The sequence below is a fragment of the Peromyscus eremicus genome, chromosome 12, assembly GCF_949786415.1.
Source record: "Peromyscus eremicus chromosome 12, PerEre_H2_v1, whole genome shotgun sequence".
Taxonomy (NCBI): Eukaryota; Metazoa; Chordata; class Mammalia; order Rodentia; family Cricetidae; genus Peromyscus; species Peromyscus eremicus.
In genome coordinates, this window is record NC_081428.1 from 32,687,944 (window position 1) to 32,760,032 (window position 72,089).

Consider the following 72,089-nt stretch of genomic DNA (forward strand, 5'->3'; position numbering starts at 1 on the left):
ATGTTTGCCAACATATTACATAAATGAAATGGGTTATAGCCATACAATGAATATTATTTGTCAATTGAAAAAAGAAATATCTGTGTGTTATAACCTGGATGAATGGCAAAACTTTTATCTTCAATGAAAGAAACTTCTCACAAAAGGCCACTCATTGTGTGATATCATTTTATATGATTTCTAGAATATGCAAATATATAGAGAAAATAGACCAATGGTTGGCTAGAACTGGGTTGAATCAGTACAGGAAGGCTAACTCAGGGTCTGAGGTTTGTTTTGAACTTGTTAAAATATTCTATATTCATATTGTAGTGATGGCTATGTATTTATGTAAATATGCTAATAAAAATTGAATTTTGTGTTTTAAATGGGTGTTTAATATCTGTATGGCATTTCTCAATGATTATGCTTATGAAAATAATTTTAAAAAATTTTAAAATTAACTTTCTAGGAGAAAAGGCCTGAACTTCCTGAATAAGGCCCAAGTCCAATTCTGAAAACATAGATCTACTTTTGATCCCCAGGGATTTAGTAGGTTTGAAATGGGATAGGCTCGCGTTTGGATCAGTTAGCTGCCTGCACAAGCCTTCAGAACTTGCAGATGCAATTCCATATCTGTTTTGCAAAGGCTGGATTCTTTGAGGTTTTCAGAAAAAGATAGTCATTATATAGCCATTTTCCTAGCAAATTTCCCTCTTGCTTTCCTGTAGCAATGGGAAGCAGTCATTAGTGATTCCATGCCTTTGTTGATAAAGAGAAGGACAAAACAAGAATGTTTGGGTCTATTTTCTATTTTTCATAAGTAAATGAGAAAATACTGCAAGCCAAAACCCATCCTTATTTGTGCAAATATCACGATAGTAGCATTTACATTTATGAGATTCTAACAATGGCAATAGTCTGTCCTGAGTAACTTATTGATTTTGCCAATTCCTTGGTGTAAGAGGGTCTTCATGAAAAGTTTTCTTCAAATGCAACATGTATACATAACTAATATTCTTCATAACTTTTATCATTACCCATGTATAAATGAAGATCTGTGTGATACATGTAAGTGTTTCACTGAGGAAACTTGAGACCTCAACTATGCTTGTGAGTGTTCCCTCTGAACTGTCACAATGACAGCATAAATGTGGGTTCAGAAGAAGCATTCAGAAGCACAGTGGAGGTCTCAAGTTTCCTAGTTGTCATTGTAAAAGTGTAGAGTGGTCCAGCTGTTTAGCTCATGAGAGCGGTTGTTTTGAGTGTGGATCGGTCCCCTGCTGGTGGACATGTACTACTGATCAAACGGTTTTGGGTTCCTCTTCCCTGTCTGTTTCAGATGCTCTCTTGTGCTTCCCAAAAGGCTAAAGAAAAGCTTTCCCCTGAAGCTGATGCCATGGACTTTCTGCCTTCTAAAACTGCAAGCCAAATAAAATTTTGTTGCTTATGATCCACCCGGCCTGTCATATTCTTCCACAACAGTGGAAGACGAAATAAGGAACCCTCTTAACAATAACATAGTATTCAGCACGAATCTTAAAAGGTCTTATTAATAAAATCAAACCCAGGACCAGGTATTAGGGTGAATATTGGAAGATCAGAGAAGCAGAACAAGTCACAGCCACCTCATCTTGCCAATTCCTCAGCTGATCCTGTTTCCTCAGACTGGATGCCTCTCAGCTGAACTGTGCTGCTCAAAAGCCTAAAAGCTTAACCAAGCCTACTTCCTCATCCTCATACCTTAAATACCTTTCTGCTTCCTGGCATCACTTCCTGGGATTAAAGGCTCTTGTTACCATATCTGCCTGTTTCCAGTGTGGCTTTGAACTCACGGAGATCCAGAGGGATCTCTGCTTCTGAAATGCTAGGATTAAAGGCGTGTGTACTACCATTTTCTGGCCTCTATATCTAGTGGCTGTTCTGTTCTCTGACCCCAGATAAGTTTATTAGGGTGCACAATATTTTGGGGAACACAATATCACCACAATAGTGAATCAGCAGTGGTATAAAAATAACTACAACTTGAATAAAGTGCAAAGGGTTTCATACAGATTCTGGGTACATTAACTAATAATTTCTTTATCTTTTATGATTATGTTATTTTGATAGAGTGATTTCACTGTGACTGGCATTGTCTTCTCTGCAAACTCCAACTCCCATCATTTTTAAGCAATAATCACAAATACATTTTAAACTAAACCTATTGAGCTATGCATATTAATTACACCTAAATTTTATTTAACAAGACCAGAGTGAAATTTTAATGAGAAAAAACAACAGTACCTGTATATAAACAAAACTTATAGATCTCCTTTTTGGTTATTAAATAATTTGTAATTATATTTGTGATCCACTAAGTAATAGAATTTTAGACATGATGATAAAACAGTCATAGGATATTGCTATTCACATTGTGTAAACTGGTAAAACGTTCATAAAAGTAGTGAGAGGAAAGTGGCTTTTAGGGATTTTTTAAACCCAATAAAGCCATTAGGCATTTCTCAATGGAGCACACTATAAAATTTTAACAGCTCTAATAAGGTTACAAGGAAATTATACAGAAAAAATAATACAGCTTAAAGGCTAACAATGTGCATCATCAATTTTATCATATATATTTATCATTGGATATGTCAAGAAAAATCAAGAGCTTATATTAAATAGACATTTAAATTTGCTTATAGTGTGACCAAAATAATGATGAAAAATTAAATAGAAAAGTTGAAGTAACACTTAGTAAACTAATTAGCATAAATTTAAGAGACAATTGCAGTAAGAATTTAAAAATGCTGCTGAGAGGGATAAAATAAATACTAAACAAATGTCAGGCATGATGGAGCATACCTTTAATCCAACACTTGGGAGTCAGAGGCAGGTGGATATTTATGGGGCCACTGAGGTCAATATAGAGAGTTCCAGGCCAGCCAGGAATACATAGTGAGACCCTACTTCAAAATAAAATAAGAACGAAGCAATTATAGACACATAATTTCTTCTTGAAATTTTACCCATAAAGAAATTTCTGAGACAAATATTTCTTTGATCAAACCTGCTAAATATTCATCAAATTATCCATAAACATTGTCAAAACAAAAAAAAATGCTCCCTAACATAGATTTTGAACATCCTAATATCTAATGTCAAAACCTGAAAACAAAAGTGATGAAATAGAAAAGTATCAATATGACTCAAAATGTATAAACAGAAGTCAGTACATATTATTAACCAATAGGATACAAAGATATCTTAAAAATAACAGATGATTGCTGGAGATGCTGTGAATGTGTTGCTCTGATTGATTGATAAATAAAACACTGATTGGTCAGTAGCCAGGCAGGAAGTATAATGTAGGCGGGATAAGGAGAGGAGAATTCTAGGAACTGGAAGGCTGAGTCAGGAGACACTGCTAGCCGCCACCATGAGAAACAAGATGTAAGATACCAGTAAGCCACGAGTCATGTGGCAAGGTGTAGATTTATAGAAATGGGTTAATTTAAGACATAAAAACTAGATAGCAAGAAGCCTGAGTCATTAGGCCAAGCAGTTTAAATAATATAAACGTCTGTGTGTTTATTTGAGTCTGAGTGGCTGCCGGCCCCGGGTGGGACTGGAGATAACTCCAGCAACAGACTATGACTATACATTTCAGGATTGTTAGTTTGTTTTAATATTCAAAATCAATCAGGCTAATTCATATTGGAATTAGCCATGAAATTTTTATAATTCTTTCAAGAGAAAAAGAAAAGGCATTTGATGGCATTCAACATCCATTCACATTAAAAGCTTTTCCCTTCCTGAACAAAAAGTAATTTGATATGATGAAAGGCAACTCCCAAGAACTCCAGCTAATATCATTATTAGTAGTGTACTTAATAATTTTATTACTCAGCTGGTCAGTGAGATGTTCAACAGTGTTCAAGCACTGTTTTGGGCTTGGAGGAAAGAAATTAACATTGAAATTGGTAAATATTGGTTGAGTAAAGCTACTTGCTTTCCATATGGATTATCTAGTTGAAGGACTGAATAGAAGAAAAATATCAGACCTTTCCTATCAATCAGGAAAGGATTCTGCAGAACAACCCTGAGACTCGTCTTCAGTGTCCTCTCTCACTCGCTCTGCTACAGACTGCCTTTGGAGTTTAGAAAATCAGTTTTTATGGGTCTGCAGTAGGCCAGCCTTCAAGCAGGAACTTCTTACTGCTTTAACTACAAGACTTTCTATACTCAGGCTCCAGGTGAGTAGTAGGTTCTCCAGAGTTCCAATTGGATAGCCTTTATGATCTCTTCAGGATCTCTTTAGTCAATTTGTAGTATGTCTTTTTACTATCATCATTATGATTAGTATATAAATTATACATTACATAAATTATGTAATTATGTATGGAGATTTATGATTTGATCATTATCTCATACACATGTGTGTGCTCAGGTGTGTGTGTGTGTGTTTTACCTGTCCCACTTCTCTGGAAACTCTAGCTCTATGACATACTAAAGAGTTTCTCTGAAAAATAAATACTAAGAACAAACTGAACATTCTCTTTATTTCTGCTCACCATTATTGCTAGAGTTCCTAGTCATTATAATAAGGAAAATAAAATGCAACTGAAAGGGAAAGTAAACACATTTATCTTCACAGATGGTAGGTTGTGAACACAGAAAATCCTAAGGCACATACAAAACTACTTGAACCAATTAATGAATTCATCAAGGCTGAAAGATACAAAGTCAATAAATCTGAAGAATTACATTTTTATAAAACAGCTGAAAATGAAATGTACATTATCATCAGAAACCAAAACTACACAAAGAAACTTGCCAAACAATGGGCAAGATATTTATACTAAAAATGATAAAATTTATAAAAATTTTCAGTGAGAGAAAGTACAGAGGAGACCAGTCAAGAATTCCATGTTCACAGATTGGAGGAGTGAGCATCACCAAGAAGCAACTTTTCTGTAGCTATAAATGCAATAAAATTCCATGCACATAGTTTTTTGGAAAATACTAACACAAGTCATATAACCTATAAAGCCACAAGTTATCCAGAATTGCCAACTTTCAAATGGAAGAGAAAAGCTTCAAAATAACCTAATCTTAAGACTTTCACTAAGAAAATATGGTATTATTGGAAGAACATATCTGAAGGCAGAAGAAGAGCAACAAGAAGAAGAGGAAGGAGGAGGAGGAGGAGGAGGAGAAGAAGAAGAAGAGGAAAAGTTTGAAAAAATACGCTGATGACTAGGTTTACTACAAAAATTATAAGACAACTCAGTGAACAAAGAAACATGTTTTAAAAATTGTAGTATAACTGGACATCAATCAGAGAGAAAATATATGCATTTAAATTTTTCCTCATGCCACACACAATAAAGAGCTATGAATTGATGAAGTACTTAACTATTTAGACTTCTAAATTTTCTAAAATACAATCAAAGAAAAAAAATTTCCACTTAAAGTAGACAAATGTTACTTAAACTGGATCAAAAAGCATGATAAATACATCGTGTATGCACTAGATTTTGTCAAATTTAAATCTTGTATTTAAAAATAAATTTACTTAAAAACATATTTTTTATTTATTTTAAACTTCAATATAATATTAAGACAACACAATGACAGATGGTCTTAAAAATAATGGACTATGACTATACATTCCAGGATTATAAATTTGTTTTAACATTCAAAATCAATAAGGCTAATTCATATTGAAATAAGGCATGCAAATTGTATAATTCACTCAAGAAAAAAAGGAAAAGCATTTGATGGCATTCAACATCCATTCACATTAAATGTATATTGCCTAGTTATATTTCAAATAATTAAAAGTTCATGATATATAATTTGTTTCTAATTTTAAAATATAAGCAACTATAAAGTAGGTGGATAATTAAAAGGATTTCAAAAAGTATAAAAATGGCAAACTGAACATTTGAAGATAAAATGCTTAATACCAATAAGGCCTCGAATAAAATGCTTCATGAAGCATAGGAACCTCCAAGGAAATATTTAAGGACTCATTTCTCCAAATGAAAAACCTCTTTATAAAAATTTGAATTATTTTGTTAAATTGCAGCTTTGCTTCCCTGATCATCAGAAATGATAATATAATACCATACAGATTGTTGAATAACTAAAATGGGTATTCAGAAAAGGTATTGCTATCTATTAGTGTCTTGAATTGGTTTTGCTGCCTTTTTCTAATAATGAAATCTTCTAGAAAGTTTTTCTTCACCCTTATGATTCTTAAATTCCTCAATAAATGTATGAACAAAGATGAAAAAATTTGACTTTTTGTTTTCTTCTTATAATTAACTCAATTAGTTTGGGGGCCTCAAAAATTTTCCCTCGGCTTAGTTGTAAGGCTGATAAATTAATTGCAAGTGAGTATGAAAGAGTTAAAGTCATTGTAGATTGAGGAGGAAAACAAAGAAGTAAAGTAATGTTATGGAAATTTGCTAACTCATGAGTATTGAAAGCAACGTGGAGGACTCATGTCCTACTGTCCTCCCATGTTATCTGCTGACCCTGAGGAAAAACAAAGACATTCAATTTCATGAGTGCCAATCAGATTCTTTCCAAAGACCAAGTGTTATAGTTAGATTCTTGCCATTCTGCATTGAGATGTTTTGTATTTATTTTAAAATATTGTTCATTTGCTGATCTGTGCCTCTTTAATGAATGCAACCTATCATAGAAGTAATTAAAACTACAAGTTAGACTTCGTAGGCATTATTAAATAACTTTATTAAGTGATTTTTCAAACAGGTTGAGATTTATAGGGACACTAAGAAGGGACGGAGATTTCACACATATTCCTAGCCACTCCCACATGCACATCTCTAACAGAAAGGGACATTGGTCACCACAGTTTGGAGTCCTTCATTGGTGCCCTACATTATTTGCCTTGATACACATGCATCCTTCATTACCATATTCTACAGAGAATTTCACTGACCCATAGAAACTTTATACTGTTCTTATTCATTTTTCCCACTCCTGCCAAACTTTTAAAGGAAGTCTAAAAGTTGAAATTTGGATGATGTAATGATTATGTCTGCATATATTTAACATATCCATACATAATAGCTATTCCTTATTATTTACATGTGGCCTAGAGCTCTCTGTCTGAGGTCTGACTTGATGGAAGCCTAACAGTATAAAACACCCTTCATTCTATTTTGGAAAAAATTATAAAATATTACTGTCAAAGAATTAAAAACAAAGAACTAGGACAATCCTGCAGATGGAAAATATTTGCATAATTTTGTTGAATGAGAATTTTGTTTCCCTACCTATGAGATCAACATATCATAAATGATAACACATTAACATAAAGAATGTTACATAAATTAAATGCATATACTGAAAACATTATCTGTGTTTTTAAAGATGAGATATAAAAATTACCGGCTTAACTTTTCCAGAGTTGCAGCAAGTTGTTCATTTACTCAAATATGATGGAATAGGACTTAATTACTTATGGCTATGCTATTATCTTCCTTTGCCTACATTTCTGAACTATGTTAAAGTCTTTGAAAATGAAAACTAAAGTCTAAGCAAGTAAGCACAGGACTGAAGTCAGGAATTAAATGAACTCTGAAAATGACAAAAACTGGGGCTGAAGAGATGGCTGAGTGAACAAGAGTGCTTGATGCTCTCGCCTAGGACCTTAGTTCCGTTCTCAGGACTCACATCAGGTGGCTCACACCTACCTATAACTCCAGCTCCAGCAGATCCAACACGTTCTTCTGGCCTCCGCAGGTGCTGTATCATGTACACAAACCCCCACATGGACACTCACAAACATACATAATCTAAAAATAAAATATTTTGAAAAGCGACAAAACAGCAAAATTATACTTTAAATATATTATCACGCATTTGAATTATTTTTTCATTTACCCACAAAAATTGGATTGTACATTGACTATGTGTCAGACACTGCTCTGGAGGCTGTGAGTAAAATGGTAAACAAAACCAGACTAAACTGGCTCCCTGGCAATTATACTTTGCTTTCTTAATTGTATGGTGTCTTGGATGAAGTAGTTGTTGTTGTTGTTGTTTTTTTTTTTTTTTTTGGCAGAAACTTTGGTTATGGATGATCTGAGAGTCTTCACTGTACTTCTGTGTGGTTCTTATGTTTCTTACAGTGAAGGGCTCTGGATTTACTGGGCTTCTTACACCAAATTTGACATATCACTCCATTGATGAAGAATAACACCCCATCAAATAAAATACTGAGGTAGAATACTGCTAAACAAGATACAGTGTTAAATATTACGGATCGTGTGCAAGCATGCTCTCCACAGGTCCTTAAGAGAGGTAAGTACTGCATTTTACAGCAGAGTTAAAATAGCTTCATACATTTTGTATATCAATTAATTTGTCTTAGATTAATCCTTCATGTTCTTAGCTCTCTTGTTATTCTTCCAAAATCCTTCTTAGAAGTTTTCTATTCCTACCCAAAATGTGCTTCTTGTCACAGTTGAAAATTATGCCAGAGTAATTCCTTCGTATTGATGGGACCAAGCCACAGGAACGGAATTTGGTCTATTTCCTTTCGCTTTTTCTGAAATGTGTCTGTACCCCTTTAATTTAAAGGACAAGGTAAGATTCTCTAATGTCTCTCTAGTAGTTTTTTCCTGGATATGTTCACTGTGAGTTCCACAGCAGACACAATTTCCTGTTGTTCCTATAGGGGAAAAACTTAAATAATGGCTCCTTTGGATATCCTGTTTATTTCATTCTCAATTTTATTGCATTTCCTTTCTGTTTACATTAAATTTTACCTAAACCGTGTTTTTCAGATGATAGCTTCAGTAGACTGTAAATTTACATTCATATCATTCTGATTAAATATTTTAATTGGAGATACATTATCTCTCAAGGAGAATGAGAAAGGAGACAATGTGCCACCCATCTCTGCCCTTTTTAGTGTGGAATACTGTAGCTTTCCCTAGACCAAGAATCAAATGTGATTCTTGGTTTTTCTAACCATGATGAATTCAAAATCATATCTTGGCCAGGTAAGAACTAGATTGGGTGATTAGACAGAATTTATAGATGTGCATGGACATTTGTAATATTTTCAGAGTTTTCTACAACTCAAAATTAGTTAAAATGAACTAACAAATAAATCTTTGCTATTTTCTCCAATGGCCTCTCAGTAGTCTGGAACACTGTACTGAGCACCTCAGTCTTCAGCGGCAGTGGCTGCTGCCTCTTCTCCGCCCTCTAGTGGAGGGCGTGCTGCATCGCAGTTTCCCAAGCCAAGGGTTTAACAATAAAAGTCTTTGATGAAGTGGTTGTATATGGTACTGCTCCTTCATTTGTTTTGCTAGAAATGGCACCTTCAACAGACAGACTGCCCGTGTGTAAGCTTGACTTGTAAATGTATTACAGCTTTGGACATTAGGATGATAGTTTTAAAAGTTGAAACAGAATTTAAAACTCATTTTTTGGGGGCTTTACTCAAACGTGCTTGAAAACGACAACTATCTGAAATGTATAAACTAAATAAATAATATAAATATCAAATATTACACATTTGAAATATTAAAGTATAACATGCACATTTTAATTTCTTTCATTACTATCATTAAATTGTGAAACACAATAATATTTTTCTAAAATGCACATTAATCAATTTTTACATCAATTTGTTAATCAAGTTCAGTTTTATTTGAATTGCAATAATCTCTACAAATACATATTATTTTTTATTTAATGGGTATATTCACCGATATAAAATGTGTAGCGATATAAAAACATAGAATTTGAAATGGAAGTAACTCTCCCTTCAGTTGGGGAAATAGTACCTAACTAAGATGATTGACGTTCAGATGTGGATTACTTGTCACATATTCAATTATTTATCATCATTTAGCCACTGTATTGACATGACATAATAGGGATCATTGACCCAGAGCATAGTCTAAGAGACAAATTGGAAAAGCAGGTGAGGTTGCATGGGCACTTGTGGAAACTAGAGTATCCGTGAAAAATCACAAATGTTTAACATTGTTGAAATGAGAGCTCTAGAGCTCACTATGGATTGCTTTTCCGGTTCCCAGCTGAATTAACGGCTGTGGTCAGACAAGCACATAATTGGTTAATTATTCTGTATTGAGTAATGCTATTTTATGTTCGGGCTCACCAGATACTTATGAGACAAAACTGAAGGAATGTGATCTTCACATGTAGTATGACTTCAATGCACCACCGTAGGGCATTTTGTAAGTAAGTCTATTTTCCGATCTTTTAATGGGAAGAAATTCTTTGAATACACCTCCATTTTTACCAAGCTATTAATGTATCACCTGTTGGAGCATCCTAAAATAAATCACCTTCAACTTGAAGGCCTTTGTTGCTATTATTTCTTTACTGAATCATAATACAATACACAGAGAAAATGAAAATGCCATTTTATACTTAAAATACATTGTCAAGAAGTGCAGGGTTTTGGTTTTTTTTTTTTTTTTTCAGTTTTAGAAAAACATTCTATTAGCTGGGTGGTGGTGGTGCATGCCTTTAATCCCAGCACTCCAGAGGCAGAAGCAGCAGATCTCTGAGTTCAAGGCCAGCCTGGTCTACAGAGTGAGTTCCAAGAAGGCCAGAGCTACACAGAGAAGCCCTGTCTCAAAAAAAGAAAGAAAGAAAGACAGAAAGGAAGAAAGACAGAAAGGAAGGAAGGAAGGAAGGAAGGAAGGAAGGAAGGAAGGAAGGAAGAAAGAAAGAGAGAAAGAAAGAAAAGAAAGAAAGGAATTAAGGAAGACAGGTAGAAAAACATTCTGTTATTTATAAATACAAAGTCATTTTGTCTTTAGCCATGAGCTTGTTTTAATAATAGGGTTCTTATGGTTATTAAGCCTGAAAATCTCCTTGTATAGTTGAAATTTGGCCTCTTAATACAACTATAGTTTGTTGAAAAAATTATCAAACCATTATGATCACATAATCGTCACATCTGGAATAAATGAAATCGATTTTTTTTTTTTTTGGCTTTTCGAGACAGAGTTTCTCTGTGTAGCTTTGCGTCTTTCCTGGAATTTGCTTTGTAGACCAGACTAGCCTCAAACTCACAGAGATCTGCCTGCCTCTGCCTCCCGAGTGCTGGGATTAAAGGCGTGCGCCACCACTGCCCAGCCCCATGAAATGGATTTTTATATATTACTTTGCCGATAGTGTTTTTCTCTTACAAAAGGGATAGGTATTTATTTTCTCATTTAAGAGTACCCAAAAGGCAATTCATACATTGAAAAATCAGAAACAATTATAATAATGCAAATAAGTAAGTGAGAAAGAGCATATAAGAATGATTTTGGCAATAGTAATACCAGTTCACAGAAAGGAAGGCGTGGTCCCAGTTACGTACCTTCAAAGGTATAGCATAATGTATTTTACTGCAGCCGTAGGTTGACCTCCAGGCTTATGTGGAGATCCATTTTAATTTATTGAACCATATTTTATCCCTTTTTCCCATTTTGATCATGTCAGACCTCCTTGCATGTAAACATAACAAAAAGAACTTTGCCAAGGTGGTCATACAGACATCACGAGGAGCTTTTGGGCAGAACAGTATTGTAAGCCCTGCTGTCTATCTGGAAAAGTTGAACCTTCAGTTGAATGAGGTCTCTAGATCTACTCCAGAGAATCCTGATGGATAGCATCCCATCCAATGTGTGCATTGGGTACATGAATGATGAATAAGTCTGTCAGGATGAATATGTGTGTGTGCATGGATTACTTCTCACAGATGGGCTTATATGAGGACTATATGGAACTAGAAGCTCCACATCAACCATCACCCTCTCTTAGTCTCTCATCACATCAGCCCTGAAATGCTAGCTCAGAGTTTTCTTTGAGTTTTGGATATTTTCTCAAATTTTTAAAATGAGCTCCTGGATTATTTTGATGCTATTTTGACAAAACGGAAGCCCAAGCAGTACTTGTGGTAATAAAGTTTGTTTCGAAGAGTGAAAATATATTTCAGAACTGAATTGTAAGAGTACCTGTGAATTCTACCAAGCAAATCGTATCTATGATCTATTTTTTTCCACTTCTCTTTGGGGAGCTTTACAAGTGGGTGAAGAAGTTCTAATTTATAGTTAATTTTTTTTTCAATTACTCTAGACAGGTTAATTTTTACACTGATTGCAAAAACTTTTATGTTCAGTTTCAAGATATATTAATTCAGTAAGTATCAATGTTAAAATAGAGTGGATGAATTTGTACCACATACGCAGACTTTCTAAATCCCAAACTAAACTCAGCATTTTTCTGGAAAAAAAAAAAAAACCATCATCTTTCAGAAAGCATTCTTCCATCAAGCCTTTCTTCGGAAGACTTCTTTTAAAGGTTACGGCAAGTATCGTTTTCTATATTTTACTTGCAAAACGGCACATTCTTCAAGATTCATTCTCTCCATTTGCTTTTCACCCTGTGAGCATAATGGAGTCCCCACAGCATAATGGAGTCCCTGGTGTCTTATCCTTCTTTAAGAAAACATAGTCTGGGAGGCGTTTTGCATCTCAAAACCTAGTCTAGGAAGAGATTCTGGGTCTTCTGTTCTGTCCATTAACTACAAAGGCGACTTTCTTTTCAGTTTTGAGGAACCTTCCCCTTATTTTCGGTTGGTTGCTCCCTTCCTGGACTTTGCATCTCTGTTGACCTCTCTGACTCACTCTCCTTACCATTCCTTTACAATATACATTCTGGTTTACCATAATAAATTCAACCTTCTTTTGCATTTTGAATAATTTTATTTTATCAGAATTCAATTCAGAGGCATCATTTCCCCTCGCTGTATGCGATCTTTTGGGAAAATTAAGACGTTTCTTTCTGTAAATTAAGCTACTCACAGTTTTCCACTCATCTCTTAAATTTCAGTTTATGCTCTTGCTTCCCTCAAAACTTCTGGCTTGGTCTCAATGTGTCTTAATAGAACCCATTTTTCCCAACTTTAGTTCACCTTATTTTCGGCCAGTTCTTTGCATCACTGCTTAGGAAGGCACATAACTCTGCTTCTACTGCCCCTCTTTCCCCTTGACTCCATCATTGAGATCCAACTTGCAGGCTTGGGGCTCTTAACAACACATCTACCACCACCATCATCATACTTCCACTCAGCAATCCCATTACTGGGCATACACGGGAAAGAAATAAATCTTTATGGAAAAGGATATCTGCATGCTCATGCCTAGTACCAAATCACTCACAGTAGCCAAGACATAAACTCAATTGAGACATCCTCCAATGAATGAGTGCATTTTAAAAATGTGTTAGATCGATGCAATAAAATAATATTTGGGTCTGGGAGGGCTTAAATCTTGTAATTTTTGATAATGTGGATAAAAGCAGAAGGCATTACACTAAGTGAAATAAGACGGGCACAGCAACACAGCACAACAGGTTGTCATCCCTTTGTGGAAACAAGAAGGTTGCTATGTAGAATTCGAAAGTCAGAGACTGGCAGGGGAAAGCAATAAAAGGGAAGAATGAGAAGGCATATAATGAGAACCAGAAGACACAGAGCGAAGGAATTCTGATATGCAACAATGTAAGCACAGCACATGGCAACTAATTGTCTTTTTCAAAAAAACTCCAGAGAAGAGTGTGAAGGTTTCCAACATAAACCTGGTGACATATGAAGAGATGGAAATTATAAATAGCCTATACTGATTATTGTACATATGTTGGATATAATATTGTAGCCCACACACGTATGTGTGAAAACTAAGAGCAAATGAGATAGTTAAGATTGTTAAAAAATAGAAGAGGTGGGGAAGACTTTCTGTGCGGAACAGATGTGTTTGTAGAATGTTACAAGCGTCAAGATGACTAAAGAGCAGTACTAGTCCTGGAATCAGAATACACACAACACAGGATGTCTCAACTGTACATCTGTCAGGCTAAGGAACATCAGCCAATAAGAGTCACCACAATCTCATCACTCTTCTGCATATATCTGAAAAAGAGAGAGTCATTAATCAGAGGTCACCAGTGACTTTGGCCACAGTAGCAGAGTACAAGACAGGGTTAGAGGTTTATTGTAAAATGTATTACAGCCAGTAGTCACTTATCTATCAGGATCTTACTGGTGTTTATATGCATGCTGTGCTGCTTACAGTGTATGCCTGTGAAAACTCTCAAGACTATTTCACTCTTCTACTGAGCTCATCTCTTCTACATCGTTGTCCTCCATTTCCATCTCAAGATGGTAAATATTGGTATGTGCTCCAGTTTGATCTTCAACCAACTGATCTCCCTGCCTACCCTTTCCTTACACACATATACCTTGTTACCTTTGTATACATATAATCTCTATCAGAACAACCCAGGTAAGGTCTCTGTCTCCTCATACTTCATTTCCCTCGGGTTATTCCAACTAGACTTATGTAACGTAACAATCTCTGCCATTTTCCATCTTCAAATCTTTTTTGCACTCAGTCAAATAAGAACTTAAAAGGATGCATAGACACTACTATTCCTCATTTTGTAAGATGAACCTATTGTGAAGTTTTGACAATTTTCTCATGCTTGTTTGACTTGAAATTCTCTTACTACTCAGTATCAAACAGTCCAGACTCCACTTTGACTAGTGACTTTTTTTTATAAAGTGTAATAAACGTTTTTAGTATGTCAGACACTAGAATAACATTTTCTCTATAGCATCCTAACCATTATATAATGCTTACACTATCCCTAAAAGGTAGGATCTGTTAGTGTCAAAATCTCTCCAAAAGCCAGCAAAGCTAAACCAACTGCTTTGTGGACTGATTTGAATGAAGAGCTCCACAGGACACCTGTGTCTTCAGGTATGTCAATTATCATCAAGGAGTGTTGGTGTATTACCTCCTCTTGTTATTGGTATTGCTATTTTTGTCGCAACTTTCCCATTTTTAAATGCCAATTAAGTCTCTTATACCCCTAATCACCCTACAGTCCCAAAGTCCTCAGCACTCATGATCAAGTTTTTCCAAGCTTTCCTCTCTCTTCTCTCCCAAATCTCTGACATCACCTCAGAATCGATGATCTAGTAACAGAAGTTCCATTTCCTCCAAGAAGCTTGTTTTTTACAGTCATTTTTTTTTTCTGAAGCACATTTTTTTTGTTACCCACCCCTGCTCCTTTTCCTAGATATGGCTCAATTGCTATCTTTTTCAGGAATGTTCCTTTAACTTCTAAATCGGGTCCCTAACTCTGCTTTTTCTTGAAAAGAAAAAGTACTTTCTTCCCCATCCAGGAGGTGTTCATTCTTTCTGATAGACCCTAATGCTGCCCTGTAATGACTTCTGATGTAAGCACCATGTCTTGGAATATTCCTGTTTTTCACCCAGCAGCGGTTTAGTTGCAGATTACTAGGTCTCAAAGTCCCTGGTTCAGATTCCCTCTCTGTGGTGGGAAGAAGAGACCCCTTTCAATTCTCATTCTTGGAAGCCCTTCAACTTCACCTGACAATGCCCAGGCCTGTCCTATGACTATAATAATTTCCTAAAACTCAGACATGGTCAATTTATCTCTTGATTTTTGATTTTGCTCTTCCTCTTTAGTCTAGGATAGGTTGCAAACATGTTGGCCTGTGGCATGGGGATTTCTGTGCAGTTTTCAATCTGCCCTGTGAAGAATATTTCCCTAAACAATCACCGTGCGCTCTGGCTTCCTTTCTGTCCTCTGATGCTAACACTCTTCCTTAAAAATAAAAAAATTAAAAAAAAAAAGAAAAAGAAAAAAAAAGTGCTTTATGCCCCACATAAATTGGAACTTAAAAAAAAAATTTCCCTTCAACCAGATATTCTTCCTATTTTGTTTGTCTCCTTTAGCCTCCTGACAATGCTTACTGAGCCCTTCTTTAACTATGGCACTTTTACCTCTCCCTACAGTTCAGCACCTCCTTTTGGACAAGAATCCACTGTCCTATTGTCTGTGCTTCCAATCCTACTGTAAGGCAAACTCATTTTTTCTTTTCTCTTTATTGGCCTGTTTTTCACATCTGTCCAAAACAGTACTGAAGTTGTGAGAACTTTTCCTTCTTTTCTTCTTTCCTTCCTTTCCTTTGTTGGTTCTTTCTTTTAGTTTTAGAGGCAGGGTTTCATGTAGCCCAGGATATCCTCAGATTGATTGTGTGATGGAAAATCACCTTAAAGTTCTGGGTTTCCTGCCTTCATCTCCCAAGTGCTGCATTACACACCCTGTTTCTGTAATGCTGGGTTAGGACCCAGGGCCTCATACAAACACTCCACCAAGAGTGCTACATCCTCAGCTCCAGGAACTCTCATTTTCAGATGTCTTTTGACCTAAGGAGTCTACAGATGAGAAACCCTTTATCATTTACTTTATGTGCCTGGCCTAGTCATTGCTTTAAACTCATGATTTTTTTTTTGTTTTGTTTTGTTTCTTTTTTTTTTAACCAACTTGTAGTATTGTTCAACCATGAATGTCCTTTTCACAGGTACCTGTGTTTGTTAGATGTGAAAGAGAAGTAACAGAGTAGGGACGGGAAAGCCAGCTCATGTTCATAAAGACCAGCTAATTATCATGACCTTTCCAGATGCGTTCAAATTGCAATCTGAAATCAATGTCATTTCTTTGAAATTTCCAGAAAAAAAAAAATCGCATTCAGTTGTGAAGCAATGGATCTGCCGTGGTGGAACTGTAAACATTGTGACAAGGTCTCCCTACCCCTCTTTTCTGATCAGCTTCTCTTTTTTTCAACAGAGACAGGTTTAGCAGTGGTGGGCTCTGCAGCCCCTGGTGGCATACTGTGAGAAGGAGTTAGGGAGACAAATAAGTCTCCCACGGAAGAGTGTGTGAGCAGGATCCCTCTCTTCCATCTGGCTTCCTCAAGCCAACCCCTCTTCACCAAGCAGCCAACAAATATATCAGAAGCCATTAGCCTAAATTCATGGGGAAATTGTGCTGGGTCACCGGAAGTGCAGTGCTTGTGAAATGAATATCTAATACCAGGACCTTTTCAAACTTACTCAGTCTCACTTCTCAGAGCTCGAACACTGATCATTGGCGTTAACATGGCCAGCCTAGGTTTCCGTTTTGGATCTGTGTGAGGTGATCATCGTGTTTCTTCTCAGGATAGGCTGAGATGGATGGGTGGTGAGAGGGTGGGTGAGAAATCACTTTCTAGGACGTATTTCAAAGATAATTGAAATATCTTTTAGTATGCATTGCAAAATGTATGTGGCTGAAAGAGACTGCAGTTAGGTTGTTCGGCATGAGACCATTTATAACCATCCTGCAAAGTAAGTGAGAACGTCCAAGGGCATTATTCTCTGGCAGCTACTGGATTTTCAATGTTAAAAAGCAGTCTTCAAATATTACTAGATTAGTGGTGGTTGGGAGGCTGAACAGGGAGCTGTGAGTTGTGTTGGAGTCTCACACGGAACAGAAAAGTTCTAATGCTAGCTGGTGTAGGCAGGGGCATTCATTGTTCAGAACTCGGAGTTTGATTTATATTACAATTCCAGCACCCTGTGGAGTGAGTGGTGGCCCCGAAGCTACTGCTGTGGCTAGGATTGCTACTGTCCCGGGAGGGCGAAGGTTACTTGGTTGCTTCCCCAGTGTTCGGAACTGGACTGTGCCCTGGTGGGCTGAAATCGCTGTGCCAAATCCCTTTAACAGTCTGATGCCATGTGGCAGACTGAACAGACTTTCTGATCTAGGATGTCTACTTTTATCTTGCTGGAGCACGAAGAGAATTGTGATCACACTGAACACAGTAAAGGGATAATTTGCAGTGGTCCTCGCAATTATATAAACATTAAACCAATGCCTCCCTTTTTTTTTTTTTTTTTTTTAAAGAATACTGCTGGCTCCTTTTTTTTTTTTTTTTTTTTTCTTTTTGAACGTTAGTTTCTTTTCTACTCACAGAACCCCTATCAGGACTCTTTTGGAAATAGACAACTGATCAAGCATAGCAAACAAACAACTGCCTTTCAGCGAAAACGCATAGCTCCCACGACTCTCCATCGCTGTCCCAGCACAACTTCTCGCCTCCGTGCCCCATTGGCAACACCCTCGACCTCCAAGCCACGGCGTTCCTCCGCGGCTGGGTGCATCCGACCTGGCTGCCAGCCACGGGCTGCCCTGCTCTTCTTCTTCTTCTTCAGCGCCCGTTTCCGGCGGCACTAGGACCCAGCGAAGTCCCCCGAGCGGGGGTTCGCGGAAAGGCAGCCAGACTCCTCCTTATCTCCAGTGTCAAACTTGACATCAGACTGCGAGCGGAGCATGGTAACTTCTCCAGCAATCAGAGCGCTCCCCCTCACATCAGTGGCATGCTTCGTGGAGATATGCTCCTCTCACTGCCCGGTGCACCAGCAACATGGATTGTCACCTCTCCATCCTCGTCCTGCTCGGCTGCTGCGTCCTCAGCTGCTCCGGGGAACTGAGCCCACAGCCTTCCAACGAAGGTAAGCCAGGTACCGCGCCGCCCCCGGAACGGAACGCAGCCCGCAGTTCCTGCACCCGCGCTGTTCCCCGAGGTGCCTTCCGAACGAGTGGCCGCGAAAGATTTGTCTTTGCCCAGTAGCAGTCCCAATATACTTTTGGGGAGATGATTTGGGATTGTGGAAACCGTCGGGGGAAAAAAAAAATAATAAATCTGGTTTTAATCTGATAGCGATTCAAGCGATTGCCACGTTTGCCAATTTGAAGCAGAAAGCAAGAAAACCCTCCGGGTTTTTTTTTTTTGTTGTTGTTGTGTTCTTTTTTTTAACAACCCAGTCTGTTAATTGCCAAATAGCCAAGGCAGTATTTCATTTTCTAATTATGACCATGTGGTACTCTGAGAAGTTTCAAAGAAAAGGCTAGTCTTCTCTCTGGATCCCGCGGTGTGTTTTAAAGATAATGACAGGTTGCTCCTGCTAGATCCTTTGGCATTTATGAATGGACTAGAGGGAAGGGGGTTCTTTGGATCCGAGGTGTGTGTGCGCGCGCGTGTGTGCGTATGTTTATGTTACAACCGCCTTATTGAAGTGATGTGGATCCCGCCGGGCGATGCTGTGCTCAGCGATACAGGTTCTCAGGGGCAGCATATGCGTGCCCCATTAACAACAGTGATGTTTGCAGGGGTATAAGTGAGCTTAAGTTGGGTTCTTTAAATAAAGGGCTTTCATACAAATAGGAGTAGGCGTTTAATGATTGATTGATGAATAGCTCCTGGGCGGATACAGTAAATAACTGAATAGCAAATTAGAAAGACCGCTCATGGGCAGCTAACGGCATTTCCTTGATGTTGGATTAATTATTGTCCCTGTAACGGGCATCCCTGGCTTTTCAATGGATCAAAGTGTAAACCTAATATTGAGAATATTTGGTTTTGTGTGTACTGAGCAGACTCATCACGCCTTTCTACAGACTTTTCACGACCTAGTCCTAAAGATTTGTGAATACATACTCTTAAAACGTAACTTCTCTAAATAATTGATTGCCTGGCAGCAACACGTCCAAGTTTAATTTCCTCTTAATGATTTTGAACATTTAACGTTTTATTGAGCAAGTTAACAATAGAGAACAAGTGATGGGCGGGAAGCACAGTAGGTGTGCAACACTTACAAATACTTCATCGAGCCAATGTTGTATAGATTATTTTTATGCACATGTGAAAAATATATGTAAACCCCTTCTTACAAGGACCGCTTCAAATGTTTGATGACCTACTTTCACTGCTAATGGGACAGTTTAATTTTCTTCCCTCAGTGTCCTGGCTGTCTTTATCAGTTTGGCAGATTTCATTAAGGTTGTCTGTTTTCAATAGAGAAATTGATTTTATTTTCATCACGGTGGTGGGGAAAATCATCTTTGCCAAAAAATATTTTTTTAGTAACACAAATTAAAATGTTCATTTGAAAGAAATGGTCTGTCATTCTTCATGAAAAAAATAGACACGAGTAGTCATATTTGTATGAATAACACAGCAGTATGTCAGAGTTTCAAACTATTTTTCCAAATATATTAAAACAGTAACTAGAAAACAATATAATTGCCACATTGTTTTGATGAGTTGTATTTTTCCAAATGGAATGTATATAAACTATCCAGACAATGAATTCACTGAATTAGTGATGAACAGGATACAGATGAAATTACATTTGCAGGTCAACTTAACCTTTTTTTAAATTGCAAAATATTAATGCCCTTAACCTTATTCACACTCATATAAAAACAATGCATATTAATTTAATTAAATAAGTATAATTAAATCTTAATTGGCTTTAAACCACATTTATGTATGTATGATTGCATAATGTATGCTAACAGTCAGGTACAAATGAACAATTTAGATATATAATGGTAAAAATACTCATAAAATTCATGTAATATCATTTAATTTGCTTATGTGAAAGTTTTTATGTGTCTATTGTTCACAGGATTAGTCTTTCAGACTCTACCATATGCCTACTGTCTCATTTTCTTTATGAGGTTGCTAGCACTTTTAAACAAGAGTTAGGATGAATAGTTTAAGCTAGATAATACTTCAGTGATGCTTAAATTATTATCCAATACCCTGGCTCTTAGCAATTGAGTCATATGGAAAGTGAAAATCCCAGATCTCTGCCACAATTTCTATGCAATTCCCCTAACAAAGTAATCTGGACCCCAATATAGAGCTAAGGTGAACTGAAATGGTTCATTTTGAAAACTGAAGATATGTGAGAAGGTAGATTGTGCTGAAAACTGTGCTTTAAAACTACAGACAATTTACTGGGGCATATCTGCTAGAATGCATTCTCCTATCATGGAGTTAGACAGGACAGAAATGGCAGAACAAAACCAGGCCGTTGAGCTGAAGGAACTTGTCTTTAGAGAGCTAAAACAAAACCTGAGATAATTAAATAAAACTATTGAAACTCCATGAGTCCAAACTAAAGAAAAGTAACTGAGGTTGATATGAATTTTCTAACCCATCAGTTAATTAGTGATTTTCTAACCGTGCTTTCAAGAAAGTGATTGCAAATTCGACTTTCTCTCCCTGGCCTTCTTGATGATAATAGAGAAACACCATTTGGAGGATCATTTAAAATCTTGTCTCAATACCCACAAAGAAGTTAGTAAAGACTTTGCTAACAATGATCAGTTCTTTCCACTCATATGGCACAGGAAGAGACTTCCAATGGGAAATAACTTTTTCAAAGCAAATTTAGTATCGCACTGCTTAATCAGGATAGACCCTATGCTTGTTCTGTAAGCTTGTTCTGTTTCCATCTCGCAGGGACTCAGATAATGGTGAACAGTAACTTTGGAAAGAAGTTAAAACTTGATACAGAGTCAAGTGATTGACCTTTATTAGTTCAGCCAACTTCAGAACTGCCTGAAGTACTCTTTATACACAAGTATTTGTAGCAGTCCGAAGCAGAATGCACAGCTTATTTAATATTATATGTAATATTTTCCATCCATCAGTCCTCATAAATTGGATTCACATTTACCCATTGCACTATTTATACTGAAAATGAGTTTTTAAAATAAAGTTCAATAAAATTCAGTCTATATACCTACATACTACTTATTGGAAAACTTTTCTGGAGTGGCTGTTACACTGTCTACGAAATTTCTGCTAAGTACAAGAGGCGATTATGTGATTGAAGATTAAAAGTAAAACTTGCAGATGTCTGCTATATTCTTCTCTTAGAGCAGTAGGCAAATGTTGACACAATAAATATTTAAATAATAATTTCTTCATTATAAAACTTACTCAGAATCGGCATTACCTTCAATGTACATAAACTCTCACCCTCAAATAAAAACTCCCTGAGATTGAAACATTACAGAGAGCTAAGCTATCATGTCATCTTTATGGGCATTTTTTTTCCAAAGAAGGCTTACATTTGCTTTTAATAGCATTTCTTCATGCTAGACTAAATAATTGAATGCATTATACATTTGTGTAATTTAATAGTTCTCCTAATAGCTTGCCCCTCCACCCACCCCTAATAGTTATAACTGTGCTGTTTGCCTGGAGGTAGGAGAAACCTTAATTTCACTGCTTTATAACCCACAACAGTTAACACTTGACCTAGGTCATTAACAGGATTATCAGCAAATTTGTTTAAGCTTTTACTGACAATCTGAATTGCTATGATAATATTGTGATTGTGCCAAAAAAGAAAGTTCTTGTAACCTCTCAAAATTGATCATGAAATTAATTCATTGTGAATCTGTATCTTCCAAAAGAATAATATTGATACCACTAAGTTCAAGTGAGGAAATATTCACTTTAAGACCCTACTCACCTCATTTTGACATCAGCTCTTTTCAGAAGTGAAAAATTAATAATCCTTTTAAAATACTAAGTATTCTAGAAAGTACAGTAGATTTAGAGATACAAAGCAGACTTACTGTGGCTATGAACTGCTTATAGGGTTTTTTTTCCTACTGATTCTATGATGCATACAATTTTTCTTCTCCCCTTAAACTAAAAAGTTATATTCATAAGCCAGAAGTGACTAGACCTATAAAATGAAAACTACATAAAACACCATTGCCATGTTTAAGTCATGGCTATACTGTATGTAAATGTATCTTCTCCATGAATTAGCAGAAATTAGAAATTTCCATAAAAAATGAAACTAATACCCACTCTTAAAGCAAAGTATATATCAAATCATAATTTAAAGGTATTTTCAAGTATTTACTAACTTGATAAAGTTTCACATAAAGTTTTCTGTTACTTGAATCTCCTCTTGGTTTGCTCCTTGCTCATATAAAATATGATAGTTTTAACTTGATCATTAATTTGAATTTAAAGAGATGATTCAGTAAGATTCTTTATCTTGAGTGTGTATTATCCCCATCTGAACATTCAAATTTCTGGATATTTTTTAAGGGTCAAATCATGTTTAATACTATTTAAAAGGACTTCTTCCTTGTAAAGATCACTAAATGTTCAATTTCTTAGGAGAACATTGAAAATTTTTCTGAAATAAAATATACACAGCTTTTAAATATCAAATAATCAGTTACATATGCACAGGATTTTTTAAGGCAAAGCATATTTCTACAATATATTTGATTTAGTGGCTTCAGTGGAAATGGAAGCAGCACAAACGTTCCTGAAAGTTACATTTTCCAAGTCATAAAATCTTCAAGAAAGTATTAATAAAACTTTCCACAAATCATCAAAACTCGATAAGTTCTTACAGACAGTGCTTACTTAGAGATCTGGGATGTGGGCTACCTTTGATTTGAGTCATTTTCCAATGGTTTTGTTTGGCATAAACACTAGATGTACAGAGAAATATGTATTTCTTGGAAGAATACTGACTTCTATGAGAGTTTTTTTTTCAAGATTGCCAACTTTATTTTTTAACATGCGCATTTGTCTGTAAAGTGTTCAATAAACTTTGCTCTTTCAATTCTTGCTTCAGCGAGATTGAGAGCAGATTCGGTGTCTCTCTTTGGTTGTTTTAAGAGATCTGGATTTTATCACCACTGAGGGTCAGTAAGGGGCTTCTACCAAGTGTGCAAGTAGCTTTTCACACATTTTTCAAATAAAGGGTTGATTGGTGTGAAACCTTTGTTATATTATTTTTCCAGGTATATAGAAAGCTGGGATTAAATATTTACTCCTCAAAAAAAAAATAAAAAAAGGAAATAAATAAGGAAAAAAAAACCTTAGATGGTTCTGCTGTAATGACTTTAGGAAGAAAAACAGTGCTGTGGTATTAATAATATACAACAGTTTCCAAACCATGAATCCATCACTCTTGGAAGCCATTGCTCTTGTGTTCAAAGGATGGATTCTTGTGTGCCCTTGATTTCAAACTCTGCAGGTCTGTTCGCGGCTGTCCAGTATCAGGTATTTGTTTGAACTTAGCAGATACCCCTCCCCCAAAAAAAATATGAGCATCGGCAATTTTTATTTTACTTCCCACCATTTTTCTTTTAAATACATTTTAAAAGGGTGGCTCAATATAAAGAATGTTTATGCAAGTGAAAAGAAAATAAGTTGACTAGAAAGATGGAGAGGAGAACACAGGTCCTAAAGGCAATGATAATATAAAAATGTTCTTGCTTAAAATATATTTATCACTTAAATCATCTGGGTAATCAATTTTTTTATGAAATCCCCAAACCTACAGATTGAAAAAAAAAAGACTATGCACGTTTATTTCTCCTCTTAAATTTACACACTTACTGATATTTTTCTCCAGAAGCAAAAGCCTTGTCCAGGAAAGTTTTAAGAGTCTGAGCCAAAGCCTGCTCTCCCCTTTGAAAGCCTGGGCTCATGCACGTGGAGGGTGGTTGGAATCAAAACCAGTTCAGCAAATAAAGCTTCAAACTTGAAGTGACATTACTAAACTGGAAGCCATGAATGTGCACCCCCCCACACCACACGCACCCCTTCATTTTCTAAACCACGTCCTGCTGTTCTAGTCAAAGCAAAGGGTGAAAATCCACATAATCCAAACCAACATGGTGAACTGAGAATAATAGGTGAGGAAGGAGGGGGGGAAACAAATCGCAGCACTGTACAAACAAACTGCTGTGAACGGTCTTCGTCGGGGACAGGGGTGGCCAGAGGAGGAGGCGTCTGAGCCTCTTTCTCTTCCTTTGCGTTGCACTGCCCCCATTCAAAAACGCACTATGGATCAAGTTCTAGAAGTGTGTGCCCCTAGTAAATTTGTAGCACTAAGGCACTTTACAGGGAATGGCTGTAAGGTTGGCCACAAAGGAATCGAGCACCCCTGGCTGCCACCACACCCACGCCAGGGCGTCTTAACCCCCAGCTGCTGGAAGTGGGGGACCAGTGGAGCCGAGGAAGCCGGGCGCTTCCCTCCCCAGCCCCATTCACTGTTTTCTCCCTGGAAGCTGTCGTCCTTAAAACCCAGGCAGGGTGTGAAACAGCCAGCTGTAAACCCTCCGGGGCTTGGGGAGCTCTTCACGCCATTTCCCCTCAATCCGGCGCGGATGGACGGTGTCTGGAGCGCGGCTCGGAGCCGGGATGGCCGTGGCGCGGTGGAGGGATGCTGGCTGCACTGGACGCCCGGCGTCCCACAGCCTGCCGTGCGGTGCGGTGCTTGCTGGCTGCCACCGTCACCTGCGCTGGCGGCAGTCTGAAAAGAGCCTGGACACAGAACTCCCGACCGACCGTTTCTAGCCAAAGCAGGCTAGCAAGCAACGAACGCGCGCCCTCTGCCTGCAGCCTCGGGGCTGCCACCGCGCTTTTCTTCCCCACCTGGCCGCCACCTGCACCCGATCAGGCCTAGAGAGAACGCGACCCCTCCTCCCTTCAGTACCCCCTTCCCCCCCAACAAATCCTGATCTACGCAGGAGACCCCAGATCTCGGTTTTCCTTGCGGCTTCTTCCGTTGGCTATCAACCAGACCTTTCAACCTGGCGTCCAGGGGTGACTCGGTGGTGTCTTTCCCATCTACCGTCATCCGCCCACTGGGTGATGGAGGGAGGCGGAGGAGGAGGGTTGGACAAGCATCTTCTCTCAGCTGCCGGCATACAGAGACCTCTGATGACCCAGTTGTCGCGTTGGCTGCTGTCTGACTCTCCTTGCTATTTTTTGCTCTCTCCACAGTCTTCTCTCCTCCAGTTTCTAAATAAAGGAATTGTTTTTCTTTTCCAGTTTTTTTTTTTAAAGTCACCTGCCGGTGCGGTGCCACCTGTTAGTCCCTGACTCACTGCTGAAGGAGTGTTTTTATAAGCCCTCCTCCCTCTGACATAATCGGAGTGTGGCCCTCCACCCCCATCCCCTGCGGCCCAAATCCTCTCTCGGAGTGGTACCATTTTTCTCTTTGGAGTTTGATAAACTTGGAACGATCCACAGAGGGTTTCCTCAAAGTGGGGGTAATCCAAGTGTTCACTGCTCCTGATACTCTTGTGGCTGTGTCAGGTCGAAAATATTCCTCTTAAATAATGGCTGAATTCATAGTTAAGTGTGTTTTCAATGTTCTGTCCCCCACTGGGATTACAACCTCACTGCTCCACTGTCTATCTCTTCGCCATTCATTCCTCACTGGACCTTACATCAGTCACCCCTAAAATAAGTATTAGGGCACCTCTTTGATACAACTGAGGAAACAGATCACAATAACATACTACAGGCTCCAGGCTCCAACTCGTCCTCTGATTATCCATGTTGACGGCATTCTCCTCTCTGCAAATCCTGTATACCTGTGAAGTGTCCTTTCATTCCAGGACAGCACTAGATGGTTCACCTTGGTCTCTGTGACCGAACTAATTTGCTTTGTGACTTTGCAAACTTAACCTCAAAACACTGAGAATTTTGACAGGAGAAATTAAGTGAAATCAGCAAGAGGACTTTGAACTCCCAAACTGGTGACGCACATAAATCATGGTTATCTGTAAAGTCAGTCACAGTTTTGAATATCTGTTAGTTAGAGGAAGTTGAGGGAGAGAGAAGGAGATAAAGCCTGTGAAGGCTTTTCTGCACCCACCTGGGCCTCTGCTTTCTTTTCTTAGCACTCAGACACCACAGGCCTCACCCCCAAATAAAGTTTTCCCCAGGATTACACAAAGAAAATATGGTGAGAAAATTGTCGCCATAACCAGGGAGTGATGATTGAGGGTTTTATGTGATAAGAATGGAGTGTGAGTTGACTCTGAGAGTTGCCACAGAAAGTCAGGAAGAGGGGGAAACAGACATGCTCCAAAATGTAGGTATGTAGGTATGTAAGTGCTGTTTCCTGTGGAAACCCACTCATTTTATATATATATATATATATATATATATATATATATATATATATATATATATATACACCTTAAGATAAAAAATAACATTAAGTGATTTATCTTAGTTTACATTAAAAATATTTGAGGCCTGTTTAAGAGAGTTATTTTTAAAAAGGTAGCTAAGAGCACTTTGGAAAATAGCAAATTAAGTAGGGGCCAATTATGCCTTTCATGGAGAATTTCAGCACACATGTTTAGCATTAATTGATGCAATAAATTCCCTTTACCTGCCAAAAAGCAAAAATAGCATATTGATGACATCAGGCTTCTAAGTAAGAAACCAAGCTGCTTTTAAGTATCTTTCTTGCCTTGCTGTGATGTCAATGCTTAACCTATAAAAATGTTATTTATTGATTTTTGATTTTCTTTAAATCATGGTCTCATGTAGCCCATGCTGGCTTTGAGCTCTTGATCTTTCCAAGTGCTGAGATTGTAGAAGTGGGTCACCACCCCTGGATTTTACTTAAAAATTCTAACGTATTGTCTGTTAGACTCTCTGACTGGAAGAGGGATCCTGCCACTGAGTCACTGGGAAAAGAGAAAGACTTAGCAGGTAGCTCTTTTCCCTCACATCTGGAAAATAACTCAGCAATTCTTTTCCTCAAGTGTAACTTTTAAAATTCTTGTGTGGATTTGGATAACACTTCCAAATCAAGGGAAATGTAAACTTGACTTAAAAACACAATTGGTAATTAAAATTTTACATGAATTTATGAAACACTTGTATTCTGTTAGTAAGTTTTTAATATCCTATGAGATTGAAACCTATGGAAATCTGACCTTTAAAATAATGTTGCAAAGTATGTCCTTGCATATGTTTAAGACTTAAAAATAAATTATTAAACAAAATGAATTAAATACATAAAAATCCCCAAACTGAGTTTTATTTGCTTTCAAAACAACAATCTTGACCACTTATCTAGCTGAGCCTGAAAGAAGACTGAGACAACTTGGAAAATACCATTCAATTTGGTTGCTAAAATGTACATTTGATTAATACCAGAATTATTTCATCAACAGATTATGAAGAGGTTAAACTACCCTTTCTCTATAATAATTAAGAATGACACTGAAACCCATTTCTTAGAAATATAGCGTCCTCAATATGTACTTTTTTTCCTGGTAGAGTTGGCTGATTTCTAATTCCCTTGCAATTTTAACATTTCTGATTTCCCTCAGAATGCCCAAAGGAAATCTCCTGTTAGTAGTTAATGCATTTCCTGATTTGCAAACCTGGTTTAGCAATCGATAATATCTTTTGAGTAGTAATGTTAAAAGATATGTCTCTTAATTCAAAAGATGGTAGGTAATCTTCACACTGAAAAGTCAGGCTGGGAAACTGATTTGCAATGGCTTCCATGTGGCTCATTTTACTAATCCTTCAGATAAGCAAAACACTACTCCAAGGAAAAGTCTGTTTCCAGCACAGGCTCTGTGTGTGTGTGTGTGTGTGTGTGTGTGTGTGTGTGTGTGTGTGTTGCCAATCAGAGTTTTCTTGAAAAACTGACCTGTTCCTACACTGTGACCACAATTTTATGGATGAGTATATACATTGTGGACATACGATGTTGTAAATTCTATTCTGAAAAACAAATTGTCAGTGAGATTAAAAATTAAAACAATCATTGTTTATTTGCCATACTTTCATTTGGATCTTCCCCCCTCTCCCACAACTGTCCGTAATAAAGACAATTTCCCCACAAATATGCCGAAGCAACTTAAGGTGTGTTTATTTTTTCTTTTTAAGAAGGAAAAGAACTAAAATTATTACCCGAAGTATAGCAACAAACTAAAATATTACAGCTTTTTTAAATATGAGAATCCTATTAAATTTAGCTACTGTAATATACTACAAATACCTTTTTTAAGCATAGTAGTTTAGTCTGTTTACTTTTTCTGCCTGTTTTACCATAGATAAGACTCATTTACATTTGATAATTCAAAAGAAAAACTCACAGTCTTTACTGTGTGTTATCAACATTTCTGGCCTAGACTAGAGCCTTTTAATGTCCTTGTTTTATGAAAAATAAATTCCTTCATGGGTAGTTATATGTATTCCAGGTGACTGAACTGGTTAATTTAATCTATAATGAGAATAATGGTTTCCCTACATTCTGAGGTACAATTGCCTTTCTTAAAACATTTGTCCATTGTAAAATGTACCTTTTTCTTACCCTTGAAAGCGATATTTAAAACCATTTCAAGTGTTTTAGTGTAAAAAAACTTTTGAAACTCAGAAAAAGCAAAAGGTATAGTTTCTAATATCTTTAATTTTTTTTCCTCTGCAAAAGACAACCTTTAGGAATTATGCCTATTTTTATATAACCATGTTTGTATTTCTAGTAGAATTATTACACTTAAAAATGAAAAGATCAGAGTTCTCAGGCAGGAGAGATACCTCAGTGGTTCATAACGCCCACCATTCTTACAGAGGACCCAAGTTCAGTTCTCAGCATCCACATGGTGGCTCACAACCACATGGCATATAGCTCTAGCTCTAGGCAATCTGATGCTCTCTTCTAGAATCCTTGGGTTTTTGCACACATGTGGTGCACATATGCTCACACAGGCTCACATACAAACACATAAATAAAATATAAATAATTCAAAAAGTCATGAATCCTAAACTCAATTTCAAACTCCTAATTTTGGAAACTGTTAAGAGGGGTCAAGAAAAGTAAGGTACACTGAATTTCTTATTCTAGTAGAACACATCTTTCATAATCATAAGGTTTTGTTTACGTCTGTTTACCAAGAACATGTAGCTAATGGTTAGTTTCAGGCTTAAGTCTGGAAAATGTTGTAAGTTTGATATGCTCTATGCCCTTGTAAATATTAATTCTGGTGGGAAAGACGACCTTGCCATGAGTTCTTAGATAAAAACTATGCAGTGACATATATATGAAAGAGTGAAAATTATGACATGAACCCCAGAGGAAGTATATTACTGTTGCAAATTCAGCATCTAGAAAAGATACATTAAATTATTTGTTGCACTTCATTTGACCGACGTGAATATAACAAGACTTTTTAGAATGTTTGGTGAATGTTTCTATATTTTAATAATTTAAACAAATTCATAATAAATAAGTACATTTGAAAAACTGAATATTGAGAAATATTCCCAGCAAGCACAGATGTAAGGTGAATGTAAGGTCTGTATTGGATATGCATGCATGCATGTGTTCATGTGAGTATATTGAAAACATATGTGACCAACACAAAAGGACCATCCCAAAATAGAAGCCTCTGTAGGCCGTCTTCACAATATAATTACACTACCAAGAAAAACCACACTGAAGTCCGTTTGAACTCTACCTTCTCTTTCATCAGTAAATTAAATGTTTTCTGACTGTCCCCAGCAGTCAGTTTGATATTTTCCATTGACACCATAATCCTAAAATTTGAAGAAAATGACTGGAATTTTTTAATAGATGGATCTTCAATAGACTATTACAAAGATCCAAATGTATTACATTAAAAAAAATCTGTTTACGTGTGTGTGTAGCTATCACTCAAATTTGTATCGTCTTTAGTAAAATCCATAACATATGACTCTTTAAATATCTTCCTGAATATCAAGAATTCAAAGCCGTACCTTGCTTCTGGTTATTCCAGATATTTAAAACACTTTATTTATAATAAAATTAACTTCTTTTTTCATTAAAATGTGTGTTGAGCTATGACAATGTCTGAGGGTTCTTCTTAAGTTAAAATGTAATGTCTTATTTCTGCTCGTAAAGCTTAGATTCCTTAGGTCCAAGAACTTTCATGAACTTTTTTATTTCTAAAAAGAGTGTTCTATTCTATCCCATTTTCACAGCCATCAGTCAAACTCTGACTCAACAGAGCTTATCTGCAACATCTGAAGGTTAATAATCAAGATTTTATGATATTCTGGTTTCAGTGTACCAAGGCAGCCTGATTTTATAAGATAAAGACAATGCATATTTTTAGGCATTTAAAATGCTCTTTGCCTTAATTACTGTTTTTATATCATAATTGAATTACATTTTCACTTTTTACTTTGGAATCTTTCAAAAGTCTTTCCTGAATTGAAAGTAAATGAGTTGTTTTGTTTCTAGAACACTCTAAAAGAAACCATGCATTGAAAAGATGCTATTTATACCTAAGGAATAATATTGCACTGTTAGACACATTTTGGAAAATAGGTCTAAACTGTAAAATGTATCTAAATGAGTCATACATTAGTTACCTGTGTGCAGAAACAGAAAACTACTACTTTGTGATGGTTTCCACATTTGGGGTTGATCATTTACTAAAACTTCACTGACACCACCACCCCCCACCCCGCCACTAGTTTAATATAACAAGATTATTTGTTAGGAAATATTGCCCCACTGAAATTTTGATAGCTTCGTGGGTGTATGTTAGCAGTGCTAGTGTATAACCTTTGGGATTTCTTTCTGATTAGAAAAGACAAGCAGCAAGGAAAATGCTTTAAAATGTTCAGTGCTTAAAAATGGTACAGTTCACACCTGTTAAAGGCTACGATACAAGTGCAATTTGGGCTGTAATCTCCTAGAATTCTATGAAATCAGGTAAACAGGAAGTCTTATGGTGAGACTTTATGTGTTTCCATTTAAAAGCTTTCTCCCTGCTATTTGTAAAGATTAAGAAGAAGCACATAATTACACTTTCTTTTACAATTAAGCTCTGTACAGAAGTAAATCCAACATTCTTTCTTAAGAGAAAAATTCCATAAGGACAATAAATTTCCAGTATATTGCCTTGTGCAGAAATCTTGTATTACACACAAAATTTCATAAGTACTTATATGACACTATATATTAAATTTAACATTGATATACAACAGCTAAAATACTTTATTTTTGCCACTAGCATATTAACAGTTGTTAGCTGAAGCACAAAACCTCTATTAAAATGTCCTATTATGTTTAGAAAGATATAAAAATATTAACATGAATCCCACAGAAGCACTCAAATTAAGAAAGTCTAAAAATAGTAAATAAATTCAGGTTGAGGCATATCAAAACTGACTTCTCTAAATTTCTTCTCAATAGAATATCCCAATATGTACAAATAAACTGAAAAAGAAAGCTGAGCTATAGTTAACTTTTGCTCAAAATACAAATCTTAATTTTGAAATTCCATTATTATTTATGACAGAGGGCTACACAGAGATTTACAACACCAAGAATAACATATATCCCTTTCTGTGTCATTTTTTTTCCTTTTTGGACTGCTTCAGTATCATTTAGAAGCAGATTAAAAGGTCCTTCTGCTTTCTGTAACCGAAACCAAAGCCATGCTCCTTATTGTAATACAAAGTGATGAAAACGATAGAGATAAGTGTGTATGAACTGTGGCTTGTGCAACGGAGGCGATGACGTGAACAGAGCAGAAAGCTATTATTCTTTAGTCAAAGCAAAAGGTAATGAAAGCATGGACTTGTCTTCAGTGGTACTGATTTTATAGTTATTTTTACTGGCTATAAAGGCCGCTTAGAAGTGAAGGTTTTATGAGAAAATATGTCTATTACTAGAGAAATCTGAAATCCTTTAGCTATTATAGCGGGATGTCCACTTTGAAATGATTATTTGATAATTATAAATAACTCCATATTTTCATGAAATGCAACCATTACATCACCACAAAGTGTGCTGATACACTATTAGACAATTGAAAAGATCTGCTTCAGGAAGAGACTATCTCATTTAGTTTTTACAATTTCTCAACAATGTTTGTACATAGCAGCACTTAAGCAATGCATGTAGCTATGGATATTAGGTTAACTGTCAGTCTTTGTAAGTGGGCAAGAAGCAATTCTGAATCAGATATTAGAATGTCCTTGAAAAAATATTAATGTATTCATGGATTTTTAAGAGTGGAAACTCCAGAGATTTATGTTGTGAGGTTTTAATTATCCACACTATCTGACAACATTTGTTTTAAAATTTAGTTCTGATACCTTCATCTTTGAGCCTGGGGATGTAGCTCAGTGGTAGAATATTCCTCAGTTTGTGTGAGGTCTGTCAATCTCCAGCACTGCAAACCAAGAAGAAAAAGTAAAATGAGGTTTGTATGATAAGAAATGTAATGCATTTCTATGAAGAATAAGAGAAGATGGAGCCAATTCTCATTACAGCCAATTCTTTGTGATGTCCTAAGTGAACTTGTTTATGATGGTAGGATCTAATCTTGGGCCTCATGCAACCAGCACTGAGACAGAGCTCGGGCCAGGAAAGGATTTTAGATTGATTCTCCCCACTGTGGCAGATGATGGGAAAAGAAAAGGGAGGTGGCTCTCAGAAGCTCTAATTCATCTGTTCAGTACAGTAGGAATTGTGACAGTAAAATTAGTCCAAAGAATGACAGATAGGTGTCCCTCTTGCTAGAATTTTCTACAACCAATTTGAATTCATTTGCTCTGGACTTATTTTGTACAAGTTTAGTCAATTCTAACACGGGAATTTGCATTAAATACCACACTTGCTTGGGTCGACCAGATCTCATATTCATGCCAAACAAAGAGTCAAGTCCTGTGAGGATGGCGTCCCCATCCCAGGAATGTCAGCCCTTTGCCTCTTCATGCACCCCTATGTAAAAGCTGTAAAATGACAGACAGTAAATACGTTGAAATGCAAAACCACATACTTCCAAACTTAGAACAGTTGATTTCCAAATAAAATTTTATTGTCAAACCCCACTAAAGTAGAATCTTAACATTGAGAAATGTTTCCAATTTAAAAATACCTTAGTTGAAAAAGTTAACATAGGCCATGTATCTGTTAAAGGAGAAAACATTCTGACATTATTAAAATAATCCATTTCTATATTATACCCCAAAAATATTTGGAATTCAGTTCATTAGAATATGAAATATGGTAACAAGCAACTTACATCTTTCATAAGTAACTGGCATGAGTCTAACAACAGAGAACTAAATAATTCACAGGAACCTAACAGCCTTCAGAAACAACTTCCCAATTCTTTGTTAAAATTCAAATTGTGAATTTCAGTTTTCTAGAAATGGAAATAATTTCTTTCTATTAGGAGTTGTGGTTAAGACTCAGACTGTAATATGATACATGTACAAATCAATGCAGTTAAATAACTCCTCCCCATGGCATTTGAATGATGGTAACACTGTAGAGGAAATTGTAGGATCTTCATATATTTTGAGAGGAGAAAGCATACTTCTTACCTCTAACAATATGGGCATTAAAACAGTGTGTTTCCTCTGAGATTTAGTCAATGCACCAGAAAAATCACACACTGGTTTACTCTCAAATTCCCCGACTTTATCTACTTATCTCAGTCTGAGTGGGCGCTGCTCTCAGGGTATTCACTATAAAAGGACCACTTGCATGTAACTAGAGACTTGTTATGGAATTACCCATTCAGCAACCATTAACTTTAAAGTGTTTATGATTCTTAGACTGTGTTGTTCTCATTCGGATACAAACAAAGGGCACCCTATAAACCTAAATTAAGAACTTTTAGAAACTGTTTTGATGTCAGCCAGTCTTCCCCATTAGGTCATGTGTTGATGGTTGATTATAAACAATTCAGAAGTCAAAGTGGAACTGTTGTTCCCTGTAGTAATTTTACAAGAACACTGGCTCCATAGCTTGTTATAAGCTCACAGTGGCTCAAAGTGTATTTATATGATTGGATTAGTAGAGTAATATTGTAAGATAACCATGCATGACAAAATTAAATGTTTGATAGTTAGCAGGATCAAAATTGTGAGTAATGGTGGTGTTTTCTTTACTCACCATAAATTAAGTATACTAAAAGCGCAACTTATGAGAAGGTGAAAACAATTTAATTAATCTACACACTTGTTTTAATTGACTTTGTGGTATTATTATTCATTCTGGATTAGCTGTTCTTTGAGCAGAATCCAAATGCAGATGTGATTAATCTGGCTCCTTTTCCTCATCATTAACATCAGGAGCAATTTAAGGTAATTCTTTAGTTATAAAATTGCTTTCCATTGAGTTATTTACTAAGGAGACAATGTCAGTTGTTTCTTCCTTGCTTCACACATTGCTTTTCTTTTCCTTTCTTTCTTTTTTTTTTTTACTGGCTATAAATATTGAAGTTAAGCCAATTATTCATCTTAGCATGTGATGTGGCACACAAACATTGTCCCGTACCAATTCAACTATCACATGTATAATGACACCTTGATCTGTTTAGAGAACTAGAGACACTGGGGACAATAATCTAATGAATATTGTACTTGTTGGTTTTGTGTGTCAACTTGAACAAACTAGAGTCATAAGGGAGGAAGGAGCCTCGGTTGAGGAAATGACTTCATGAGATTCAGCTGTAAGGCATTTTCTCAATTAGTGATCAATGGGGGGGGGGGGGGAGGCCCAGCCCATTGTGGGTGGTGCCATCCCTTGGTTGGTGGTTGGTCCTGGGCCCTATAAGAAAGCAGGCTGAGAAAGCCAGAGGAAGCAACTAAGAAGTAACATCTCTCCAAGGTTTCTGCATCAGTTCCTGCCCTGCTTGAGTTCCAGTTCTGACTTTGTACAATGATAAGTATAAGTATAAGCCAAATAAACCCTTTCTTCCCCAACTTGTTTTTTGATCACGGTGTTTTGTAACAGCATTAGAAACCCTAACTAATACAGAAGTTGGTACCAGCAGAGTGAGGTAATGCTGTAACAGGCCTGACCATATTTTTGGTAGGATTGTGGAAGGACTTTGAAACTTTAGGCTAGAAGACCAATTGGGTGTTAAGAGCTCTGTGGGATGCTCTGTGGGAACTGCGAAGACAAGAATGTTGAGGGCTTTGCAGAGGATGGAGGCTTGTGAAGTTTGAGAGGCAAGGTTAAGGGCGCTAGCAGAGCCATTTGTTATTTTGATTTAGCATTCTGTGAAACCATAACTAAGACAAATACTTTCAAGAAAGAATCTCCCATGCAAATCTCACCTAAAACACAGAAATCAACTAATGACTGTGAGCTGCAATGAGCCATCAATATATTTTTACCAAAAAGAATTTTGGCAATGCATTTAAATTTAATAGTAAAGATATATGTTTTTTTGTTTTCCAAATTCTTAAGTATAATTAGAAGATTAAATAATCAGTAAGTGGCCGGGCGGTGGTGGCGCACGCCTTTAATCCCAGCACTCGGGAGGCAGAGCCAGGCGGATCTCTGTGAGTTCGAGGCCAGCCTGGACTACCAAGTGAGTCTCAGGAAAGGCGCAAAGCTACACAGAGAAACCCTGTCTCAAAAAACCAAAAAAAAAAAAAAAAAAAAAAAATCAATAAGTGGCTTTGAGTTTTTTTTTTCATTGCTTTTTGAGAGAAAACTGCAATGTAGTTAAATGCACAATTAATTTTTAAACCAATATTTTAGGAAATGATTGATTTATGAAAATTATAATCCATGCAGTGGCTATATTTTATAATATAAAGATAACTACTTTCCATTGAAATTAAGTTAATATTAGTTCATAATCTTTTTAAATTATTTTATTTTTGAGATTATAAAACAATTACATCATTTTCCCCTTCCCTTCCATTTCTCCAAATATTCTTATAGGACCTTCCTTCCTATCTTTCAAATTCATGGCCTCTTTTTTCGGTAATTATTGTTACATACATATGTATACATATTCATACAAATTCTTAAACATATCCAGCTTACTCTGTATAATGTTACTTGTATGTATGCCTTTAGGGTTGACAATTTGTTATTGGATAATCAATTGGTGTGCTTTTCCCTCAGGAAGCCTCTCCCACTCTCAGCATCCCTTAGTGGCCTGTAGTTGTGTAGGGTTGAGGCCTTCTGAGTTTTTCTCTATCAATATTAGCATGTCTATTGATGTTGTCCTTGTTCAGCTCATGTGTAGGCGGTCATGTTAGACTCCTGCTGGAGCTTCTGACATTCATAGGAGATACAATCGTACAGCAAACTTCCTCCTCCTCTGGCTCTAAGAGTCATCCCTCACTTTTTTGGCTATCTGTAATGGTATTCACCTTTTGTAGTTTCCTAGATGAGGGGTAAGGACTACTCTTACTGTGGACATAAGGACAAATATTTAGAATGTAGTTTTGGATTATGTTGGTTCATTAAAGTGATGGTTGTCAATTCTCCTCCAAGACCTGTGATTTCATTAGCCCTGGGTAGTTGGCTAGGTGTCCAGTACCAGATAATGGTTTTTCTTTTGTTGAGCTAAGTCCAATTAGAGAGCCTAGGTTTTTACCACCAAGGTGTGCATTCCTTTACTGCACCCGGAGAGTTATTGTGACATATTTTATCATTGTGATTTGTAGGATCACAGCTTGGTAGGATTGTTGGTTCTTACCTTCTTTGGAAGCTACTATGTCTCCGTTTGCTACCATAAAAGACAGTCCTCAGGGAGGAGGCTTTCAGATCAGGTCTAACTTAGAGACAGCTAAGACATGTTTCTTAAGTTTATGGTATCTTCAGCCACAGGGATTATATTCTACCTCCAAGGGGCAACAGGCAATGCCAATAGCCTATAATGTTTTAGGAGTCTCTTGGATAACTCCGACCAAGAAAGGGGACTTCTCATGCCTATTGTTGGAGTATTTTTTAGGTGGTTCATGGAGGGGAACATTGTCATCCCAGATGGGAAAGTTTCACTTTAACTATGCATGCATATTTACACACTGACTTACACATATTAGAGACATTTTTAGTTAGGTAGCTAGTAATATAATATGACTTTTATGGACACCCTTATTATTTTTAATTTTTAGATTTTTAAAAGAATAGAATAAATTTGTATTTTTTCATTTACAAAGGAGAAAATTCAATTCAGGTTTTGTCATTTTTAGTTGAATGGTCAAGAATTTTATAGCAATTTAATGTATTTATTATCTAACAGTCCAAGCAAGAACATTCCTTGAAATTTTTAGTCATTTTTAATATTTAAGACTCTATCACATATATTTTCTTCCTTAGTATACTGGACTATTTTGTTTCACTTGCAACAATTTAATTGGGATTTTTAAAAGAATGCAGTAATTTTCTCAGACTCGAAAACACGTGGATGTGTGGTGTGCAATGTGGGGATTAGCATTGCATTTTGACATAGGCATATTTGAGATTTTTAAAATGCAACTCTTGCTTTTATTGATTGCCTGCTCTGGTCTACATTAATAATAGATGCTTAGTTTATGTAACCCTCCTTTACACCTTCCATTAGTCAATCATGAGGTTGTTTTCTAATGTAGAAGGATGAGGTAAAACCATAGTTTCTATTATTTAACAGGTCAGAAAGACAACAGTAATACATCACATCAACAAAGTGAACTTTTATTGTTGATTAAATTTGAAGCATCATTTTAATACATTAATTTCTGACCTATAAGAAAGTCAAAAATTTTGGTGCTGACAAAAATGATTTTCATTTATATTTAATAAAATGTAACTACATGCACGTTATATTTTACTTTTACTTTATACATATGGCTTAGGAGTCAGACTATTCAATAGTAATGTTATGAGAAAAATCACTTGTGCCTTTTAGTGGAGTACCTTTATAGGTAACCAAAGTTTTACAAGTGGTATTCTAAAGCACTGTCTTCTTTACTTCAGCTACTCCTCAGCTCCATAGTTAATCACTTTGTTTATTATATATGCTAATAATTTAAACATGATGAATATAATTTGTATAATATGTTTGGTATTGTCATGTAGCAGTAAGAAGATGACATATACAATGAGGAATATTAATCATATAAGTACATATTTAAGATAACTCATGGGGGAATTATATGGTAATTCGAATTCTTTGTTTCTGTAGTTACTTTGTGTTCAAATTAATTTAACTATTTTGCATTTTTATTGTTTCCCTTGTAAGAGTATCATTCTGTCAGAATGTATCACTGTTTGATTGTTAATCTCTCCTAAACATACAAATTTAAAAGGCCATAACAACTTTAGATCTAGTTTCTCTACAGTTATTATTTGTAGCCTGCTTGTTGTACTTATCATGTATTTATAATAAAAAGAACAGTAGTGTTTATTAGACAGTAATACTCAAAACAGACATTATTAACAGAAGCAAACATAAATAATTCATTGAGCTTACATTCTTTGTGTTATTTTGTTTTCTTTTAGTTAATCTACTAGATTCAAAAACAATTCAAGGGGAGCTGGGCTGGATTTCCTACCCATCGCACGGGGTGAGTTCAGTAGACCACTGAAATGAACATGGTACTATCTTTTGCCTCTCTCAGAGATAATAAGGAACATTCAATGCATTTTCTGAAGAAAGCTCTGTACTTCTTATGAAAGATTATATTAATGGACCAGCACAATTTAATGTTGATATGCCATGCAGCTACAGAAAATTTCTCTTGGATTTGTTAATTGCTGTACTGAGAAGATTAAATATGTTAATTATTATTGGCATTTTATAGATAATCTGAGTATGGTTATTTAGAATTTTTGTGATAAGGGTAAATGATTTGACAAGACTTTGAAATTTCACATTATATTTCAAGTTTATTTTTGGTAATGGTAATTTTCCAAGTTATAGCCTTAAAAATAGGAGTCCAGTAGAAGAGAGAGAAGAGGGATTCTATGAGCAAGGGCATCAAGATCATGATGGGGAAACCTACAGAGACAACCAAACCAAACTAGTGAGAACTCATGGAATTTAGATCAACAGCTGTGGAACCTGTGTGGGAATGGACTAAGTCTTCTGCATAGCGAGACAGTTGTGTAGCTTGATCTGTCTAAGGGGCCCCCTGGCAGTAGGATCAGAATCTATCCCTGGTGCATGAGCTGGCTTTTTGGAGCCCACTTCCTATGATGGGACACCTTGCAAAGCCTTGAGGCAGGGGGAGGAGCTTGGACATGCCTCTACTAAATTTACCACCCCATGTGAGGTCTTATCATCTTGTAGGAGGGAATGGAGAGTGGGTTGGGAGGGGGAGGCTATAGAAGCGGGAGGAGGGAAGAAGAGGATCTTTGATTGGTATGTCAAATGAATAAAAATTTCTTAATAAAATAATAATAATAATAATAATAATAATAATAATAATAAAAAATGTAAAAAAAGATTAAAAAATTAACCCTGGTGATATGCTCTAGTACAATAGAAATCCTTATTCGACTGTGGAAACATATGTTCCACTCATTTATTTTGAATATCTTTCACTTGTCCAGATTGTTTAAAAACTTGATTTTGTTAAGATGCTAAAACTAGCACTGCCTTAACTTTTTAGCTTTTTATATAAATTTTAGACTTTGCCAATTCAGACACAGCTAACTAAGATGTATGGGATTTCCATGTTCCACGTGTTTATAATGAATCTTTTACTTAAGAAAATTATGTTTATTTATTTGGAAAAAAACAGATCATGCATTTGGACAATTCTCATGCCTCTCAAAGCAGTAATAAATACTCAGACATACTTTCTTTGTGAGCATAGTTAGAATGAAATGCAAACAGTTTGAAATATTTCTCATAGAAATAAATTTGGGTGCTCTCCTCTCTGTGGCTGTATTCTTTCTAAAGTGATTTTAATTACTATAATTTACTGTTGGCGTCCATCTTTAGATTTGAACACCTAAACATACTGACTCACTTGCACAGTACTATCAACTATTCCTTCACAAAGGGATGCTTTCTGTCAAGGATACTTCATCCATCTGTCATCTGTGTATCTGCTTTTCTTTCTGGCACACCTTGACGTTGACAAAACGCCAAAACCCATCATCAGGCCTTCCATGTTGCTTAGGAAAGGAGAGAATGAAAGAACCCAGGATTTGCTTTCCTATAGGTGTAAGGGAATTCAATAATTGGGATAAAACACAGCTTTGATAGTCAGAAAAATAAATTAAAACTCAGGAGTGAGCTGGAGGGCTCATATAGTACTACTTAACTAAAAGTTATATCTAATTTTGCTTTTATATCTTTGAGTTTTTATTTATACCATTTATGATATATTGTGCAAACCTCTTTAAGTATAGGAAAATATGAATTCCATACTGCCAATTTTACTAATGCATTATATACACATATGCAGCTATTTTCTTAACCACAGGAAATTAATTTGTATACCAAAACAACATTTTACCATATGTTTTCCTTTGAAAATGGCATAAAGATAATGGGTTCCCACATATTAAGAATTAGGGCAAATAGATTCTTTCATATTTTGATTGCACAATTTAACAATTTCCCATTGTTAATCTCAAAGACTTTATGAGAAAATAAGTTAGGTATGTCTGTAGTGAGACATAGGTTTGGTGCTGAGGTTAAGAGTATATAAAATCCTGTAATACAAAGTGTGGTATATATGTCAATCAACAGCATCAGCACCCAAAGATGAAGTGGAAATGGAAGTTATCAGGGTTGCCTCCTGTTTCCTGAATCAGAATCTGCATCTCAGGGTGCTCGCTCCTCATTTGATTGTTAAGCACAAACTTGGACAAAAGTCTCCGGCCTCGTTTTCTACTTCCTCTTGGCCTAGGTGTTTACCTTAGTGCACGGTTTTCAGTTTCTTCTTTGCTTCAGTGTGGTTCCCTCAGCTCTTTTCTTTCTTCCCCTTTTTGATCTTGCAGACATTATTTCCCACTTTCAGGTCAGTGCTTGAAGTTTATCTCATAATTTTCAGGGAACAAGAAAACAATTCTGTTGTTGCTCTTTGTCTATTTGTATGTGTGTGTGTATGTACGCATATGTGCATCCAGTGTGGCATATACATGCATACAAGTGTATACATGTGTGCATGTGCGTTTGTGTATATATGTACGTGCAGTGTGGAATATACATGTGTATGAGTGTGTATGTGTGTGTATATACATGTGTGTATGTGTGAGTATGTGTGTGTATGTGCATGCACACACATACACACACACACACACACACACACACACACACACACACACATGGCTCAAGTGGTTAAGAGTACTTGGTACTCTTCTGGTAGATCCAAGTACCCACATCAGGGAGTTAACTATGAAGCTGAATCTTGAAATTTTTTTGTAAAGTTATAAATTATAACTTTACATTTTCACTTTCCAGTGAAAGGATTTGTTTGACATATCGCCTGACACTGTATTTCTTTAATTTTATAAACTGGATACAAACAATTATCTTTCCTAGCCCTTTGAATCCTGGGTTTAATCATAGCTAGAACTTTCAAGAAGTAATTCCATACTTTTATAAATCTTTCCTTTTATGTCTACATATATATATACATATATGTATTTGCAAGTATGTGTATAATACAATCCACAAAGCTTTCACTTACCAGTGTATTCTTGAACCACTGAACTTCAAGGAGATATCTTTGTGTAATCTGTTTTCTTAGTATTTCTCCTACTTTCAAATTAAAATCACCCTAACAACAGAACTTGTTTTTAACTCTTATCAAATATCCTGCTCATAATAATCTTTCTATAATCTCTGTTTATTATATTTTCCTTAATTGCATTAACTACTTTAGTAGATGATATATTAATTAAATAATTTAAGCCTATGTATTGCAAGACAATTGGAAACAAAACTAGCTAAAGTTGGCTTCATATTGTTATTTATAATGACTATTATCTAGTCATAAAAAATCAGAATGCTGCAAATAAGTTCCTTTTGGTGAAAGAATTGAAAGCATTTAAAGTAAAAAAGAAATTGCAAAAAGTAAAATGAACAGCGGTGCATAAGACAAGAAATCCCTCCCCTGCTTTAAAGGACAACGGAATTTGGATTGACTTGCAAAATTACACTATCTGTGATTTTGTGAAGTCAGAATGTCTAAAAGTCTCCTGGATTTCTTACTTTCACTTTGTGGTTGAGGTTTGAAATGCAGGGGAAAATATTTTGACAACAGAATGTGAGAAGCAATCACCTGGGAGTTGCCTTTGTGAATCAGAGTTCAAGAGCTGGTCCAGAAAAATCAGTTTTGTGACACACAGACAGCATCCATGATTCTTGGTCACTTGGAAGTCCTGCCTCTGCTCCTCTGCCTTGGATCTGTCACTTTTGTCCAATATGCTGATGAGATGAAAACCGTGACCAAGTTTTATAGCTTCAGAAAGCTTTCCTTGAAACAAAAGGCACCATGAAATAAGAGAAGCTATGGATAATGTTAGAAGTTATCCAAACTGCATTCTAACAACATTCAATCTGTGAAAATCAAAATGTTGTATTTTTAGTGCTTTAAAAATAGACTTCATTTTTCCACGTATGCTAAAATTTTATATTTCTACATGAAGCATCCTCTCTGTATCAAAATTATTTAAATTTGGGGAGACTGGATTTGAATTCTTAAAACATAACTTCTTTTAAAATATAATACTTCGTTTCTTCTACTTTCATACATAGAATTGGAATTTTAAGTAAAGGAGACCTATAAAGTGATTTGTGTGTTTTTTATTTAATCTCACTTAAAAAATTAATTTCTGCTTAAAGATTCTCACCTAGTATACATTAATGATAAAGTTAAAAAATTAAATGAATTCAAATAATTTTTTTCTATTTTTGAATATTTAAATGCTTCATAAACTCACTGTGACCATTCCATTTTTAAATAGCTTAAAAATTCATATCAGGAGCAAATTTTTGCTTCTCAAGGTCCCCCTATTGATGGCATTTTTCTTTAACACCAGTAACTTTTTGACTCCAAGATTTTTTACCATGTGAAAAATCAAAAGTTTATTTTCTGATCACATTGACAATTACTTCATTACACACACACACACACACACACACACACATACACATACACACACACACACACACACACACACACACACACCTATAATGAGTTGAAAATGACATTCATGGGCCCATGAGATAGTTGGTGTGTAAGGGCCCTTGTTGCCAAGCCTGGCAACCTGAGTTCAATTTCTTGGACTCCAGTTTTTGAGGTAGAGAACTACCTCTTTCTGCATGCTGACCTCTGACCTCCATTCTAGTGCACACACAATGTATACACACACATACACACAAAAAAATACAGAGATAAGTAAAATGTAATAAATTTTAAAATGACATTCACATTCAACTTATCAAAACTTAACTTGTTGAAATGTATGTAAAGAATTGTATTTAAACTAAGTGCACTGCTTTACTTCTCAATAATGACTGTTTTCTTTAATATTTTATGAATAGTATATGTAGAATAATCACTGTTTTCAAGTTTTCTTCATTTGCATGTATGACATAAAATACCATATGTATACATATCATATCCATACAAACGGAAGCAACTTCAATTTTCTTGTTCCACTGAATATTAAATAAGAATTTTGATGAATGTTTTTAAAAAGTAATTATTCCCAAAGTATGGTTTATTGAAAATATTTTCTTTTTATTTAACTTCATGGTTTGGACCACTAGGTTTAATATGTTCCAGCTATTCATTTCTTTTCAAATATTTTTAGAGAAATTAAATTTTTCTTATAGCAAAATGATGGGAAACACTCTTAATAAAAGTCTAATGATAAGTTCGCCTTTATAAGTCACTTGGTCTTTGGAAGAAGTAGTGTACTAGAGAGGTCCCCAGAAATCCACAAAGATACCTCCACTATAGACAAAGGTCTAGGCAATGGTTGAGAGAGTGCCTCAGCTGACCTACTCTGGTGATCAGATGGTCTAACATCCTAACTGTCATGATAGAACTCTCATCCAATGACTGATGGAAGCAGATGCAGAGATCCACAGCCAAACCCCAGGTGGAGCTCCAGGAGTCCAACAGGCAAGAGAGAGGAGGGATTATGTGAGCAAGAGATATTGAGACCATGATTGGAAAATGCAAAGGGACAAATAGCCAAACTAGTGGAAACACATGAACTGTGAACAAATAGCTGAGGAGCCCCTAACTGGATCAGGCCCTCTGGATAAGTGAGACAGTTGATGAGCTTGAAATATTTAGGAGGCCCCCAGGCAGTGGGACTGGGACCTGTCCTTGGTGCATGAGCTGGCTTTTTGAAACCTAGGGCCTATGCTGAGACACTTTGCTCAGCCTTGGTGCAGGAAGGAGGGGACTGGACCTGCCTCAACTAAATGTATCAGCCTGGGCTGACTCCCCAGAGGAAACCTTGCCTTGGAGGAGGTGGGAATGGGGGGTGGATTGTGGGGGAAGGCTGGGGGGTGGGGGGAGGGAGGACAGGGGAATCCGTGGCTGATATGTAAAATTAAATTAATTATAAAATAAAAATATTTATTAAAAAATGTCTAATGATAGCTATTGGAGCTGAAACACTGAAGGTCTTGATGCCTACAAAGCATTTCATGTATTTGTATAACTTCTTACCATCCGTTGATTTTCTGTGACTATCCATGTTTTTAATCATTATATAGGTACATGACCAGTATAACTCCTGAAATTCCATTGCTAGTGATATACACCTCCATTGCGTGATATACAAGAAGAAAATAGTCAATAAGGCAATATATTCTGCTGTAACTTAATTTTTATATTTTATTTTACATCCTATGGGTGTTTTGCCTGTGTATGTCTGTGTACCACATGCATGCAGTGCCTACAGAGGCCATAAGTAGGCATTAGACCTGGAGCTACACATGGTTCTGAACTGCCAAGTGGGTGCTAGGAATCAAACCAGGTTCTCTGCAAGAGCAGCCAGTGCTCTCAACTACTGAACTCACTCTCTATCCTCTTCCTCCCCATAATCTTTGCTTTACTGAAAGTATTTTATACAGTATATTCTGATTCTGATTTCCCCTCCCTCAACTCCTACTAGATCCTCTCTACTTCCCCACCCACCCCAAACCACATCTCACCCACATCATTAGAATACAAACAGGCACATAGAAATATAATAATAAAATAAAATAAGATAAATATACTCTTATTTCATAGAAAACAGTTGTTAGAAGTAGAATTAATGTTCAAACCATACCTACAGCTTTAAGAAGTTTGGGTTGGAGGGCAGCAACTGGATTTGGATCTTGCTTTCAATATGATTCTGCTGTTACCCATGTTTTGGAACCCCAGTGATAGAATATCATTGCTCAGCATGTTGAGGTTCACTCTCACTTCGTACTCAGGTTTCCATTAGCCTTTTCATTGGGGCTCTACTTTACCCGAATTTCCAAATAAACCTAATACTACACATGATTCATGAATCCTATTCCCATTTCTTTCTATCTATCTATCTATCTATCTATCTATCTATCTATCTATCTATCTATCTAAAGATTATATATAATTTTACAATAAACACACAGCAAGAGGAAAACAGGTCTTTTACTGGCAACTTGCAGGTTGTATCAGCAATTTAAGAAGAAAGTTGACTTTTAGAATCACGTGTCTTAGGTAACCGTGGAGTTCAGTTTGAACAGCATGTATGATCTTCAGTATTTATAAATATTTATAATGTGTACATCTGACATACATTGCTCATGATAATTTAAATGGAATTAAAATGAAAAGACTAGAAAAACCATGCGTTAAGTGGCAGGGAAATAGAAAACAACTATGGAAGCCCCAGTCAAGTAGTTGCTACAGTATAAGGTTGTCTGAGAAATGACTGAGTTGTTCCTAGATCAGATTATGGTTGGCTTTATTTGGTATGCTAAAATACATTAGTCAAAGTTATCATGAGTAGGTTATTACAGAGCAGTTGAAGGATGGTTAGGAATCAGAGAGAGAGCTGTAAGAGGCCCTCAGGAGTGTTTCATGTGAGAACTGGTCCTTATTTGAACCATCATATATCTCAGTGGGTTTTATATAAAATGGAATTCTATATATGCTATTATATATTTATGAAGAATATCCTTAAATTTCAAAAGCTCTTCTTCCTCCCAGTTGCAAGTTCTAGCTCCTTACTTCTGTTTATTCACTGTTTTTCTCACTTTCCATCTTCCTTCGCCTTCCTCTTCTTCTTTCAAACAAGTTGCTTTTCTAATAAAGAGACAAAACAAAGAGATCATGGATTTGAAAACTAAGAAAGATAAAAGTTTTTTACAAGAGTCAGGACTAAGAAAGGTAATTAAATACAAAAGAACACATGTTATTCTAATAGTAACTTTCCATTTCTTATGAAAATATCACAATGTTCTTGCATCTTCATTTAAGAATAAGTACATAGCCAGGTGGTGGTGGCACATGCCTTTAATCCCAGCACTCAGGAGGCAGAGGCAGGAGAATCTCTGTGAGTTGGAAGCCAGCCTGGGCTACCAAGTGAGTTCCGGGAAAGGTGCAAAGCTACACAGAGAAACCCTGCCTCAACCCCCCCCCCCCAAAAAAAAATCCTATCACAGAAATTTGTGAAAAGTTCATTGATAGAGATGCTTCATTTAAAAAAAAGCAGAAACTTTTACTATATTTACAACAGCATAGTATGTTTGGATGGTGAATCTGTTTTAAAAGCAGCAGAGACAGAAGGCTAGAGCATGGATGTCTAGTCTCTGCTTATGGCTTCATCGAACCTGGGATGACAGAGTGACTTTCTGGTGTCATACTCTTGCTTTCTGGACCAAGTTCCATGCTTCTCATTCTTCTCAGCTTCCTACCATGGGCATTCTTGAGGGGAAAAAAAAATCAAGTTTTGATTATTTAAATTCAGGAAAATTATACATCTTAGAATCCCTGAATTTCATGCTTTGTAGCATCCACAATAATAGCCAAGCCTTGTGACACAGCAGTCACATGGGGCTATTACCTCGTGTTAAAAATTGCTGGTATCATAAGCCTAAGAGGTAGAGAAGTGAATACAGTTAGCTCTTCATTCTTCTGGTTGTATTTATCCTCCTCACAACTGAATTTATAAACCATAGATTAGGCTGTCACTTGGAAGCAAAAGGTACTTAACTATTTCTCTGAGAACTAGAAATTGATTTTATCTTAGATCAAATAGAAATACAGATCTACGTAAAAATGTTAGCTCAATTGCCAGAGGAAATCTTAGAGACTTCTGGCTCTAATAAATAATTTTAAATTTTTAAAAAATTGTGTAATTTTAATGTGACTACTCTAAAATAAGGTTATATATGATATATCTTAGCCGGTAAATATTCACCATTCTTGTTGTTGTGTTAATTTTTGTGGGTTTGGGGGATGCGTATATATGCATCCATATATGAGTTTTGTGGGGGCCCGTTTGTACTTGTGTGTATTCATACGTTTACAGCCATGTGCACACAAAGGAAAAACGAGAGTGTTGGCTGTCTTGCTCTGTCCCTCTCTGCTCCTTCCATGGAGGCAGATTCTCTTACCGAACCCTGAGTTTCCTGTGTTTTGGCAAGGTTCCTCCCCAACACTCGCTTCCCAGCACAGCGTATACAGATTCCTACAGCCACACTGGCTTTCACACGGCTGCTAGGCAGTAAGGGCCCCTAACAATGGTGACATCTCCTCAGTCTGGTTTTTGTGCCTTCTGAATTAAAACTCTCACCAAAATTTTGCAGCATATATTTTATAGTAGGATATGACATTCTTATATAGCATTAAAATAATTAGACAGTTATAAAGTATGGTGACAATTTAAATCATTACAAGGTCTAGAAGAAGAAATATGAAACTACACAGAAATTTTATGACTCAATACTTATTTTATACGAAATTTTCCTGGATGGTCATATCTTGCATGATAAATTTTGTTGTGAAAGAAATGATCTGAATGAATGAGTAAAATGCATTATTTCAGAATGGAGAGGATGTCATATAACAGTCTCTAATGGGACAATGGTTACTATTGGCTCCAAATGAGTGCTTTATACAGCATCCAATTGTTCAGTAACTGTTGTTGCTTCTCCTATAAGGCATGAACTGTCGGAGGCAGTGGGATGCAACAGTAAGCATTAGGATGCAACGCCAGAGTTTCTGCCATGTGACCTATACTGCTCCTAGTGTTTTCTACATATGTACTGTTTAATAGTCTTCAAAAATACTATGTAATTTTGCTCTCACTTTGAAAAAGAAAAGTCGCTGAATTTAAATGAGTCAACGATTATATGAATATAGTATATCAAATGGTCGAAAATAGAGAATAGACAATCTGACTCTTCCACCACACCCATCATCATTGCTTCACACCAATCCAAGGGAGGTCCATAACCTTTTTCTTGGGAACTTTAAGGCTTGGTGGGAGAAACCACTAGGTGAGTCAGTAACTGTAGTGCAATTGTAGCAATCCACTCACATACCGTAGAGATACTGTACTATTACATTGATAGTATTGTCAATTCTGCCGGAGAGTAATCAAGGAAAATTATATCCAGCAGTTTTGAAGCTTTGAGGAAGAATGGGGATTCAACAGGTGCACATGCAATGCACCAACACAACAATATTTTGCATCGACAGATGAAACAACCCAGACATTCAAATATAGAGAAGACATAAGTGATATTAATTCTGAAAGGAGAGAGAGAGAGAAAAAAAAAACTGTTAGCCAGGATAAAGCCTTAGATATTAATGGATGGGTTTGGATTGTTATGTGCTCAGGACTCCAGGATAATTTTCACGATGGTGTGGGTAATAGATAATGAATGACATTCATTTTGGTTATCTTATTTGACTGTTTCTTAAACTGTAGTGCACAGGAATTGTAGCATGTCAGTCCTGTATTCAGAATGAATTGGTAGTGGTACTGGTCCGTGAAATATATCCAGAATGAAAATAGAAGCTCAATATTAAAAGCTGATCCTAAAAATCTATTTGAAAAGTTGTGTTTTAAGTAACGTAAAGGATGCAAATTAAATGAACTTAAACATGTGATATACTGTCACATCACAGATGGCCTTAGTGTATAATATTTTTTGAAATATTCTTAGTTGCCTATGAAAATGTGCACACACACACACAAATCTAGCCACAAATACACACATACATGCATCTGTAACACTTAACACAAAGAAAGTAACTTCTTAAATGCCATTTCAATATTTGAAACTATACATTGTTACCATATTAAGGATAATTCTTAACACTTAATGACACAAAGACTATTAAGACTAGAGTTTCATACAGATAGCCAAAGGAATTTGAAAATTAGCATGAAGTAAACAAAAAAAATCAGCAAATAAAACTGAGTATTTTGGCAGCAAAGCGTGTATAGACACTAAAGTTAAAAGTTTTCTCCCAATGTTAATTTTGTATTGTAGTTGCATTACAAAAATGATAATTACTTAAAAAAATATCCTAAAAAAGAGTCATGAATTGTTCACAAAGAGTCAATTAGAAAATCAATAATGAAATGTTGAGTAGAACTCTCCAAATGCTGTGGTTTCCTGCATCACATGTGCTCACCAAGTTGTTCTTTTTAATATTCTCTCTCTTTGAAAAGCAAGGAAATGTCAGCTATAACATTTATAGAAATTATGACTCTCAATGGTAACATAGAAATATACTTTTATCAGTGTGTATGCAGGAGATGAGTGATTTTTTTAGCCTTGACATGTGCAGGGAGTATTCCACAGGTAATGTGTCCAAAGTTAGAGAACAGGGCCCTTCTCAGAGCACTAATGACTAAATGAACTAACTATTTTACATTTGGCCTATTTTCTTGTTCTTTGTTTATCTTTTGAGTATGAATACTAATTATTCTAGAAACATTTAGAATGAAATAAATAATTTTTATGTTTTTAATATTGAGTTATTTGATATAGAAGCTAACTTGTTATGTATATTACATTCCTCAGGCTATATCCTTGGGAACTACACATATACCTGTATTGTCATCCAGGAAGGACGGCATGAGCATTCCTTAATAAGATTAATGTAAAGGAAAACTGATTCTTTAAATTCTCCATAAATGATTTTTGTTCTTGCACTTTTTTGGGGTTTAGTATGATGATATCAGCCACTAATCCATATGTAAACTTATTGTAAGACCCTCCCACTCACACAGTTCAAAATCCATTTCTATATTTTTTAAACAGAGCAGAGACTGAGCACAATGCTCAATAAAAGTCATATTCAGAAATTAAAACAACGAACAGTTAATCATCTGTGACTTATGTCAAGTGGGATTCTCATGCAATCATTTAACTAATTAGCCAGTGTTTTAGTGAGGAAGAATCTAGGTTTGATTCACAAATTTTTAAGAAAATATAACTAAGAAAATGAGAAGTCTAACTGTACAGAATCAGGTGTGTAGGATCAAGCAGTGAGTGGTGAAGCATTTGTCTAGCATGCAAGAGCTTTCCTGGATTTGTTCTCCAGTACTGTAAAACACACATAGAAAAGGAACATTGACATTATCTGGGCTTCATGTGATTCCACAGGATTGCTATATAGTTTCTGGGGGGGGGAATGTTGGTTTATTTATTTAGTGTCTGTGTGTGTGTGTGTGTGTGTGTATGTGTGTGTATGTGTTTTATAATTGCTTTGCTTTTACAAGTGACAAGGTTACAAGTGTGTACCACCCTATCCAGCTGTATTACTGTTTACATATTTTTGTAGGCTATGCATTTATTAAGAGGTCTTATTACATCATTCCCTCTATTGTCTCCTAGATTCAACTCTTCCATGTCTGCCTGACCCTCTCTCAAATTTACCAACTAATTGTATTATTACACACACACACACACACACACACACACACACACACACACACACAAAGTCTGTTTTGTGGTGGCCAACTGCTCTAGAGCACGAGGCCTGCCCTGGATTATGATTAATATTCACAGTATGAATCCACTGAGGAAAACTGATTTTTCTTCTCCCAGCTATTGTCAATTGCAAATTGCTTCTTGGCTAGGGGTGGGAATTTGTGTCCACTTCCTCTTGTCTATGCTGGGGTTTTTGTCTTTCTAAGCTTATGTAGGTTTTATGAATACCGTCCCAGTCTCTGTGAGTTCATATTTATATCAACCATGTTGTATTTTGAAAACACTATTTCCTTGGGATCGTGTAACACCACTGGCTTTTACAACCTTTCAGTTCCCTGTTTCCTGTAGACCCTTGAGCCTTGAGGGGAGGGGCATGATAAAGACATCCCCTTGAAGAGTGAGTGAACCAAATGTTGTCATTCTCAGCACATTGTCCAGTTGTGGTTCTCTTTGTTAATTATCATCTCCTGAAGAAGATTTTTTTCTCATGAGGTTGAAGTGATACAATGCTCCATGGGTATAGTAATGTGTCATTAGGAATCATTTTATTACTATGTTGATTTAGTAGAATAATAGCAGTATGGCCATGTTCTAGCTAGTCTCAGGTTCTTGACCTCATTAACAGTGTCAAGTATGGGTTTCATTTCACGGAGCTAACCATAAATTTAATAAAAAGTGTCTGGTTGATCCCATAACACTTGTGCCCCTATTATACCAGTGGGTATATCTTGCAGGCAGGCCACTAGCTTTTGGTGTTCCTAGCTGGGTGGGAATAAAGATTACTTTTCTCTTATATGTATAGGACTTTTCAGCACTCTGAGAACTACTCAGAGTGAAGCTACTAGTACAGGTGAAGCTTATCATCGATCGACCACCAGCTTGATTTCTCAATGTTCAGTGACATAAGTATGTAGTTTATTCAGCAATGGGGTCTCGTGGTCAAATTGTGGGAATATAGCCAACAGCAGGGAAAATAGACTGAAATTTGGGGGGCAGGTATGGAATCCCTTTGGCCAATGACTCATAAAGATGTAACCTATTCCTGGTATTGGGGATTTTATTTAGTAGCCTTTTGTCTAGTTTGAACATTATCTCCCTCACTACATAAGTACATGCAAATTCATTTTACATATGTAGATATTTTATTACACTTCTACATAAGTAGCTTTTGATATGGATTTTCACAAAGGCCTTTAATGTTAGCTATCCCTTTCCGTATTTCCATTCTTCCCTGACCCCTTATTCCCCTCCTCATTTCATCATATTATTCTAATTTTTTCTCTATTCCCTTGTAACACTATATTCTAATTTTCTTTTCCTGGAAGATTCCTCCTCCTCCAGTCCCTTATTAGCTCTCTAACCTCTGAATATTCTGAATGACATAAACATATCTAAAGCATAAGCACTAACATACACATATAAGAACAGATGCAAGTTCTTTAAAGAAAGTACTTGTTACCATTTAGCTTGACCATGTGAAAAATTACCACCATGCAACCAACACTAACATAATATAGAAAGAGAGAAAAACAGGTTCACCCTCACATTTTGTAAACAAACAAAAACCACAATTCGTTAGAGTTATAATGTATTATAAAACAACTTATAATGGAGTGTAATATCAGTATTGAGGCCTGAAGGTACTGAGTTAGAGAGGTATCAGATTATAATGTGAATTATGAACTTAGCAAACAGGTCGTGGTCCTTTGAAAGAGATCCACACCTGGTGGCAAAGCAAATGGTACCTCAGTAGTCCATTGAAACATGCCAAAATGATTGTCAAAGTTTCCACACTTCAAGGGGTTTCATGGAATATTGGTTTTGTCTGAAACCAGGAATGTCTGGCATGACTTTGCAGATTCAGATATAAAGTCTGTAAGCAAATCTATTTTCAAGGCTACTTGCTCCTTCTGAAAATATTTACTTAAAGGCCCTGTGTACTGAAGCAGTACTAGGCATTTGAAAAACTACTGCATGGGCACGAACCAATCAATAGTTTTGACCATCAGTTATTTTATGGAATTCCTTTTCTGAAATATGAAACAATTACAAACTCACATTTAAATCAGGCACAAAGAAGTGATACGTCATCCATCAGACTCTAGTCATAAACTTTGAATAATTGGCATGTACTTATTGAAAAACTGCCTACATTCAGTGCACAGAAAACTAAGAAAAGGCACCATATAATATCCTGTAACAAATGTATAGATTTTGTATATTTTTCTAATACTAAGAGTAATTTAAGGTACTTTATGTGTAAAGCAGATTTACCTGTGTGTAAATATGAGTTAGGCAAAAGTAGGTGATATTTTAAGTAACACCAAACATTAGGTATTTATTTACTTATTTATTTTATGTGTGTGTGTATTTGTTTATATATGTGTCCTGCATGTATGTAGATGCCTGTTGAGGCCGGGAAGAGGACATCAGAATCACTTGATCTCTAGTTAGGTTTATGAACCACCTGACATGGGTGCTGGAACCTGAACCTAATTCTCTATAAGAGCAGCAAGTATTCTTAACCACTGAGCATTCTCTCCAACCCTAGATAAATATCCATATAACCCTTTGCTCACAGAATAAAGAAATTAATATTGTAGAGTGTTTGTGAATACAGACATTATCTGAGGCATCACTGCAGCTCATAGGTTACCATAAATGGTTTCAGAAGTCCTGTGACTGCTAGCTAAATATTCATTTTATTAAACTTCCAGTGTTTTCAGTGATACCAATTGGCATGGGAAGGTTTGTGATTCTTAAAATATTAGTGGCATGCTGATGTTTCTGTGATTAATTATTTAGGCTCCTACAAAGTCAAATTATATGTAGTCACACAACAGACACCACAGATGTGAATGTCAAAGCAATAATAAATAGTATGAGGCTTCTGTGGAGTTTATTTTTGAACAGATGCCTTGAATTTTAAACTAGATATAAAATAATCAGTGTTTTCCAGCAAAGTGTGATAGATATTCTAGGATATATTCTACATTCATTTATAAGGTAGAAAACAATGCACACTGAGTATTGAAAAATGAAATAAAAGAGGCCAAAATAGGTATCTATAGGAGGGGCCCATGTACTTCAGTTTGAATATATACAGGAGAGTTTTTTAGCAAGTAGGCAGTCTCTGAATTTGAACTTCATTTGTAACTGAGGAAAAAAAATGAAACTCCTGTATTCCAATTATGTGAAACTTGTATGTTGCTGGCACATATTAAATATCTATTTTTATCATTGAATTATTCACTTCACATGATACTAAAATGATAGAGATAAAAAGCAGAGCATTATTTGTGTCTGAACACATATAAATTTGATACTTTTAGTTTTGAATTAGCTTCTTTGAGAATTTGAATACATTCTGACACTTCTCTTCTGTTATTCAGGAGTAGACACTACCAAACACATGCTTGATGTGTTAAATTTGTTAGTGAGAGATAGACTGTCAGTAAACTAAATGTAGTAAGGGGGATAGAGTAATTAATGATTCATGAAAGCAGCATAGAAGAGATCTAGTTCTCTATTTTTCTCAAGATTGGAGAAGTGACCATCATTTTTAGGATATTTATATGGATCTGAATCTATGTGTTCCCACTTTACTGACTTCCAACTCCAACTCTGTGCACAACCCCACAAATGATGGGTGGCAAAATAGCATGTGGGACTCTTACATTAACATCCAAATACAGGAAGTGCTCTCAGTCTTCTCCTGCAAACCTCAACCGCCTCCTCGTGCTCTTGCTGGTTATGATAAAAGGCTCTCCATTGCACAGGCCTTCCTTCTCTGCCCTCAGTCTCTTTCCCACATGGATGGCTTAACTCAGGGTCAGGACCATTCAGGATGCTGAGGTGATTGTAATCATCTGTTTTTATGAATAATGCTCAGGCTTGGCATGCTCACAGTGTGAACATGTCACGAAGGACTAATAAAACACACACTATTATATACTCATAAAAGTTCTGCATCTTGTACCTCTATCCTCCCAATGAGAGCTTCAATCCTCAGAATCACATCTATATTTTTTCTGAAAGACCATATGAATGCATTTACTACTCAGTCATTTTTTTTTCAAAACAAAAGGTGATATGATACAAAATGAGAACATTTTCACTGTTACAGGGATACACCAACATAGTGCTCACAAGTTTATTGTATTTTAATACATATGTATATTTATGAGCTCTGGTAACTAGGCAGTGATTAAAATCTATGTAAGCATGGCTTACATGAAACTGGATGATCAAATTACAAAGTACTAAGAGTGGGATTTCATCTTTGCTTTGAGATGTGTCTATGAGTCAGAGAAGTGAGACCATGTCCTATTTATTTCCCAGGGTCCTGTGATTCTACAGTCTCCTACTTTAATGTTTACATAGCACTGGCCTCTTTTTCAGGGATCTGGCTGTTGTCTCTCGGCTCTCTGTTGTAGACTTCTCTAGAAGACAGACTCCTCAATATCTCACCTTCCCCACTTTGTCCCATTAAATAGACTTTTCTTATAGGCTTCCTCCTCTCAACCTGTCACCCCCATCTCCTTCCAAGTGGCTGACCTAGAACCTCTGAAGCCCAGTTTAAATCTTTTCATAGTCTCACATTTCACCTTCAATGGTAGAAAAATCTTGCTGTTTTGATTTTCAAAATATATATTTAAAATCCATAAAAAGTTATCAACTTATTTTTAATTATAATTATTATAATTATTATTATTTTGGTTTTTCAAGACAGGGTTTCGCTGTGTAGCTTTGCGCCTTTCCTGGAACTCACTCTGTAGCCCAGGCTGGCCTCAAACTCATAGAGATCTGCCTGCCTCTGCCTCCTGAGTGCTGGGATTATAGGTGTGTGCCATCCCCCACCCGGCGATTAATTTATTTTTTTTAAAACAGTTTTTTTTTTTCTCATTTTACTTACCAATCCCAATTTTCCCTCCCTCCCCTTCTCCCACCCCTTTACCTTTTCCAATTCCACCTCCATCCATTCCTCAGAGAGATTAAGGTCTCCCTCGGGAAGTCAACAAAGTCTGGCACACTAAGTTGAGGCAGTACCAAGCCCCTCCCCACTGTGTCAAGGCTGAGCAAGGTGTCCCACCCTAGGGAATTTGTTCCAAAAAGCCATTTTATGCACCCAGGATAAGTCCTGGTCCCACTGCCAATGGCTCCCCAAACAGATCTAGCCACATAACTGTCACCACTTGTTTTTACACCCCTGAATAGTTGTAAAATCTAGCCTCATCCCTCTGCACCAGTCTAGGTATAGTAACAATCTGTATCCAATAAAAACTGGTCCTGGTAAAAATACCAAGTCAGCGAGTCAGAGAGATGGTTCCGTGTGTAGAGTGATGGCGATACAAGACAGAAGACTGAGTTCTGGTTTCCAGATTCCACATAAAGCTGGATGCAATCACACACATCTATAAACAAGGTGAGAGGGTGAAACAGAATTCCCAGAGGTTCATGGGCCGGAAGTAAAGATGCCCTGTCACACACCTGTCACACACACACACACACACACACACACACACACACAAATGTGGCAAAGGAGATGGCAAGACATAGCATGTGAGATATCCTCTGACCTCTGCACCTGTGTCTTGTCACGTGCTATTCTTCAGCCACAGGAATACACACACATATATATATATATAGGCATGCAGACATTTTAAAAAAGCTATGTCAACTTATGTCACACCTTTCAAAATCGATTTCCCAACGATCTTCTATTGTCTTTCTGAGTAAAAGCCAATGTTGTCAGAGTCACCCATCGGGCACAGTCTGTTCTGCTTCTCTGCACTGTGATATTGTCTTCCCCCCAGCCATACAGGTCCATCCTAGTGACCCTCCATCTTGACCTAGAAGGAGCTAGTTCTTTTGTGTCTGAAGGAGCTAGTTCTTTTGTGTCTGAAGGAGCTAGTTCTTTTGTGTCTGAACTTCAGCGTTATTCTTCCCTCTCCCTGCAAATGTATCCTTCACTGTCTTGCAACCAGGAGATGCTCCCCCCCACCCTTCATTTCAGTTCCTCTTGAATGCCAACCTCTCAGTGGGTGTGTGCTGAGCACTGGGATCCAAGCTGCATTCCCCTCCCAGCACAGCCCTACCACTATAACTGCTGCTGTCTCATTACCACTTCTCACCTCCTAATCCTCCTAATATTCCCTGTGGCGTATTTAATTTATTATTATATCTCCCTTTCCCTCACTTTTTTTGTTTTGTTTCCTGACTTATCCCAAAGGCGCAGAAGAAAGTGAGTGCTCAATAGATATATATATTAAAAACTGAGCTAATTAAATAATACATATAGAAAAACTGTTCCCTCCCTTGATGAATTTTTCAGGATATATGAGGAGTACTAATTACTGTCTAATGCTTATATCCTTCTAATGAGTGTGTGACCATAGAGCACAGAAAACACACTCTAACATCAGTTTTGAAAACACTGACTGGGACTTGGTTTCGGCAGTTTCAATGTTTAACACTGCAAAAAGTCTCTTAAATTATCTGATCTACCTAGGTCAATTCTATAAATTATGTGAAGCTCTTCAATCAAAGTTTTCAGAATCAAATAGATCGTAACTCAGAACATCGGAACTGTGAGATGAAGGCAGCATGCTATTTGATATGCTTAGTAAATATCCATATATTGAACCCCAATATAAATTACACACTCAGCCAACTTCTTTAAATCACACAAAGTATCCAAGATCATGCATACAATGATTGTGACTGTGATGGCAGAATAAGGGCAATTACAAAATGTGGCTTAATTTATCCACACCCCATTGACATAGGCTTCAGTCCCTCAATAGCTACAGAATAGCTTGATTACCTTTTCAGGTTCTGTTTATTGCTAAAAAGAAAAGAGATCTCTTAAAATATTTTGCACAAATAATTTTACAGTTTTACTTCATTTCTTAAGGTACTTTCAACTTGAAATTTAATTAAAATTAATGAAATTATATCTTGAAAACTAAAGCAGTCTCACTAACAAAGCAAAGCAAAGAACAAGTGTGTGGCTCTGATGATCCACTTACACAGAGAGCTAAGGGTAACTTTAACTGTTCATGTTTGTGCTTTGATCTATATAGAATGTAACAGGGAATTTTCCAATAGGAAAAATTGCATTAAATGATATAAAATTTATGTTAAATCATGTTTAAATGTTGAGGTTTTTTATGGTTTCAAAAAAAAATCAGTAACTGTAATTGAAGTCTGTTTAAAATGTCAATCATTAATCACTTACTGTGCATATATCTGATTGAGGTGCATATTAAACATTAGAAAGTTAGTACATGGCTTGAGCACCAGACTAGAGGCCTTTTAGAGAATATGAAGTCCACATAGTGTATGAACTGTTCCAAGTTATGGCTAGTATTCTTGTACCACTTGAAACTTTAATAATTTATGAATATTTCATGTGTTTAGACTATAATATGATCTGTTACTTAAAGCAAAAAGCTCAAAGTTTAGGAAATATACAAAATACTTTTTTTAGTAGTTATAAACGCTTATTAACCAGCACTTAGTGAATGTTTACTGTGTGTCAGACACTGGCTAATATGCTATTTTATTTGTTCTTCCTAAAGGTGCATTGATATTCATTTTTGGTAGTGAACAATGTATGCTATTATGAACGAGAGAGAAAAAAAAACACTTTAAAGCAAGATTTTATATCACACTATTACTGCAATCTGCTTTGATATTCAGAGTGGCTTTATTCATAGAAACTGTGAATAAAGAAAAGATGAAGGAGCTGGAGATATGACTCAGAAATTAAGAACAGGTTAAGAGCATGTACAGGTCTTGCAGAGGACTGAATTTGGTTCTTAGCACCCACATATGTGGCTCAAAATCTAAGTAAGTCTAGCTTCCAGAAAACCCAACTCCTTTGACCTCCACAAGCACCTGCACTCATGTTCTCCCCCCCCCCAACGTACGCATAATTAAAAATAATTAAAACTTTAAATACATGAAGTGGTCAGTACAAATGGCAGGTTTTATGTTTTTTACAACCCCCCCTCCAAAAATAACAATAATAAATAAAATGAAGCAAATTTATCACTATTTTCCAGTTACATTTCGGCAGTGTTAAGATGTTTAAAGGCAGCTTCTCATATAGCTGTGTGCTAAGGGCTGCATTTTCTTGAGAGTGTAAAATAAGGTTTTCATGGTCTTTTATGAGCTTGCCCTTCTCTTCGCAAACGCTGAGCAGATTCAACTCAGCTGTGTGTTTTGAATGTTGGGAACCAAGTCTGCAGCAGTGGTACAAGTAAGGACAGCTGTCAGTTCCTTCAACACAACAAAAGAACCTCGTTTCCCTGTTACAAGAAACAGATTGTAAAAATCCAAAGGTGAAGGAAGAACAGTCCAAGGGCTGAACAGCGCGGTGATTAACTGGTAAACTTGGCCTCTTAGAGCCCGGTGTTTACACTGTGGGGGAAGATGACAGAGTTTTATAAATGCAAAACATAAATATAAACACCAAGAACCTTATCAGGAAGAAGCCAATGGCTAGAATGCTTTCCAGGAGAGAGAGAAGCTGTGTCTAAAGAAACTTGGCACAAGTTCTTTCATGTGGGTTTGTTCCTGTGAGAGAACTTCCTGTGTAAGTGGGTGTTCCTCACATCTGGTTTATTTGGATGGTAGAGTTCCAGCACTTCCTCGTACCAAACAAGAAGAAAATAGATGAAATTGGAAAAGGTTAAGACACGTTATGAAATGAGGAGCAAGTAACTGGCCTCCGATAAGTTGTTTATTTTTAAAGCAATTTGTTTTGCGTATCATGCTGCTTCTCTCATTATGGATGTGGAGGGCAATTTGGTATGCTTTGGGCAAGATGAAGCCTAAGCACCAGGCTCAGATATCTGGGAAACAGGCAGAAAAACTCATCCATTATTTTTGGGTTTCGTTCAACTGTGAGGTAAGACTTCAAGACCTGGATTGTTAGTGTCTGCACTTTTTCTCTTTTTCTTAGTAAAAAAAAAATGCAACTGCTTCTCTTATGAAAGTAAAAAGGGAATGATATTAATTGGTAATTTAATTGTAAATTGTTGAAGCAAGTTAGTCTGTAAATCTATAATTAGATGATCTTGATGTGTGGCAAAGAACGCCTTTCTTTTCAGAGCTCAGCAGACCCTGGGCATTCATCTGTACACATTTCTCTGTCTGTTTGCAAGCATTTCTGTCCTTTTCTCCCTGTGTTGACTCATGTCTGCTTCACAGTCTTTTTCCTGCACAAATTGTAACCAAGGCAGCCAGATGGCCCAGGACAGAAAGCAGGACACCTCTTGTTGCTTGGATAGGTTTCAAAATTGACACAGCATCAATTCCCACACGTTGTGGATGGTGTGACAGAAGCAGAGTGTCTAATTTTTAAAGTGGAGAGGCCAAAACTGAGGGGACAATAAACTTTTATGGACACTCTAGTTTGCAGAAATAAAAGAATGAAATCATGATGACATGAAGGATGAATGAAAAAAGGACACACGGACAGAGCAAACCCTGTACTAGTTTAAGCTAAAGACTTTACTATTCTGAGTGATATTTTGTTCAGAAAAGTTTAGACTAAGATAGACACCTTCAAATCAATTGTCAGGTAGTCCATCGTCCAGTTTTCAAACAATTGTCGGATACTGCCAAACGAAAACAAATCCTGTTCAACCCATATTAACCAGGCTGCCTCTCTCACCCTTAGCTGCTCTCCTCAACACCTGTAGCTAGTTTTTAAGGTGTTCTGTCTCAAAACCAGATCCCCTGAAAATATGTTGAGAAAGGAGGAGCAAGAAGCATAGGTTGTCACACTTCTTGGGGTGTTTGACCGATTTCCTTTATGTTCTGGGACATGTGCTTAAGTCCATTGCTATCTCAGGCACCAGGCTGTTCCACACAGATGATTGTCATAAAGGTTAATCTTGGGGGGGGGGGAAGGGCCAGGAACCAAGCCACAGAGATGCAACCCTCTGGGGCTCATAATGTACTTGTATTGATTTCACAAGTATCCTGCAGGTACTAATTCCAGGAATTTGTCTTTACATGTCTCTCGGGACGTGGAAATAAATAAAAGAACAAATTATCCTTTGGGCTGCGTGGGACAGACAATGAATGATATGAATAATGTATATGATGTTTAGATGGTGACATTGGCTATAGGGAGAAGAAACTCAAATAAAGCCAAAGAGAATGTTGGGGAGAGTTGATGGGTAGAGTTTCATTTTTCAGCAAGGTTGGTAGAGAAGTCAGCTCGGTCTCTGGTGCTACCCTTTGCTGTGGAAGACAGACATTTGTTTGATCATTTACCCATTTTACACATGTTTTCATAGCTCAATGTGTATCAACAAATTGCAAGTATTCACAGATTTAAACCACATAACACTATGTTACAGTTGAAAAAAGTAGAAGAAATACAAATGAATTACCTGATGTTTTCCAACCAGTTAGTGGGGGAGACAGAAAAGATGACTATTAAGCTTAGCTCCAGAGTCTTCTCAAACATTTTGATCTGTTCCCCCCAACACACACAAAAAAGATGCATTATCACAGACTCTACCACATTATTGTATATCATTTTCAATGAGTGTGTAATTGTTAGTTAAGTGCCCTTTTTGCTTACTTCTCAATTAAGTTACAACTATACAATGAGAGTGTTTATTTTTGTTGTTAAACCAAGGTGGTTAAGAAAACATAACTATTTGTTGGTAGTTTGAAAATGTCAAGAACTCCCCAACTTCTCCAACGTGAGAGAGAGCCTGTGTTGCAAAAACTGTGGAAGTTAACATTGTTTAAAGAGAGCAAAATGAATTTATGAGATGCTGTTTACTATGTTACTACTTTTACATCCACAATAAACAATGTTAATATTTCATAGGCCTTGAGAACCCTTGCTTAAAATAAACATAATCTTTCCAGGAAATCTTTCTTATACTGTGCCTTTCCTTTTCAACACAAGCAGCTCACTCTAAGAAATCTGGATCAAGTGCTCTGTTTAAAACAGTTATATTTGAAAGGAGTGAAATCTAGGAAACCTTTGCAAATGGAAAACATAAATGTAATTGTTCTTTTTTGTTTTGTTTTGTTTTTTTTATGTAAAGTTTTCCATGTACGTAAAATGAAAAGAAGAATGAAAATAATCATGTTTTTTGTTATTAAACTAAATAATTTATTCTAATGGCAATATATTAGAAATATTTTTGCTCATATCTCCATAAGAGTACGTGCATTATTTACTTATTTTTTTGATATATTTAATTCATTATGTAATGTTCTGGCTGGTATGCGTTCAGATATTTCTAATGTGCTTTGTGAGGTTAATAAACAACATTTATCAAACATTTACCAGACATTGTGATGATACAATCACTTTTATTGCTTTGGTTATATCATATCAATCAATTTCTCATTTTTAGAATCAGAATAATTAGTTTTGTGCATCAGAAATCTATTGACTTCTGGTTTAACCAGGAGAAGAATTTAACTAAACCAAATAATCTGTAGAAAAATGAAAGAAATGAAGTTGGGAAGGACCAGAGATTATACCATCAGTCTCTGTTGGTGAAACCCTTGTAACCACCTCCATTCTTCGTCTCTGGCTCTCATCACTGGTACTGCTTAGCAAAACTGTTGTGGAACCCACCTGGCATTGCTGAAGCCTATACCCCCATAACAAATTGCCCACTGATTTTTCTTCCACAACCAAGTCATAGGCAGGAGTATTTAACGAGCAAGAGCCCTAGATGTCTAGTGGAACCATAAAAATCCAGTGGAGAAACAATTCATGAGCAGGTGCCCAAAACAGAAAAGTGATGATTAAATACATTGCATTATTAAGTAGGTAAATTCTTTAAACCTACTAATATTACTCCTGTGGCTGTGAGTGTTTTATCTTTGTAATTGTTACACCGGAGTATACAGACATGTAACGTCACCTTCACATGGTGATTTGTGAGATTCTGTGTTTAGTATTGAAGTATGAGCCTGACACTTAGGAAGGATTACAGCTGTAAGAACTCTACACAGGCTTGGAAGCACCCTCCCTCCTTCCTCCTAGTGTCCTTTTGCCTCTCTCCCCTCCCCCTCCTTCCCTTTCTTCATTCTCCCCTCCCTGTATTCACCCTTCCTTCTTGCCTTCCTCTCTCCTTTTCAGCTTTCCTCCCTCTCTCCCTCTTCCTCCCTCCCCCTTCTCTCCCTCCCTCCCTCCCTCCCTCTCTCCCTTCCTCCCTTCCTTGCTTGCTTCTTGAATCCTTCCCTCCTTTCCTCCATTGCTTTATCTCTCCCTTTCCCTCTCTCCTTTTTTGATATCTGATTTCCCCTTCTTCCTTTTATTCCCATTTTCTCTCTCTTCGTACATTTTTTGATTCTTCATAGAAAAGTGAAAGGCTTGTAACAAATTTAGCTATATAAGTAAATAGCAATGTCACACTTGAAACTTTAGGCTGAGACTGTAGCTAAGTTAGGAAGCCCTGGGTTAAATCCCCAGCAGTATATGAACTGGGTCTGAAGGTGCAGGCCTCTAATTTCCATAATAAGGAAGTAAAATGGGGTATTTTCACTACACACTGAGTTCAAAAAGCAGACCTTGTCTTAAAAGCATTATCTGAGAATTGTATACTATAGAATGAAAAATGTTCCCAATCAACTTTATAATCTATCAGTTAAAGATAATGTGTTAGAAATTGATAATTTTATGGAGTAATAATTATAGAAATTCTAACTTTTAGGGGTTTCTCCTCTTACACAGCTATGAAATCTTGATCTTCAATGTATTACATAGCTACAATAAATAACTAAATTTTGTAGTATGTTAAGGTTTGATAAGTTATATGGAAAAATAGCAAAAGCAACGCTAAGTATCCAGCCAGTGCCTGTTATTTATATCATGGGGTAACTCCCCAGGTCATTAAGAGCATGAAGGAGTCAGTATAGGATTTCAAAAATTATCAATGTCCATAAATAAATAATTATAAAATGTTCATTAATAAATAATAACTCTATGTACTACCAGTCATAGAAAAGCAATGTTAATTTTGAATATATATTCTTTCTCCCTTTTCTCTACATTCATCTTAACATAGTTGGGATCATGTTATAAGACAAACTTTTCATGAATGTATGTTGATTAAAAATTTTGCTTTGGTCTTAATACAAATTTAGTCCATCTTGCTCACAAATGTTCAAATCATGCTTTTTTTTTGGTGAAATCTATCATTAAAGAGATTTGCTTTTGTTATTGTCTCACAAGCTTTCAGTATAGTTTTCAACTCAAACCAACAGATGTTTCTACATTAAAACTGTAAAGAGAAAAGTAAATTTCTTCATACTTGGTTTTCCGAATTTTTGATCTGAGGGTTATGTTCTTAGACATTGCTTTAGTGTTGGGTACATACGTGAGTTATATCCATGAACATTTACCCTACAGGAAATTATCCTGAGAGGTTTAAAGAAATTATTAAGTCATCAAACATCAATGAGAATTCACAACAGAAAAATGAGGTCTAGAAAGTGGTGCTGAGCCCTTTTGAGGCAATAAGATTGGTAAGACAAAGACCTCTTGACTTGTTGAAGTCTTTTGCCAGCTGTGAGCCAAGAAATGAATAATAGTCCATATTGATTGTAAGGGTTACTGAGATATAGGGAGCGTTTCTTTCATAGAGATCTGTTTTCAAATAAGATTATTAAAATAGTAATGAGCCATTCTTCAGACCTGAACATATTTGACCTTTTTTTTTTCCCAGATAGAGTCTGACATTTTCCTGGAATTCACAAATTAGGCTAGACTAACAAAGCCCAGTTATCTTTCTTGTCTCTGATTCCACACTAGTGCTGGGATCAGAAGTGTTGTAACAACATGGCCAGATTTTTTTCACATGGGTCTTGGGGAATGAACTCGGGTCCTCACGCCTTCAAGGCAAGTGCCTTATCAACTGAGCTATCTTCTAGTCCCAACCATGTTACTTTAGCAATGGTGGAGACAAATCAGTTATCTGCTCTCTTCAACCTTTACCTTGAAGACTAAGATCCATCTCCCTCCTCTGCCTTGCTAGTCTTGGTTCCTACACTCCTTCAGACACTCTGCCTCTAACTGGCTTCCAAAGCGGCCTTTCATCAGGAATTTCACACTATTAAAACTTTTTTTTTGTGATAATGTTGATGGGGTACCAACACAGAACAAAATCTTTAGCTGATTTGCAGGGCAGTACTGCACGGGCATTTTGAGTGATGGAGTCTCCAAGACCACCAGTTAACAAAGAACCTGAAAGTACGAGCATGAAAACATAGCAAATATAAAAGGGAGGAGTAAAGGCATTTATATGACAGGCTATAGCCAGGAAAAGCATTCCTGTACGTTGGCCCATTTCTCCTTGAAATGTGTCTGGTGTGCAATGGGGCATTCTGTGTCTCATACAAAGAAAATAACTCAAGAGAATGACAGTTTTCTGTTACATCTTTAGGACCTAAAATTCAAGCACCTGAATAAAGGTAAAAATTTATATTAACTTGGAGACCTGAAGATGAGATAATTTTAAATAACAAGTTTAGGTAGATTTTTTTTCATGCAATGTATTTAGACTCTGATTTCCCCTCCCCAAACTCCTCTAGCCTCCATTTTCTCTCCCATTTTCATCCCCACCCTTTATCTCCCTTGAAATCAGACAGGCACCTAAATAACGAAATAAGATAAAACATAAACAAACTGGAATAGGAAAAACAAATAATGTTTATATTACTTTTAATAACATTTTCTTCTTGTAATAAGAGATGAGATATAATGAGACACAACATAAGCAGGGATGGATGGAGGAGTGAATGATAATGAAGTGCATCTCTAACATTCGCAGATGTGAATAAAGAACACTTTGAAGAATGGCTAGAAATTTAAATGTACCATCTTTGATCATTAAGTTTACTGCATAGTTTGAAATTTGTATATATTTGAGATTTTAGTATCAGTGGTAAAATTCATGGATTGTCTGTCTATTTGTCTTAAACAAAGGCCAAAGGAGGATTCTTGAGCTTGCTAATGAATAGCAGAATGTGAAGAAAGCCTTCCTCTGGAATGTGTAGGGACTATCTAAGGGCTAATTTCATACAGAATACAAATATTTGCAGATTACTTAAGCCCATATTTTTTCAACTGGAACACAATATAATTCCCAGGTACATTATCACTGTATTTTGAATCCTAATATCACATACGTGCACCATTTGTAAACATTATTATTAATCAAAAAGGTTTTAACATTACTCCACTAATTGTCATCTCTCATTTGATATATGTATAAGGGTATTGCAAATTACATATTTACCAAAAAGTTAACCAGGATATTATTTAAAAAGTTCAAACTAGCTGAAAGTCACTAGAAAGAAGTCCTGAGGTTGGCACTGTCTGGAAAGACAGCCTTGAACTAATTTTAAAGTTTGCAATTAGCACAGATCACAGAGTGGCAACTAAAAGTTTTAATGATAGACTGGCCTGGGCCTTGAGCTAAATTATGCATAATTATTCATAACTGCTATTTTTGGCTTGCCTGATTTGTCCTAGACCTCTGGCTGAGGAAACAATTTGAAATAATTAGTGTACGAGTGCATTGACAATGATGAATGAATTGAATGCTTCTTGTGCCAAACATAGGTCTCGATGGGAAGCAGATAACTTTGGCAATGGTGGTATTATGTGATTGGATCTCTAGAAGAGCAAAGTTTTATTTTTGTGTTTGTTTTGTTTTTGTTTTTCTTTATTTCCTGAAGGTTGTTTCTTAAGTTATTTTTTAAAATTATAGAAGATAGTATAATTTTAAAGAACCAAAAAAGGAGCATTTATTGGCTGCAAAATTCTAAATTTCTTATTTGCTTGTACTTAATTCTTGCATGTTTAGTGTTGAGTTGGAACTCTGGTGCACCAAATATATAACTTCATATTAATTAAGAACTTCCATTTACATTTTAGTTACACAGAAAATTTTTAATAGTATACTCCATCAGATCATAAATATATTTAAAAATATAATAATGAACTAAATTCAATTTTTAAAGATTGTAGGTAATATGATTGTATACATTACATGCAAATACAATAATACAATTTGTGAAAACACTGTATTTATGAGCTGTTATCTTGTAAATAGGTAACACAAAATGGATGTCTAGCTGTATGTTGAATTCTTATTGCTAACATTTTACACTTAAATTTATTACTCTATGAAATAATCTTTGAACACACTAATTTATGAAAAAGTGGAAACATCAATAGTGATATAATTCTAACACACCATCAATGATAAAACTAGGAGAAAAAAACTTATGAAAGCATTCTTCAAGATGTTTCCATAATTCATTGTCAACAAATTGTATGAAGCTCATTTCTTAATTAAATAAGTACTCAAAGACACAATATATTCTCATTTTTCAGCTGAATAAGCACCAACAATAGTTTCTGTCTATGTTCAATTGTGTCTTGGCTGGTGTTTAAGACAATCAATCTTTGTTCTGTGAATTTCAGCCCTCCTTTTAGGTTGTCTGACTATAAAACTATGCTTCCTTTTACTAAAACATAAGCTAATATAAAAATATAAATACAGACTTTTCAGAGAAGCTTTAAAATTCACACTAGGCAAATTTTATCACATTATTATCACTATTTTTTAATAGTTTGTTAAGGCATTCAGACTCACACAGGAAAGAGTATACTTTTCTCTTTCTAAAATTACGTGTGTGTGTGTGTGTGTGTGTGTGTGTGCGCGCGCATGTGCTACTCAGCTAGAATAAATTATATAATGCATAAATATTATGTATTTTATACAATATACAAATAAACATATATTAAACTTGATATAATAATCTTATACTTGTATAGAGTAATTGGGTTTAGTTTGGTTTCTGAAATACTGTACATAATCTAATATTATATAACCTTCTTCATTAATTATAACCATTACAGTTATTTAAATGATGTTTGCTTTTCATTCATAGGCAAACATACAATGTTAAATTGTCTTTAGAGATGTACCATTACCAAAGTTTAAATTTAAAGACCTTGGCTATGACTGAAATAACTTCTCAGTTACTTTTCCTCACAACAATTTGTCATATGAGATTACGTTAGACCCAGCCAATCAAGAACACCTCTGCTCATCCTCCGTCCCACTGAAGTGTAATAAAACCTTTGGAGGTTTTACTAGTCTGTGGCATGAACACAACTATGGTGTAAAATGCAGCCAAAGAGTTGACATACGAACTGATGCTTTCTACAGGTTTCTTCTGTGACAAATGTCCCCTGTGACCTTTCCTATTGAAGGCAGAACAAGAAAGTGTGCAGTGAGATCCCAACCCCCAAATAAGTAATACCAAATTCCAAATAGGAATTATAATAAAAGATAATTTTCTACATGATATCATGGGGGAAAAAAGGACACTTGGGAAATTTGACACCCCGAGTAAGAAAAATCAAAAGGAATAATCTATTTGAAGGTAGTTTGTAAATTATAAAAACATTTATGAAGAACATTATATTTATTAATTATTGCCTCCAGTGAAGTTATATAGTTGGCTTATTGTCTACAGGGCCATTAAAATTCAGCACATTTCTGAGGTTTCATGATGTTTACAGTTAGAAAAGCAAATATTTTACTCTTCATAACCATTTCTTTCAAACAAATGTATTCTAATACGTTTGCTTTGCTGGCTAGAGGAATATTTTGAAGAGATTTAACATGAAAGGAAGAGAACTCTGTATCATACCAAGGCCATGCATATGCATATTGGTACAAATTAGCCTTGATAATACTTGAATGCTTTGATGTTCTAATGTTGCGAAAGTTGTTTGAAAAGTTTTATGCAGCAGGAAGCCTATTGCTCAGTAAAGTGGAGCCAACTGAATTCTGGGAGGTGTATCTACTTCTGTGGCAAGCCTTCGGTTCCTTTTGATTAAAATCTAAAATTTGCACACCATGCTCTTGAAATCCAGTTTCCCACGGAAGCCAACGTTTGCAGTTGTGTAGCAAGAATCCAATAGTGAAATCCATGGTGGACATTAGTTCTCAAATGGTCCAAGCATCACTAGTCAGCACTGAAGTCTGAGCTGCTGTCAGAGTAATGAGTTCTGATGAACAATGTGACAGGCAGTGAGTGACGATGACACAAATTAGCACTTAATTTTGATGCTCAATGCTGAATGAATATGGTGGGAGATAATATGGCACACTCTGTTTTCAATTTATTTAATTTTTAAGGAAATGATGAATGAGATATGAATGAGGAAGGAAGCAGCTTCTACAGCACAGTGAGGCTTGTTTATTCCTTTCTAAATTACTTCAGGGTATACCACTGGATAGTGTTTTCAAAATGTCTTATTTTTTCTTACAGTCAGATTTTTTTCCCGTTATCATTATTTAGAAAGTGTTCCTAGGGCTGTAGTTCGAGGGTCTGTCTGGACTTCAATGGAAATCCTCTTGTAGGAGATGAATGAATGAACAAAAACCACCATATAAACACAAACACAAAGGTTTCTCTGACTTTTTGGAATCCACAATAGGATGGTAGCAGTCAAGTTTACATGCACACCTCATAGGGCGGGAACTATTTCTGATAACGCTTTCTCTAAGTATCATGTAAGTCTGACTATATAATCTTTCTTCTTTGGAATGTTTGAAAAGTAGTTTTCGCCTAGATAAACTGCAGTTTCTTCCAGTTGTTTTTGGTCTCTTCCTCCTAACCAAATACCCCTTTCCTTTCTCTTCCCTCATCACTCCCCTTAAGTCTGAAGCCATCAATTCATGCATTTAAATATCCTTGGAAACTGAAAGTAATCTAGAAGGTTATTAGCATATTGTTATAAATGTTAATGGCCTGACACCAAGGATGGCCCTTTTCTTTTATGGGTGTTGTTGTGAACATTATGAGTTTAAATGGGGAAAATCTTCCCCATTCAGCACACAGCCCTGGCCCTTCATTCACATGTCAGGAGCCCATTGTGTGCACAAACCTTGTCAGAGGCCGGGGAGCTGTTTAGTGGCAGCAGCTTGCCATTGAGTGCTGGGAAGAGGGGTGTTGGGATGAGGGAAAGACTGGACTAGGCAGCCAGGTGGTGGCCAACTGGCCAGTAACTGACAGACAATTTAACCTAACTAGCCTGTACAGTCAGACCTGCATTACAAAGGACCCACATGTGTCCTTAGCAAGCTTCATTAACTCTTTTGGCTGGGGCTGTACTCCTCTGACATATTAATTAGTTGCAGTGCTTTCTCTTGCTCCAACTTAACCTTTCCATTGGTCAGTCAATTCAAGTGGATCCATTGAGAACTATTAGAATAATACATACGCAATGTTGCTGGAGAAATATGGTTGGAAGAGAAGAAAATGTTTCCTCACTGAGATGATTTCATATGAAACTATAATGATAAAAAGAAAATGAGTGACTGCTCATACGCAGCACAATGATAATCTCTCCTATAATGCTAATAAAAAATAGGACATGTCAAGTGGACGGATGATAAAAAAGGGTGTCCCTTTTTCCTTATGTCACATGGACAATACAGTGAAAATACTGTCAGACAGTAGTTTTAAACTTTAGATTCTCTCCATGGACCAGAGTGAACTGACCTTGGGACTAGAAATTGATTCAGTATTTCAAGTAAATTGTACAAATTCAAAAAATTCTAAAAATAGGATAATATTGATACTTTTAAAAGTAAAAATTGGTGCAAATTATTCAGAATGTATGTTTCATGAATGCACAAGTAGAGATTTACACTTAAATTGTCCACTGACTAAGGTGATGAGATTTTCAAAACTCATAATTTCATATTTAATAACTAGAGTTCTGTCATATAAACTATGACTATTGACACAGCAAATATTAAATTTAATGATGATAAACCCAGTTTGCATCTTTTGTTTCTCTTGCTTATGGGATATTTCTTAACAGAGGTTGTCCAGAGAGGAAAGTAGATTAGAAAACCAAAAGGATAAAAACAACATATTATATGTATCTACAGTCTCTAAGCAATTAGCTTCAGTGACCAAACTTTCAACCTATCTCCATAACAATCAGATGTCAAATCCATTATGAGAGCAAATTCTGTCTTAGTTTATCATCTTCTATCTGGTGATATTTCTACAGAGACATTATCATGGTACAATGATATTTGGCTCAATGTTGTAAAGAGTAAAGTTTGTAAGAAGAGCGTCTTAGTTGTATAGTTGCTAAACATATGAAATGTACTAACTCTAAAATGAATAATTCTATAAGTAAGTTTTTAACCTTTTTAAACTTCACTGAATTTAAAAAAGAAAAATCTCCTTGAATATGTTGAGACTAAGCTCTGCTTCTGTCCCTCTTTATTTTTTTCAATTATCATACAAGGTAGGAGATAGCATTATGCCAGTTTTGAACCTATTATGTATTAGTAAACTCCCCAATCCCCTTGCTTCCCTAATGTAGCAACTTTTCTCACTGGACAGAGTGCTTATTGGTACTGTAATCATTTTGATTTTGGTTTATGCTTTATTTGATTAAGTGTGCAAGGATTATGTGCATATTCCATTGAGGAAAATTATGAATTAAATATCAGTGGGTCTTAAGTTCTGGTGGAATAGATGTTTTCATACATAGCAGTTTTAGTATCACACATAGCAGTTTTAGAAAGGTGCAAAACATTTAAGTAAAGATAGCAATATTTGTTCAGAAGCACACCAGTGTTCTTCCTGATTGACAAGCAGTTTGAGTAGTGCTGATCAAGAAAAATATGTGGGCAAGCTTAATATGACTACTGCTTTATTATATTTAGCAGAAAACTGAGAGTATCCACAGCTCCATGGAGGGAGCTTGCTATCTTTTGTTAGAGTGTGTCTGTTAAAGTCTGATTTTTAATTAATTTGTAAATAGCATATGCATT